At 46.1% G+C, this 71486-nt stretch overlaps 3 protein-coding genes and 1 long non-coding RNA gene across 16 annotated transcripts in view; 2 read left to right on the top strand and 2 right to left on the bottom strand.

Annotated features, from left to right (window-relative positions):
- The first annotated feature begins 3352 nt into the window (after positions 1-3352).
- LOC123096236 (disease resistance protein RPM1) lies at positions 3353-8322 on the top strand. The gene is made up of 3 exons (XM_044517900.1): positions 3353-3638; positions 4203-4281; positions 5217-8322. The coding sequence occupies exon 3, from the start codon at positions 5222-5224 to the stop codon at positions 7958-7960; it is 2739 nt and encodes a 912-aa protein (XP_044373835.1). The 5' UTR covers positions 3353-3638; positions 4203-4281; positions 5217-5221; the 3' UTR covers positions 7961-8322.
- An 889-nt stretch (positions 8323-9211) lies between these two features.
- Positions 9212-16508, bottom strand: LOC123096237 (coatomer subunit beta'-2). Of its 11 annotated transcripts, none has more exons than XR_006446513.1 (17): positions 15991-16508; positions 15781-15867; positions 15305-15378; positions 15129-15204; positions 14528-14672; positions 12949-13362; positions 12158-12181; positions 12006-12070; positions 11838-11892; positions 11483-11519; positions 11070-11398; positions 10847-10978; positions 10616-10764; positions 10313-10430; positions 10150-10221; positions 9811-9952; positions 9212-9623 (listed from the first exon to the last, which is right to left on the bottom strand). XR_006446513.1 is itself a non-coding variant. In XM_044517906.1 (17 exons), exons 6-16 carry the CDS (start codon positions 14666-14668, stop codon positions 9859-9861), a joined length of 1512 nt encoding a protein of 503 aa, XP_044373841.1. In that variant the 5' UTR covers positions 14669-14672; positions 15129-15204; positions 15305-15378; positions 15781-15867; positions 15991-16071; positions 16202-16498; the 3' UTR covers positions 9212-9623; positions 9811-9858. The 11 variants fall into 11 exon arrangements, 10 of the variants coding, with proteins under 10 accessions (XP_044373841.1, XP_044373840.1, XP_044373842.1 ...); XM_044517906.1 differs by lacking the exon at positions 10313-10430 and having other exon boundaries at positions 15991-16071; positions 16202-16498; XM_044517905.1 differs by lacking the exon at positions 10313-10430 and having other exon boundaries at positions 15125-15204; positions 15991-16501.
- A 10790-nt stretch (positions 16509-27298) lies between these two features.
- On the top strand, positions 27299-30265 carry LOC123096239 (uncharacterized). Of its 3 annotated transcripts, none has more exons than XR_006446516.1 (4): positions 27299-27780; positions 27911-28853; positions 29038-29310; positions 30062-30265. It is a non-coding gene; the product is annotated as an uncharacterized lncRNA (long non-coding RNA). The 3 variants fall into 3 exon arrangements; XR_006446515.1 differs by having other exon boundaries at positions 27299-27776; positions 27911-28926; XR_006446514.1 differs by having other exon boundaries at positions 27299-27776.
- Positions 30266-69645: 39380 nt separating this feature from the next.
- LOC123096240 (cysteine-rich receptor-like protein kinase 37) overlaps positions 69646-71486 on the bottom strand; it is a 2925-nt gene continuing 1084 nt past the window's right edge. The window contains exons 4-7 of the mRNA XM_044517912.1: positions 71275-71486; positions 70947-71097; positions 70655-70846; positions 69646-69919 (exon numbers count right to left, since the gene is read on the bottom strand). The exon at positions 71275-71486 is cut by the window's right edge and continues 11 nt beyond it. Of these exons, the coding sequence (XP_044373847.1) occupies positions 70667-70846; positions 70947-71097; positions 71275-71486 (543 nt within the window). The 3' untranslated portion in view covers positions 69646-69919; positions 70655-70666. The remainder of the gene's footprint in view (positions 69920-70654; positions 70847-70946; positions 71098-71274) is intronic.

Genomic DNA, 71486 nt, shown 5'->3' on the forward strand with positions numbered 1-71486 from the left:
GACGGTCAGCAAGAACACTCAGAATGCATCCCACAAACATAGTATTGGCTTCCTGGAATTTTCTCTGAACTTCGTCAGTCATTCCCTCTGGAGCACCAACACTAACGTGGAAAACTTTTAGAGCAGTAAGCCATAGCGTGGTCTTCACCTGCCACCTCTTAAAGTGCACACCGGTAAATTTATCCGGCCTCAGTGCATCAGCGAATCCAGCCATAGTTAACTCAGGAAATTGCCTACAATTAGGTTTTTGGATTGTTGGAATATTAGGCAAGTTCATGATTAATTCCAGTAAATAATTCATGACTAGAAGAGATACTAGCATGCAATAATTTAGCAAACTAGAAGAACAGCAAGACATGCATAACAGCAGCAAACACGTAACAATAGTTGTAGAGACAGACATGAACAGAGGATGTTGGACGTACTGATCGTTAGCTATTATGGGTGCGACAGTGTTGATGACGATGTTGGCGACGATCTGCTGCTGACGGCGATGAATACGACGATGAGTAGCACCGCCCGACTTGGACGGAAGACGACCCGTGATGACGAATTTGAGCAGTCGCGCACAGCGCTTCCCAAAAACCTAATTCGTCCTCTCCCGGTGCAGGATCGCAAAGACGAACGGTTCCGGAGACCTGCTCTCCCACGCGCCGATGCACGCCGGCGTTTGGGATGGAGTAGACTACAATGGCGGCGCAAGTTGTGAGATGAGGCAAAACCCTAGGTGTTTTCGGTGTGTCTCTGGCCGCAGCCGGTAGCTGTATATATATTAGGACCAGAGGCGGTATTGTGTCGCGACCACAATCCCAAACCGACTCGGTTTCTAATTTGTATACTTACCGGACAAGAAATCAAAAACTTGTCTGCCAAGACATAAAAATAAAACGGCAAAAGGAAGCTGCGCTCCTGCAAGGAGACGGACCGGATTTCGGCGGACCATTCACGCGCATGTCGCATGTACGCGCCGCCTCGCCTCGCCTCGCCACACCATGGCACGGCACGGCACGGCCCGGCAAGGCGAGGCGAGGCGAGGCGAGCGAGCGCGCGCGTGTGGTTTTCCCTTTCTCTTCTCACACACCACTTAAAGTGGTGGAGAGAACCCACTATATAAAGAGGTCCAACTCTTCTTCAACTTCCGGGGTGGGACTAAACTTAGCACCACCACTTGCCATTTTACACATGGGCTTTGAGATTTCAGACTAGCCCATTAATTCTAACAGCCGCCATCCAACTATAGCCACATACATCCGGCCAACAATTCGATAATTCAAACTAATAGGACGAAATTCGTTTAAACCGGATGGATTTCATTGAAGTTCCGACATAATTTACGAAATTCGTTGAAACTGCCGACGTGGCTTTCGGAGCCCTGCCTCACCGCGCGCTCCGCCTCAGAGACGACGACCCTGGAGCCCGAGGCACCGCTATAACCACCGCCTCCAAGGTAGTCGAGGAGACGGTCACATGCCTTCTTGATCGCAGGAGGCAACTCCTCCTTGACGGCTAGGCGGTGGCGGCGAGGCGGCGACGATGGTGCGTACCGGAGCTACGGGGACGTCGGCTCCTCCTTGACCCGGCGTCCGATCTAGATGCCACGATGGTGCGGCGACGTGCCCGACTCCTCCTCCACAGGTCGGAGTTGGGACGTCGGCTCCTGTTTCACGCGGTGGCACGACGGGGACGACGGCTCCTCCTTGAGGCGTGCCGAAGATGGCGGTGTCGGGCCCATGAAACGGAGCGACTGCTCCGTCATTATTTCCATCTGACGGATGAAATCTTTTTCCGTCAAAGCGGCCTCGCTGAGGAGTCGGGGCGGCTGTGCGGCTGCTGCGACGGCGCCTGGTCCTCCTCGTCACCGAGGAGATGACGATCTCCTCCTTGGCGGAGGAGCCAACTGCCATGGACGCCGACGGGCTTAGAGAGCGTGAGCGGCAGAGCCAAGAACCGTTGGAGGAGGAGCTTCCGCCTACTCTACGTGTCGTCGCGGAGCACCATGACTTCGGTGTCGTCTCGGGGTCGCAGAGAAGAGAGGGGCTCGGAGAGGAGGATGCGATCAGAGAGAAGGAGATGCGGAAGTGCATCGCCGGAACACGGCTTATATAGCTGCGGCCAGGCCAGACGAATGGGCGGTCAGCTCACTTCAATGCGCCGCAGCGGCCGGAGTTGGTTCCTCGGGAACCTGCGCCCTCATTGAAGAGGCGGCTGCCGAGAGGTCGCGTCAGTCAGCACCGTCCTCCATCCCTCCGGTCACATCGCGGTATCAATGCCGGCATCTGCGTGCTCTGGGCCTGCATGAATGTGACGCGGTAAGCGGCACATGTATCAGAAGGAAAGCGCGGGAGGGGCGGGTGAGGTTTTTCCAGTGGGCCAGGACGATCAGAAGCGGGCATGGGATCGATCCAGACTACTGCAAAGTCCCACACATTTGTCTCCGGTTTGCGGGAGAAAACGTGTCCGGACCGGACAGTACGGTCAGGACGTTTGCGGGTCGGCGTTGGAGATGCCCTAAGTAGACAACTTTCCATTTTATAGCTGGGCATGCGAGTATAAAAGTGTAGTTTAGAATTATCTGCTGCACAAATCAACATCTCACTTTCCTGAAAATTAATCTTCAACCCTATAAATCCTGCCACCGTAGCCATAATTAGTTACTTTTATGCTATTCATTAATTTAATTAATTAGTTGTTCTATGTAAGTTGTAGTGCGACTAATTTTCCACCCTGCAAAGAAATAAAACCGATGCTTCTGAATCGAATGTGTTCTTCTGAATGTGGAATTATTGAAGAAGAATCTATGACCATGATAGGTGGGTCCTACTTAGAGGGAATTTATGCAGGTTATTGTCGAATTATGGCAACTCCACCAGAGTTGCTTTTATTGGAGTTTTTTTTAGATGTGCTCTTATTGGCGTTGCCCTTGCTGAAATTGGAGAAGAATCTTTTCTTGATCTAGTTGCCATTTTTTTACTCACTCTTATTTGTTTATAACCACTTAACCACCGTAGCCATAATTAGGTACCGCTGCCAGCCGGTCGGTGTGAAGAGTGCACTGAACCATAAACTTTGACAAGTCTGACGGCCAAGACGCGAAGTCGCGGTCTTTTATATTCACAGAAATAACACAACAAGACGGCTCGACCTGGCGAAAAAAAGAAAAAAACAGGCTTAACCAGTGAAGAAGCATGGCAGTTTATGTTGACCGAGTGTACTTTTTAGCCAGTATTTGTGGTACTTGTAAACTAAGTTTGTCATAAATTGTCATAAAAAAGCGTTTGATTTGCCGTCCTTTTCCAGCGAACGTGAGCTGAATAGCTTTTTATTAGCCAGAAAAAATAAAAAATGGCTAGCGTGATTGCGTGAGGGCTTCCGACCGAGAGACAGGGGGCATCGCAAGTAGCTAACGCCCACTGATTGCACTCGCTGCATTTCCTCCCGTCTTCCTCTCCCGTCGTCCCCCACTGCCACGGAGTGAGCATGAGTTGAATCGTCGCAATATCCATCCATGGCCCCGCCCCGCCGATGAGTCAGTCTCGCGAGCCGATTTAGTCCACTCCCGTCAACCACGGAGCAGATCGCTGCTGCTTCTCGACTCCACTGCAGATCTCACGCTTCGAGCTCGCGCGAGCTCCCGTCAGGTACTTTTTTTGGGTCAAATTCGTGGCTCCCAGCCCTTCTGTGTAGATCTCTGCCGTCTCACCTGATAACTGGCAAGTGCCACAGCCGCTAGACTAAGTTGGGATTCCGGGAACGTCGTAATCGAAAGGTTTTGCGCAGAACTTGGCAAGCTTAGATAGTTGTTTGCAGTTTTACTAGCGAAAAGGTTGTCTTCGGCCATGTGTTCGATGGAATGCCTGACCCCCGCCGCTCGATGCATGGCAGAGAGAGAGAGAGAGAGCATAGTTGCCTCCACTGGATGCCGGCTATGGCCGTGTGCATCGTCATGATGCAGAGGCCGGCGGTTATCCTCCTTTTCTAAGAAAGAAAAACTCGATGCTGGCTGTCCTGTTTGACGTGTGTAGACAGCGCCAAGGGCCCAAGGTGGCTAATCTTATTCATTATAGTAGTGTGTAAAGTGTTGTCATCCTGTTCTTGCTGCTAATGGATATTTTCTATCTTAAGTATTAACTCTTGATTGCATCTGCATCTGTGTACTTGGCTACATATTCTGATGTCCAACTTCTCCTTTTCTTATGCTGCAGACTTGGTCACACTGGTCGTTTGTTCAGCACGTACGCTGCTGTCCCACTCTATAGGCCACCTACTACAAGTCTTCAGAAGGTGAACATTAGCTGATCATGTGGACCACCAGTATCATATGCTGCATTTTCAGAGCATAGCTCTTTGCCCTGTTGTTTGCCAAATGTGTTAAATTAGCTAGAAAATTGCAACCTTGTTCCAAACAGCGCCATCGGTTCATTTGCTAGACTAAATATCAGTCGTGTTCTACGTGGATGCTGCTTCAAAGGGTTTTGCGCTCAATTAGAACATACATCAATTTCTTGCTGCTCCTTACATGGTATCCTAGGCCTATGAGCCTCCTGCAATGAAAACAGACATGGAGTTCTCTAGTCCAGAGTACATTCAAAAGGGGTGACAGTTGGATATTCGTTCTAGCCTAGTGGGTTTGTCCTGTTCTAATTTTTGTGCCCGCCTGTTATTCACGTTATTATTTATTCATTAATGTTTTATTCTGCTAGGTACTTCTACTTTGGTTTAGAAAAAAGGAGTGAATTGGACTGAACCTTTGTTTGTGATACAATTTATCTCTAGGATTGGGTCTCTGTTCTAGGATATGAGTCAATGTCCTATAATGCTTTCCAAATTCGACTGGGTCAAGTTCATATAGGAATTCCATCCGTTACTAGTGCTGTTAACTGTGATCCAAGATCTCAAGTGATCAAAGGAGGATTCTCCGATGTGTTGATATCAGACATCTTCCTGCATGATAAATTATATTGTATTCTTAAATATGCTGTAGATTGATACATCCTGTTGACGCAAAATGGAATACCTATAATTCCATTTACATACGAGTTCCTTCTTTTCTTAAAGGGGGGAAATGCTACTCTTTACGTACGAGTTCCTGAGCTAATTTGGTACCTGTAATTCATTCTTTCCTTAAAGGGGGTATCCCTGACCTCTGCATCGATTAATGCACACAGCCATTAGTATTTTTATTCTGCCATGTAATATGCTCTATCTTTGCTGTTTAGATCAAATGGCCGAGGCGGTACTCATTGTTGTGACGAAGATTGGTGACATTTTACTAGAAGAAGCCACCAAAGGCATCATAGCTAAGCTTTCTGAAAAAGTTACTAATCTGAAGGAACTGCCAGTAAAGGTTGAGGAAATAAAGAAGCAACTGACCATGATGGGCAATGTTATAAGGCAGATAGGCACGGTATACCTCACGGATGACGTTGTCAAGAGTTGGATTGGGGATGTCCGCAGGGTGGCCTATCATGTTGAAGATGTAATGGATAAATACTCATACAACCTTCTTCAACTTCAGGAAGAAGGGTTCCTGAAGAGATTCTTCATCAAAGGAACACATTATGTCAGAGTTTTCAGTGAAATTACGGATGAGATAGTTGAGGTAGAGAAGGAGATTCAACTAGTTATAAAGATGAAAGAGCAGTGGTTGCAGCCCTCCCAGCTTGCCGCTAACCCACTTACTGAGATGGAAAGGCAGCGGTCCCAAGACAGCTTCCCTGAATTTGTCAAAGATGGAGATCTAGTAGGAATTGAAAACAACAGGATATGGCTGACCAGCTTGCTGTACTCCGAAGAGCCAGAGTCAGAGAATACCGTCATAACAGTATCTGGCATGGGTGGGTTGGGGAAATCTACCCTTGTTTCAAATGTTTATGAACGTGAAAAGATCAACTTCCCTGCACATGCATGGATCGTTGTGTCACAAGTTTACACTGTTGATGCCCTGTTGAGGAAGCTACTATGGAAGATCGGATATACCGAACAACCATTGTCAGCAGGTATTGACAAAATGGATGTGCATGACTTGAAGAAGGAAATACAGGAGAGACTTCAAAACAGAAAGTATTTGATTGTACTGGATGATGTCTGGGAGCAAGATGTATACTTCCAGATACATGATGCTCTCCAGGATCTCCCGGGAAGTCGGATCATCATTACGACCCGGAAGGACCATGTCGCCGGAATTTCTTCTCCCAACCGTCATCTTGAGCTCGAGCCATTGAGCAAGTCTGATGCATTTGACCTCTTCTGTAGAAGGGCCTTTTACAACCGGAAGGGCCACATGTGCCCCAAGGATCTTGAGATGATTGCTACTTCTATAGTTGACAGGTGTCATGGTCTACCTCTAGCAATTGTTACCATTGGTGGCATGTTGTCTTCAAGACAACGATTAGACATTTGGACTCAAAAGTACAATCAGCTTCGAAGCGAGTTGTCAAACAATGATCATGTCCGAGCAATTTTCAATCTGAGCTACCATGACCTTCCAGACGACCTCAAAAACTGTTTTTTATACTGCAGTCTATTCCCTGAAGACTATCACATGTCACGTGAAAGCCTTGTGCGACTGTGGGTTGCTGAAGGCTTTGTGGTAAGAAAAGAAAAGAACACGCCAGAGATGGTAGCTGAGGGAAATCTCATGGAATTGATCCACCGCAATATGCTTGAGGTTGTGGAGAATGATGAGCTTGGTAGAGTTAGCACCTGTAAGATGCATGATATTGTGCGTGAACTAGCTATTTCTGTTGCTAAAGAAGAGAGATTTGCTTCAGCAGATGATTACGCCACAATGATATTGGTACAGCAGGATAAGGATGTTCGTCGCCTGTCATTATGTGGATGGAAAGACGACACTGCAGTGAAAGTTAAACTTCCACATCTTCGAACAGTACTGTCACTTGGACCAACTTCACCCTGCCGTGGCATGTTATCTTCTATTTTGTCAGAATCCAACTACCTTGCTGTTCTTGAGCTGCAAGACTCTGAAATCACTGAAGTGCCAACATCAATAGGGTCTATGTTCAATCTACGTTACATCGGGCTACGGCGCACCAAGGTCAGATCACTTCCAGACTCCATTGAAAATTTGTCTAACCTCCACACTCTGGACATCAAGCAAACCCAAATAGAGAAGCTACCACGAGGGGTTGTCAAGATCAAGAAGCTGCGGCACCTTTTGGCCGACAGATATGCTGATGAGAAGCAGGCAGAGTTCCGGTACTTTATTGGAGTGCAAGCACCGAAAGAGCTATCCAACTTGGAAGAACTGCAAACTCTCGAGACTGTGGAGTCCAACCCTGACTTGGCAGAGCAGCTGAAGAAACTGATGCAACTAAGAAGTGTGTGGATTGATAACATTAGTGCTGACGACTGTGCAAATCTGTTTGCTACCCTGTCAACTATGCCACTCCTTTCGAGCTTGCTTCTTTCTGCAAGGGATGCGAAGGAGGCGCTTTGCTTTGAGGCTCTCAAACCAAATTCTACATATCTACACAGGTTGATTACCAGAGGACAATGGGCCAAGGGAACACTAAATTGCCCGATCTTTCTTAAACATGGGATAAACCTCAAGTATCTAGCTATAAGCTGGTGTCACGTTGGGGAAGATCCACTGGGGATGATGGCACCGCACATGCCGAACCTCACATATCTTAGACTAAACAACATGCACAGTGCAAAAACTTTGGTTCTGTCTAAAGACTCCTTTCCCAACCTGAAGACGCTTGTCTTAAAGCACATGCATGATGTCAGTGAGCTAAAAATCGTTGATGGTGCTCTTCCCTGCATTGATGGTTTGTACATTGTGTCGCTGTCGAAGCTCAATAAAGTCCCCCAAGGCATTGAATTTCTTCGCTCCCTTAAGAAGCTATGGCTGCTGAGCTTGCACAAGGATTTCAGAACTCAATGGGACACTGAAGGGATGCATCCGAAGATGGTACATGTTCCAGAGCTTCGTGTCTAGATGTGGCAAGTTGGTTCTTTCTGCAGTGCCATTCTTGGATGGTGCATCCAGTCCAGCTGCATCGTGCTTTAAATCATTCCAATAAATTTGCGATTATCGACATCACCGGCAGCATTTGGTCGGTACTTCTATATCGTAACACATTTATATTCCTCAAGGATTGGTTCGTGTGCATTGCCTTCCAGAGGCCTCTGTACCGTATGTCTTTTTTTTGTTGACCGTGGACTGTACCGTTTCTGTTGTTTAAGCTACACACTCTTAGTAGTTATTTCCTGTAAAGGTATGTATTGTTTGTATCGAACATCTTGTGTGATTAATCATGTCAAACATTTCATTTTGTAACATTGGTATCTTTTGATCTATGCACTATGTCACCCCATCATCATTTTATACTGTGGTTTTTTCAGTAGGTCATCTGTGTGTTTTTCCCCGGGTGTTCAGGTTCCGAAATTTCAGATCAACAAGATCTCTTTCTTGTTTTTCATTTTCTGTTCTTTTCATCAGCACTTCTGTTGTTTTTGCATGTCTTTAGACCCGCCGATTTTAACGGAGCTAAATCAGTAGTATCATCTTGGTTCATCTTATATGCTGTGTGACACAGTAGGAAGAAAGAACATGTTCTTTCTGTCATGAACATGTGCTTTCTGTTCATATAGAATAGAAAAACACTTTCTGTCGATCTCAATACATCCTCTTTTTTAGGCCAAGAACCACAGCTTTTGTAGGAGTTCAACAAGGGCGTTTTGCTAGAGAATACAAGGATCGATCATCTTTCCCTCTTACTTTGGACACTGAACTGTCTTCTTTGGCTGCAACAACTGTTTACAATGTCACAATTGCTTTGGCCGCGCCGTCTTTATGCTGCAGCAGAGAGCAATGGACTTCTTCCTTTACTGAAAAGAAAAATGCTTTCAAATGGCAATACTGCTTGGATATCAGCAAAGAAATTTCAGAACATCTTAAGTGTTCACACGTAAGTGCGACCACTGAAGACTCCGAATTCCAAATAAATCACATCTTTGACTGCACCACCCCGATGTGGCGGTGAAAAGCGATAAGATTCCTTTGTATCTTTTTTTGTTTATGAAAGGTATGCATTTTTATCGTGTTTATGCAAGAAATACTGTCTGGATATAAGCAAGAATTCACATTGTCCTCGAAGTGCTCATGCATGCAACTGCGACTGATGAAGACCTCGTGTTCATGATATCGTGTGGCTTCCGTCAAATGTGCAAGTGACAAAGTCACACATACAAATAAACTACATTGTGAACTCTTAAGATGTATCATGTGGATACAGAATCACATACAAATGAACCACTGTGCTTCAACCACATAATCACATACATACTGGCATAGCACATTAGTATTCCGCTACACCAAGAATGAGTATCATTACCGAGAAACTATTTGTACCATCAACTTCTTAAAACAAATCTTGGTTGCCAGCTGGTAGGCTTCCTGGAGAAACAACCGAACATAAGGTAGCCAATGCTTGTGCCGATGATTTTCTATATCCGCCTGAACTTGGTCAACAAGGACAGTAATTAATTTCTCCACATGTTGATCATAACATGTGGAATTTTCTCTGCCGTCCGTACCAACAAAGCCTTCATGGTTAACCTCCATAATTACAAATCCATCCCTATGTCCGATCATAATCCTATAGCCTCGCACAAAAGGAAGGAAAAGATTACAACCTTGCATCTTTTCACTGGAGAAAACAAGGAAACATTAAAAATGTAACAACCATGTAGATAAAACTCCCTTTATCGAAGAAATTGTTGCGAAACATGTATAAACATATTAAAACATGGAAGTACAAACATATGTAACAATATGGCACAAACCATAGTGATCAATGTTCCGAAACCAAAAGATGCCATTGGTCAGCTAGCTCATATGGAACTTTCGTTGTCGCCCTTGCCACCAATTGTTTCTTCATCGTCAATATCCACTATAGATATGGCGTGGCTTTGTCCAATCACGACCCTATCATATAGATATAGTATTGTTCTTTACAATGTTGGACTTATAAAATATATAAATCAAAGTGTGGCACAAATATAAAAACAACCAGAAACAATTATATACATCTTTGAACAAATGAAATCATATTTGTGCGGCATAGAAATGCTCTTCGGTAGTAAAACAAAAGGAAAAAAGAACAGCAAAAGATCATTAATTACCTCCTTGACTCCATCAAGCATGCAAGACCCATAACATCTGCCCCACGTAAGATGTTGAGAATTCCCCTAAGCCTGGGAAATTTAAGGTCCTTGGTAAGTACTCCCTCCGTCCCATAATGTTAGACGTTTTTTAGCACTACACTAGTGTCAAAAAACGTCTTACATTATGGGACAGAGGGAGTATGTATGATGACCAACTTCAGATACCCCATCCCTCTAGCAACATGGTGGTAAGGGTTCGGGGCTAGGTCTCGGTTCAGCTTGTGTTTCGGGTTATAGCACTATATGTATAGACAAGATCAGACACCTAGTTTAGTCAGTTTTAGCGAAATCGACAACAACAGAGATAATCAGAGTGGGTTTAGGCAAAATATATTGGCTTTCCCTTAAAAAATGAATATGAACAAGAATGGTGGCACCGCAATCCTGTGCCCATTTTTCACAAGAGCAACACTCTCGAGATTACCTGAAATCGGTGGAGCTCCACAAATAAATGATGCCATTTCTTGTACCTGTAATTAGAACTGGAAGATTGGGATGGGAGAAGACATAAATGACTGGAGACCTAAAAACTTCCAGTGTAAGAATGCACGTCTTTTTCTGCAAGTCCCATATCTGATTCGAAAACAAAGGATGGCTTATTAGCATTTTTACCAGAGCGCGGTCCATTAGTATATTTTGAATTAACGTAGCATACCTTGGCAGTATTATCAACAGAACCAGTAATCAAGTATTGCCCATCATCACGTGTGAAGAAATCCAGGCATTTCACATTATCTGAATGGCCAGACAGAGTGTAATGGGATTTGGGTGAATCAAGACCCCAAACCTGAAAACCTTAACATCAGTAAAGGTATTGCAGGGAAAAGGTATTCGAGCAGCAAGATGTTAATTAGCAACAAAAAGGAAGAAACTCAGACCTTTATTGTGCGATCGTTCGACACACTAGCGAAACTGTTCGTGTCATTTGGATTAAATGCGAGTTGACATACAACATCAGAGTGTTCCCCTTCAAATGTTGTTATGCATTCCCATCCCTTGTCCCAGTCCCAAAGCTTTATCAGTCCGCCATAGGATGATGAAACCACATACGGCTTGGTTGGATGAACGGCCAGTGATGTGACAGAGCTAACACGAGCTCTGAATCTCTGGATTTTCTTCTTTTTTATTGCTTCCTCTTGTACATGGATACCATCAGAGGACCCAGCCACAAACCATTGCTTTCGAGCAATAAATTTAATGCAGTTAACTGCAGTTATAGAGATGAGATCTTATTGCATTAGCATTTGACGTAAAAACTTGGCTTAACATGGAAATCAGAAAGTGTACATGCCTGGTCCCCTACAGATTTCTATTGAACCCCTCCATCTCTGCCAGTAAATAGAGAAGACGCTATTAGTCCATTGGAAAGAAGGTTTTCCCACGGCCCACATCAAACCCACACAAAACATAGCCATTTCATGACAACAGATGATTTTGCAATCACCTCACTTGCCGGGACCAATAAGTCCCAAGTGTTAAAGTCAGTAATGATGTTTTTTACAGTAACCGAAACATGCTCATCTGTGTCCGTACAAACTTTGGCATTCCTAGCAGCCCATATTTTCCAAAGGATCAGGATGGAAGCTTCTATCCAAGTGGCAATCATTTTCATATGTTAAATAACAAGGAGTGTTCACGGCAAGTACCTGTGTGACATAGTCCCATATACGAACATATCCACCGGAATGACCTATTATAATCCTGTTTGGCCAGAACAGATGTACTGTACAGAATAATCACGTCCAAAGTACTCCCTTGAAAAGAAGTAACAATATAATAGAATGTCCTGTAATTCTACGAGCCTATGAACTCACCATGATTTTTCCGGATTTGCATCTATGGAATACAGCTCCTGACGAGCCCTTTCTACAGATATGACCTGATGCAACAGAACTTGATTGTGTAAACCTTAGAGAAACGACGTTCAAGTTAGCAGATCTATGCAACAGAAAATTGAACTCTGTACCTTCATTACAGGTGGGATGGTGTGCTACATCATATGCATCATATAAGATCACCACAAAAGAAAATGCATGACAGAATTAGTACAAGGAAACATCATTGTACAATATAGATACCCACCATTCAAGCAAAGATCGTTTCAACAGTTTTGTCACTTTTGAGTGCACATCACTCGACCTCAACTTGTTGGGATAAGAAATAAGCAATTTCATGAATGTTTCATTGCAATTTCCTTATCTTTCACTGACCTAAAAGCTAACATCACTCAACCTTCACTTCAAGTGATAACCAATAAGCAATTTCATAAAAGCTTCATTTCAATTTTGCCTTCTACTTGAAATTTATCTTGTCAAAGGTTCATCACCTACATTTCATTTACTTCACCGCCATTCTGCAATCTTACACAAATGACCTCTAAAATGATACCATCTCGGATCAAATTTTTTCTCCTTTAAAATCGCTTTTGCTAATAATATAACAGTATGAGAAAACCTGTATAGCTTAGTGTGAAATTACAGCATTATTTTTTCCTTCAAGCTATTTCCATTCCATAAGAACCTAATAAATTTTGATGACATTATTCATGAAATACTAAATGTTAAAGATTATGCCGACACTAACATCATACATTTTCTAAATGTAGGTAGCACGACACAGAACAATTTAATTTGTACTAGCTCACTTGCCAGACCAATCATGTTTCTAGTGGATTACTACCTTTTCTTTTCTCGGCCGCTGAATGGCAAGAACTTAACCCATGGAGCATAAATGCCTTGTTTACTTGAATCAACTCACCTTATATATTGTCTCTCCTTGTGGAGCAGAAACAGCTTTTAATGTCACCTCATGCATCCCTGTGCCCACCTCTTTGGCTGCCTCAAAAAATCGGTCATTACATTGGCCTTGGATGATACCCTCCCCAAATTTAATACTCTGCAGGATCAGATCAAAATCTGTATCTTCTGACCGCTTAGCCGGCGGTGTCATTATCACAATGAGAGTGTAACTAGACCGCTGCGGCACAACACCATACAGTGGAATATTACGGAAGCATGAATATATCCCTCTCTTTGGCATAAGTTTAAATGCCACTTGTTCATCTGTGTTATTTGTTAGGTGAAGTGGGCACAGGATTAACGTGTTGTAATCCAAAGGAAAGCGGAGTTCGAGTGGATGGACATCAAGTGCCTCGCAGGACCCTGTAATTACCTGCACAAGAAATGAACTTGTGTGATTTTGATTTACATGTCAGAACACTTCTTATGATTCCGAACATGTAAAGCCTTCGACGCTGTCCCGGCAAAAAAAAAAGCCTTTGACGCTGAGCAAAACACAGATGCACAACTAAACTCCAGCAATTTTTCCAGAAATCTTCTCAAAATTCAAAGGTAAAACCTTAAAATTGCTAGAGCAAATACGGAGTGGTCGACTAGCTAGGACATAAAACACCTTTAATAACAACACATGTATTTACTATATTCCCCAAAGTATCTACTTAGGCAATTTTTTATTCTATTCAGTCGACCCACAGTATCTATTTGATTAAATTTGGATTCCTTTCATCACACTTTCACTTTAGCTTATTTAACCAGGGTTCACTTAGGCACTTGCTTCCACAGTTCGGCCCAAGCTGAGGATGCTCACTTATTTAGGTTTGTACTTCGATTTGATTATGACTGTTGCTGACACCTTTGGAATGGCATCTAGGTTATTCTGACTACAGTTTTAAGTTACTTGAAGAGTAGAGAGCTATGGTATTTATGCCACAAACATATAAAAGTAATTATGTAAACATGTTAGTTCTAAACTACTCTCTCCGTCCAGAAATAACTGTCGCTCAAATGGATGTATCTAGCACTGAAATACGTCTAGATATATCCGTTTGAGCGACAGTTATTTCTGGACGGAGGTAGTACTTGCCAAATTGTACTCTCCTTAAGTTGTTAGCTATGCAATGATGTTGACAGTGTGTACGAGCTACTTTCAAGGGAACTATGCATGGTATATATAAGCGAAGGGTCAGGCCGGCAGGGCCAACCCATATCTGATCGGAACTTCATTAGGTACTATCATTCAATTTAGTTCCGAAAGTGCAAAGCTTGGTACTCATAGATTAAACCTGTAGATTATTTTTGGCACCATGTGATTATCAAGTATTGTGTTGTCAGGTTTCAGATCCATATGCATATCCTTTTACACTGTAAGATAACGCAATTGCTCACAGATTCCCTTGATCTACTTGATAGTGGGTATCAATTCCATGTCCCTTGCAGTATTTGCCAACACACAATCCTTTTGTTTCATACACTGCTCATCTTATGATCTTTGGGTGTTCTGTAACTAACTTTTTTTCTTTCTGAAAAGACATATCTACCTTGTAAACATGCCGAGATACACCCTGGCTGTTTATTCGCTCATAAGAGGAATCTTCCATGATGTTCTCCAAACTTGCGCATGGTAAATTTGATGCTTTCTCTCTTCCAGCATGCATACTCTCCAGTCCACTATGCTCCATATATCTGTTCACCCAATCAATTACATGATACATTCTGAAGAATTGTAGCATGGAGAAGTCATTCTGTTTACGAGAAAACTCAAAACAAAATGGTTTGTAGTAATAACATTTCAAATCATAAACAGTAGATTAATGTCCAAGTATTTTCTCCAGTACGAACCTTGTTGCTTTAGGCAAATTCCAGACCACAAACTAGTACGTACTCCCTCCGTCCCAAAATAAGGGTCTCAACTTTGTACTAGCTCTAGTACAAATTTGTACTAAGCTCAAGACACTTATTTTGGGACGGAGGGAGTACAAAATTTGGAACCAGGCTATCTTGGAGTTCAGATTCAATTCAATCAAGTGCATTGACCAGAAAATGATATATGGTGAAACAGAGGTTGTTTGTTGGAGGCTTGCAGAAACTGAACTCATAAGCCATGAAGATGAGCATTCAAGCAAAGAAGGGCGCACCTACCAATTTAGCCTGTCCTGCACGTGGACTCAGAACACGAACCGGAACTGCTTTTTCAGTCCAACAATATGATCACACCCTGCATTTAAGAGATGGAAGAACTTTATTTCAGATGTATAAACATATGTAGGAAACACAAAAGTATGCTTGTCAAATCGAGACACAAATCCCTTTCTTACTCTGTTTAAAGGTTAAACTTCTGTGTATAGTTGAAGTGTTGAAGATAGTTGGATTCACCAAGAAGTTAACAGAACTGCTGAGAGATGAAAAGAGAATGAATTCTCGACAAAATATATAGTTGCAGATCCACACAGTTCGAAAGAGATAGGAATATATCCTGGAGTAGTTTGTTAGCAGTGGAGGCTTCAGGGCAGGGAAGACTTTACATGGATAGACGCTGATATATGCAATGAAACCAGCTAAGAGCTTGGGGTTAGTTCTAAAGTGCCAATTGCAGGATTAATTATGATAGCTTAAGAGTCTTTGCCTCTGATCTAATCTATCATAAGCTTCACGCGGCATGATATATTATAGTAACCAATCAAAGTCCATGCGATGGGGGATGAAATTGTCAACTGAGAAGGAAGATATCATAATAAACCGTTCATTCTTCGTATTAGTAGTTTTGAGTTGTCCATGTAAATAATACACCCACCTGCCCTCTCTTGCTTGTCTGTCTGGAAATTACTAGTATAAATCAGCCTGTCCTCTCTTCTTTTTTGCATTTTAGTCAAACTGGAGGCTACAGTACATAGAACAAAGTGGGATTAAAATTTCGCAGTTGGCAATGCTGTATACAGAGGGAAATAATCTGCTGAAAAGACACACCAAAAGACAAATCACGTAGTGGTACATAAGCATTTACTTTTTTTTTTCTGGTTCATTGTGGAAACATCCATCAAACAAACAATTGAAGAATCACCCAGTTCTCCTCTCTGGGGTCTCTCTGGTACCCCGCCAATGCGAACGCCGCCAGGACACCACCACCAATCTTAGAAATCTCAACAGCAGCTCCTCCTAAACATGCTGGACTGAGTGGAGCCCAATCTCCAAAGGAGACACGAGATCTGACTCACCTCGGGCTCAAAGTCCAGGTTCTTCTCTTGTAGGAGTAAATCGGCAGAGTGGGATTGTGTGCAGGACACAACAGAGCACGTCGTGACCCGGCGAATTTGCGGCACCGGAGACTGGACACTGGAGCGGAGCGGGTCTCCATCTACAGGACGTCCTGTAGCTCGCGTTGGGGCGGCTCCTGCGAGCGCGAGAGGAGGTGGTGGTGGCAGACAAGCGCGGTGCGTGTCGTGGATCTAAGACCCACAGTAGAATGAGGGGTAGGTACGAGGAGGCAAGATCCTAGCTATGGCGAAGTTGTACACATGAGTTTTACGAGTTCAGTCCCTTCGCGGAGGAAGTAATAGCCCTACATCTCGGAGCCCGGAGGCGGTCGACTGGATTATGCGTGTGTGAGTTACAGGGGTGTGAACCCTTGTCCCAAAGGAGGGGGTGGCTTATATAGAGTGCGCCAGGACCCCAGCTCCCATCCATTACACAGGGTTCAATGTTCATAAAGAAGAAGCGTTACAGGTAACGTCCGCAATAAAGTCTTATAAATGATAATTAAGTCTATGAGTAAACGCCCGACCGTTGCTGTGTAGAGTGACTTTAGATCTTCTGCATGTCGAGTGGTTTCTGTGACGGTCGAGTGACATTGATTCTTTCGAGTTGAATGTCTCTGGCCGAGTGGATGATGATACCCTTCGAATGCTTCTGACTTCAGGGTGATGTCCTTGGGGAGGGTATCTACGTCAGGCCTATAACCCTACCCTAGGTACATAACTTCATCATTAGCCCCCGAATGGTTCAGGGTTAGAGTGGAGAAGGAGTTGAAAATACTTCCGATTCGATTTTTGCGCTTCGGAAGTGTCTTGTTGGGATCGACGAACCAAACACGGTGACACCAACTTCTTTTTCAGTCGCCTTGATCCATTCTTGGTTTTGTCGAGTGAACTTTTACTGAAAAGCTTCGAGCGTTGATATGGAGAAAATCTTCCGTCGGACAGGTTGCTCTGTTGCCCGCGGATTTCACGGGATTCGAATTTTGGGAAGCGCGCGGGGCGGAGGAGGCCACAGCAATCGGGTTGGATAAGGCAGGGTCGCCTCGATTTCTGCGCCGCCTTTTTCGCCACGTATCGCGCGCGCGACTGTTGCAGGATTTGATAAGATCGCCCTGGTCCACAGGTCAGTCACTCAGAAGCAACCTCATATAAGGTGTCGGGCTGGGGTTTTTGAACAATGCGTTCCCATTCTTCCTCCTCCTTCTCCGTTTTCTCCACCGCATCCGCTCCTGCCCCGGCGCCGCTGCTCTGTTCGAGCTCCGTCCGCTGCGATGGGGAAGGAGAAGACGATGGCTTTGGAGCGCGCGAAGAAGGCGACGACGAAGGCGAAGGGGAAGAAGTCCAGCCGGGGCGGATCTTCGTCGAGGTCCGGTCTGTCGCGCGGCTGGATCCAGGGAGATTGGATTCGGTCGACGATTCGCTAGGACGACATCGACGATCTGGCCGAGGAGGGATTGATCCCCCACGGATCCGCGCGGCTCCCGGCGGATGAGACTGAGCCCCGACCGCAGGAGGGTGAGTGCGTGCTCCTCGCCACTCACGTCGACCGCGGGTTTTCTTTGCCTCCTCATCCTTTTTTCCGAGCTTTCTTGAACTTCTTTGGAGCACAACTTCATCACTTTTCCCCCAACACCATCGTGTATCTTGCCGCTTTCGTGTCTATGTGCGAGAATTTCTTGGGTTCTCGACCACACTGGGGCCTCTTCAAACACATTTTCACGTGTCGCTCCCAGTCGGTCAAAAAAGCTAATCCGAGTGATGAGAGGACAAAAGTGATCCAGATGTGTGGGGGTCTTGGGATCCAAATGCGGGGTAAGAGCTCTTTCCCAGCTATAATCCTTCCCGAGTCAGTCCGAGGGTGGCAGTCGACTTGGTTTTACTGCAAAGACCAGTCGACTCCAGGCCAGTCGACTGGACTTCCCCTCTTTTCCATGGCTCGAGTATAGAAGCCCTCCGCCTTGAAAGTGACTCCGGGGGAGAAAGCAGAGGTGAAGCTGTTGGTCGAGCGAGTGGTCCAGCTCATCCGTGATGGCGTGACCGGCATGGATCTGTTGGAAGTCTTCCTCAGACGACGCATTCAGCCGCTTCAAGCCCGTGACCACCCGATGTGGATGTATTCGGGCATTCAAGATTCCACTCGGATCCATCCAGAAGAAGTCGACGAGGATACGGTGGAGAAGTGGTTGAGGGGTATCACTGGCAACAAAGATAACCCCAGGGGGGCCAGGAGAGTCCCTCCACTCGACAACTCGCACGAAACAGACAAGGTCCAACTCTGAATTGTCGAGTGTTATCTTGATTTATCATGTAACTGCTTGTAACCAACCGACTGACTTTTGTCTTGCTTGTTGTCTTCTAGGCTCTTACTGAGATGTATTTGATGCCCAACGGAGAGCAGGAGCAGGACCCGGAGGGGGAGGCGAGCGGAGGCGAGAGCGGCGAGTGGCATTCCGATGGTGAAGGGGACGAGGAGAGCTCCGACCCGAGTGATGAAGAAGAGGTCGACTCACCTCCCCGTAGGGAAAGGCGATCCAAGCTCACTCACGATCCGGCAAGCGTCCGCGACAAAGCAACTGTTCAGACCGGGCAGTCGTCAAAGCGTCCTCGGATGTCTTCTCCGGCGCCGACTGAAAAGGCCCCGAAGCAATCCAAGGTTGTACCGCAGAAGACTCGAAAGGCTCTGCCCAAAATCAAAATCGATATCCATGTTGCCTCTGCGTGAGTGTTCTGCCTTTATTTTTACCCGAGGTTCTGTGTTGTCTACTTTTTTCTTGGTTTGACTGGATGAATCTTGAAACTAGCAGTGCCGCTACCTCCGGGACTTCTGCTTACAAAAACGAGGATGAGGACATGGAAGATGCGGTCACCTCCAAACCAGGTATAACCTTCGTGATCTTGTCTTTGTTTAGTCGATTGAACTGCGATATAACCGGTGAGGATGAATTTTTGGCGACTGATCTTTTTACAGCTCCTTCCAACATCATTGATCTCCCAGACGACGACGAGGACGAGCCACTGAGGCCCTTGGGAAGAAGAAGCAGGAAAACGTCCACTGACAAGACGCCTCAGTCGACACCGGTGGCGAAACCAGTAATCTAGGAGGTCGGCGATGCCAATCGGACTTCTGTCACCTTCGCCATACCACTGTCGAGTGCTCAGCCTTCAGCGTCGGCCGCGCAAACTCCAGTCGATCCACCTTCACTTTTTGCTGCACATCACGTCCCAGAGGACCAGGTGGGTGCTGCCAAAGAGGCTATACGCCAGGCAGGCATTATGATGGAGCAGATGAAGATGGTCCGGGAAGCCAGCCAAGCTGCTTATGATGCCAGCTCCGCTCTCCAGAGCAACGTCCAGGTTAGTAGATTGCCGACTGATTCTTTTAGCTTGTTCTGTTAGGATATGCTACCTGGAAACTTTCTTCGAAGAATCTTTTCATCTGTCTGCGTTTCGCATCCGTACACCCATTGGGTGTTTTGATTTTCCACTGAGCAAACTTGTATCTTGAGTCGACTAGGTTGTGTCGATTGGATCTTTGAACTAGTTGGGGCACGCTGAGTGCACCCACTGGGTGTAGTCCCCGAGACCATAGTTGACTGCGGGTAGTCGACTGTGGTCTGAGAAGCTAAATTTTTCACTCGGTCTGGACGGGCCATGTCGAGTGGAATCCGAACCAGTGGGGGCACGCTAAGTGCACCCACTGGGTGTAGTCCCCGAGACCGTGGTCGACTGCGGGCAGTCGACTACGGTCTGAAAACAACTTGAATTTATCAGACCATTGTTCTGAAGTAACTAATCTTTCCATCTGTCGATTGACTGTCTCTTGAACAGAAATCTTGTGAACTCGGAGCTCGTTTTGCTGAATTGGAGAAGAAACAGATTCAGCTCAACCTCGATCTGGAACTGGCCAAGACAAATCTGCAGAAGGCCAAGGATGAAGCCGCTCGTAAGATAAAACTTGCCGACTGATTTGTCTCTAAACCGGATTTTATTTTGCTTTTTCAGAACCGAGCGTTGTTTCTTTCAGAGAAAATGAACCAAGCTCTGGTGAAAAAGGACCAAGATCTTGCGGCCGCACAGAAAGCAGCTGACGAGAAAACTGCACTCGCCGAACAGAAGCTAGCTTCAGTCGGCAAACTGGAGGAAGAATATGCCAAGCTGAAAACTGCCCTTGATGAAGCCAATAAGGAAGCGACTCGCCTGAAGAAGGACAAGAACAATCTGAATGAGAAGATGGAAGGCATTGCTCGCAAGAGGGACGATCTGGAGAATTATTTGGGAGGTCTTGCCAAGAAGCTGTTCGTCATGCTTGAAGGTATTTTCTTCAGCCCGACTGACTTGTTACTGTCGACTCGACATACAACCACTGACTCATCTTTGAATTGTGCGTGCAGAATTTTGCCGGAACTCGAGGAAGAGACTGGGCGAGTTGAGACAAGCTTGGACCCCATCCATTCTCCAGTGAAAGACGAGGCTGCCATGAATGTACTCCGATTGGAATCTCGTGTTGTTGGTGTTGTCGACTATCTTGCTCGACTGAAGGTCGCAATGTCGCGGATCGACACAGCACTTTGGCCAAGGGCAACGCTCCAGAATGACCTCGAGTTTCTGATGATCGACATAATGAGATTCCCGGTCGAGTGCAAGAATGGAAGAAGTCTTCTGCTAGGTGCGGCGCTGATGTGGCTCTGTCCTTGGTTTGTGTCCACTGCAAGGAAGCGCGGGAAGAGAAGCTGGCGGCGATCAGGGTTGCCAATACCAAGAAGCACGACTTCCAGTCTTTCATCGAGACCTTCATTGCCGCTGCCACTCGGATTGCTGATGGAATCGACCTGGACGAGTTCGTCGAGCCTGCTAGTCCTCCTCCTGCGGAGTGAACAAACTTTCATGCCTCACCTTAAATTTGCCTCGGAATGCCGAGTGATTTTGTAACCGTTAAAACTCCTTCGGGCTGGATGCCCGAGTACTTTAATCCGTGGTTCAGAACCTTATGATTTATATGAACTTGGTTTATTTCTAAATATGCTTGTGTTTGCCTTCGAGTGGAACTTGTTCTTCACTCGGAATATTTTTTTGTACTTGAGATGCAGCTCTGAGGAGGAGGTTCCAGTCGACCCGCACCTCGTCGTCCTTGCAGATGAGGATGGAGCGCACGTTATACTTGTGGCACAGCTCCGAAGAGGAGGTTGCAGTCGACCTGCACCTCGTCGTCCTTGCGGATGAGGATGGAGCGCATGTTATACTTGTGGCGCAACTCCGAAGAGGAGGTTGTAGTCGACCTGCACCTCGTCGTCCTTGCGGATGAGGATGGAGTGCACATTGTATTTGTGGCGCAGCTCCGAAGAGGAGGTTGCAGTCGACCTGCACCTCGTCGTCCTTGCGGATAGGGATGGAGCGTATGTTACACTTATGGCGTACCTCCGAGGAGAAGGTTGCAGTCAACCTACGCCTCGTCGTCCTTGCGGATAGGGATGTGTTTCAAACTTAGGCGCGTACTGGACTGCAGCTAAGCCTCCGAGTGGGAGTGTTGCTCACCACTCGGTAGGATTTTTCAAACTTAGGCGAGTACTGGACTGCAGCTAAACCCCCGAGTGGGAGGGTTGCTCACCATTCGGTAGGAGTTTTCAAACTTAGGCGAGTACTGGACTACAGTTAAGCCCCCGAGTGGGAGGGTTGCTCAGCACTCGGTAGGATTTTTCAAACTTAGGCGAGTACTAGACTGCAGCTAAGCCCCCGAGTGGGAGGGTTGCTCACCACTCGGTAGGATTTTTCAAACTTAGGCGAGTACTGGACTGCAGCTAAGCCCCCGAGTGGGAGGGTTGCTCACCACTCGGTAGGATTTTTCAAACTTAGGCGAGCACTGGACTGCAGCTAAGCCCCCGAGTGAGAGGCTTGCTCACCACTCGGTAGGATTTTTTAAACTTAGGTGAGTACTGGACTGCAGCTAAGCCCCCGAGTGAGAGGCTTGCTCAGCACTCGGTAGGATTTTTTAAACTTAGGCGAGTACTGGACTGCAGCTAAGCCCCCGAGTGAGAGGCTTGCTCACCACTCGATAGGATTTTTTAAACTTAGGCGAGTACTGGACTGCAGCTAAGCCTCCGAGTGAGAGGCTTGCTCTTCACTCGACAGGATTTTTCAAACTTAGGCGAAACGGATTCGCATCTAAGGCACCCGAGTGAGAGGCTTGCTCTTCACTCGACAGTATTTTTCAAACTTAGGCAAAACGGATTCGCATCTAAGGCACCCACTGGGGGATTTGAAACATATAAAGAATCAGTGGCAGGCTTCTTGGAGCGCAACAAATCACTCGGATCTGCATTCTTCCGGTATTCTTGCATTTCAACTGCTGCCATTTGTGCGTCGGCGATTTTTGAGCCCTTCTGGAAGCACTCTTCTGCCTTCTGCCGATTGCCAGTGATAGTGATCACTCCTCTGGGACCAGGCATTTTCAACTTGAGGTACATGTAACATGGTCGAGCCATGAAACGTGCATAGGCAGGCCTACCTAGAATAGCATGATAAGCACTCTAGAAATCCACTACTTCAAATGTCAACTTTTCTTTGCGGTAATTCTTGGAATCACCGAAAACCACATCAAGGGCGATCTAGCCGAGTGATTCAGCCTTCTTTCCAGGTATGACGCCATGGAAACTCATATTGCTTTCACTAAGCTTGGACATCGGAATGTCCACTCCCTTCAAGGTCTCAGCATACAGGATATTCAGGCCACTACCACCATCCATCAGCACTTTAGTCAGTCGAGTGCCTTCAACAACTGGGTCGACCACCAGCGCTTGCCTCCCAGGGGTGGCTATACGTGCTGGATGGTCGGACTGGTCGTGATGGCAGTCTGGGACCACTTCAAATAACTTGGTGTTGCCAGAGCAACCATGTTCACCTCTTTGTTGATAACTTTCAGTCGACTTTTACTTTCGACGTCAGCAAAAATCATTAGAGTGGAATTGACGTTGGGAAAACCATCATCATCTTCTTCCTTATCCTCACCCTTGTCCGACTCCTTTTCCTTCTCCTTGGGTTGTTTCTCTCGGAACTGCTGGATCAGGAGCCGACACTGTCGAGTGGTGTGTTTAGGGTAAATCAGATTACCCTCTTCATCCTTCTTGATGTGAATGTGACAGGGTAAATCCAACACATCATTTCCGTCTTGATCTTTCACTTTCTTGGGGTTCCAGGGCTCTTTGGGCTTCCTCTGAACTTTCCTTGAGCCACAACTAAAGCCTCACCAGGAGCAGCTGGTTCGGCCTTGCGCTTCTGCTTCCGATTGGAATTCCCTCCTCCAGTTTCTTGGTCGACTGTTTTGTGTTTGCCACTCCGGAGTCGGTCTTCCTCTTCACCATTAGCGTACTTGGTGTCAATCTCCATCATCTGAGTCAGGGACATATCTCCTGTCCGACCGAATTTCAGATTCAACTCTTGATACTTAACACCCTCCTTGAAGGCACAAACTGCTTGGTGATCTGACACATTCTCCACTGTATGGTGCAATGTGATCCATCTCTGGATGTAATCTCTCAAGGTCTCATTCGGTTTCTGCACGTAGGACTGCAATTCTGTTAACCCTGCCGGCCGTTTGCAAGTACCCTCAAAAGTTCTGACAAACACTCGGGCGAGTTCTTCCCAACTGTATATGTTGCCAGGTGCTAACTGATTCAACCACACTCTGGCTGAGCCTTCCAACATCAGAGGAAGGTGTTTCATGGCCACTTCATCATTGCCGCCACCGATCTGTACAGCCACTCGGTAGTCCTCAAGCCAAGTGTCAGGCTTGGACTCACCAGTGAACTTGCTGACTCTAGTCGCCAACCTGAAGTTGGGAGGAATCACCGCAGCCCTGATGGCTCTGCTGAAGCACTCTGGGCCTGAAACATGTACTCTGCTGCCAGTCGGGTGATCTCTGTCATGACCCTCACTGTGTGCTCTGTTCCTGTCGACCAGACCTTGAACAAGAATAGATCTCGCATCAAAGCCCGGCTCCCTGGGGTTGACTGGAATTCTTCGCCCGTCACTGTGAGGGCGTCTGTCATCGTGCTGCCGAGGCAAACATGACCCACTCCTCGGGGGAGGTGTGGGCACTCGATGACGGTCATCGTGGTCGAGTCGGTGATCATACTGCTCACGGTTTCTGTACTGATCTCGCCAGTCCCCACGTCCCTCACGCCGCGGGGGCGATCTTGGGCTGTGCGCCGACTAAACTGTGTCTGCCATCACAGACCTGCTATGAATTCTATTCCGTGACTGTGATACCGCGGTGTTCTGCTCTCCTGCAGCCCGGAGTAAACCCGGATCTGCATCAAACCTCTGCCAGCTTCCGACTCGGAAGGCTGAATTGACTCTGCTATTCGGGCTGCAGCTGTGAGATTTTGAATCGGAGTTCGGTATACCTGAGTTGGAGGCGGAAAACACTGTCGTCGACTGGACTCAGGAATCCGCTGCCGAGCACGCTCGTCGAGTGCGTGCTGGAGGGTCTCCAGTCGAGTGCGCTTAGCCAAGTTGGTCAGGCGCGCCTCCTCCAAGGCTCGGGCCTCGAGGGTTTCTCCAATGATAGGAGTGTGAAGTGCATCCATATTGCGGCGGCGAAGCTCTTCCCTCTGCTGCGAAGAGAGGGGCCCGGGGCGGTACTCCTCGTGAATGCGCGACGGATCGCCGCTGCCATCGCCACCGTCGTCGCAGGGGAAGCCAGGAGGACTGCGTGGTCCGTTAACCATCAGGACTTCCACCGTGGGGTCACTGCTGTCGCACTCGGATGCGATCTCGACGGAGCCAGTCGACGGGTCGAACAGGCCGTAGAGAGTTTCATCGGGCTCGATTGCCGCGACTTGTGGGATGGCCGATTGGCGGGCCACCGCAAGCCTCACCCACCGCTGGAGCCGCGACCGACCCAAACGCTTGCACCGGCGAACAGCGGGGAGCGAGGACGCCACAGGAGCCGACCGATACTGAGTCGACGGCTGCCGAAGAAGGACGCCGCGGACGCATGCGCGAAAGTGCGTCGCCCCGCAGACGGGGAGCGCCTCGACGTCGAGTGGAGCCTCTTGGAGCCAAGCGGAGTCGTCAGCGACGAAGACGAGCGCGCCGAGACGGATCTCGCGGCCCTCAGCCAATCCTCCGCCGGAAACCATGATGATGGGAATCGGAAAAATCGCAACTTCACCAAAAAGTCGCTAAGACACCTGCCCCACGGTGGGCGCCAACTGTCGTGGATCTAAAACTGACAGTAGAATGGGGGGTAGGTGTGAGGAGGCAAGATCCTAGCTATGACGAAGTTGTACACGCGAGTTTTTACGAGTTCAGGCCCTTCGCGGAGGAAGTAATAGCCCTACGTCTCGGAGCCCGGAGGCGGTCGACTGGATTATGCGTGTGTGAGTTACAGGGGGGTGCGAACCCTTGTCCCAGAGGAGGGGGTGGCTTATATAGAGTACGCCAGGACCCCAGCTCCCCTCTGTTACACGGGGTTCAATGTTCATAAAGAAGAAGCGTTACAGGTAACGTCCGCAATAAAGTGTTATAAATGATAATTAAGTCTATGAGTAAACGCCCGACCGTTGCTGTGTAGAGTGACTTTAGATCTTCTGCATGTCGAGTGGTTTCTGTGATGGTCGAGTGACATTGATTCTTCCGAGTGGAATGTCTCTGGTCGAGTGGATGATGATACCCTTCGAATGCTTCTGACTTCAGGGTGATGTCCTTGGGGAGGGTATCTAGGTCAAGCCTATAATCCTACCCTAAGTACATAACTTCATCAGTGCGGACGCCTTGCTGCACGGGTGGCGGCGGCTAGTGATGGGGACGGAACGCGAGGGCGAGGAAGGGGCCGACGCCGGTGGGGCGGTGGGGTCGGAGGTGGCCACGGCATAGCAACCTCCGGAGCGTGCGTGCAGCAACACGCCTTGTATCAGCGACTGCGCGTGCTCCGGCCGGCTCTGCACTCGTTCACGCATACTGCTTGCAACGTGTTTTTTTAAACGGAGACAAAAGATTTTGTCTCATCGATCAATTGAACATATAAACCCTCAAGAAGTCATAGGCAGGATGAAGGTAGCCATGTCGCCTCTTATTCGCTGCTGCCACCGCCTGTAAATTTCGTTCCCCGCCGAGGGCATTTTGGTCTTTTCACGTGCAAGGTATAAATTGAGCGGCGGGCGCCACAGCGAGCGAGCAGGGCGAGAGGAAAGAACGAGCGAGCGGGGCGTGAGGCATCGAAAACTCGCCTCCCCCTCCCTTAGCAACCCTAGCCGCCATCTCCTCCTCCTCCTCCTCCTCCCACCTCAGCCGCCTCCCCCTCCCTCAGGAATGCTAGCCGTCGTCTCCTCCTCCTCCTCCCACCTCAGCCGCCTCCCCCTTACCCTCTCCCCCACCCCTCCTGCATCGCTGCCTCTCCTCCTTCTCCTCCACCAGCGCCGCCTCTCCTCCTCTTCTTCGTACGGATCTGACTGGATCCTTCCGCGCGTGCGTCCGCTTCTCCTCGAACTGAAGCGTCACAGGCAGGAGGTCAACATCCGGGTTCAGCCCTGATGAATTTGGGCTTGGGCGCGCTGCTGCTGGAGGGAAGGCCGTCCGCCACTGCTCGTGCCTCCACAACAACCATCTCTCCCCATGACCTGTGCCCAAATTGGATCCACAACCTAGGACATGCCCTAGCAAGGTAAGTACGTGATTTATTCCCAATCCTTGCTCCCCTCGATTGTTGCTGCTACGTACTTGTTGTGTGTGTCCTTTGTTCCTTGTCGATGCGCCTTCTATCAGTCGATGCCTCCTCATCTCTTGTCCTCACCACAGGGACTTGGAGATGGCGCTGAGGAGGAAAATGAGATCCGGGCGTAATCGAGTGTATTGGCAGCAGCTAGAGCGATGTGGCTTTCTATACGTAACCTTGCTTGTTTAGATACCCTCAAGAAGTCATAGGCACGATGAAGGTAGCCACGTCGCCTCTAATTCGCTGCTGCCACCGCCTGTAAATTTCGTTCCCCGCCGAGGGCATTTTGGTCTTTTCACGTGCAAGGTATAAATTGAGCGGCGGGCGCCACAGCGAGCGAGCAGGGCGAGAGGAAAGAACGAGCGAGCGGGGCGTGAGGCATCGAAAACTCGCCTCCCCCTCCCGCAGCAACCCTAGCCGCCATCTCCTCCTCCTCCCACCTCAGCCGCCTTCCCCTCCCTTAGGAACGCTAGCCGCCGTCTCCTCCTCCTCCTCCCACCTCAGCCGCCTCCCCCCTCCCCCTTACCCTCTCCCCCACCCCTCCTGCATCGCTGCCTCTCCTCCTTCTCCTCCACCAGCGCCGCCTCTCCTCCTCTTCTTCGTACGGATCTGACTGGATCCTTCCGTGCGTGCGTCCGCTTCTCCTCGAACTGAAGCGTCAGAGGCAGGAGGTCAACATCCGGGTTCAGCCCCGATGAATTTGGGCTTGGGCGCGCTGCTGCTGGAGGGAAGGCGGTCCGCCACTGCTCGTGCCTCCACAACAACCATCTCTCCCCATGACCTGTGCCCAAATTGGATCCACAACCTAGGACATGCCCTAGCAAGGTAAGTACGTGATTTATTCCCAATCCTTGCTCCCCTCGATTCTTGCTGCTACGTACTTGTTGTGTGTGTCCTTTGTTCCTTGTCGATGCGCCTTTTGTCAGTCGATGCCTCCTCATCTCTTGTCCTCACCACAGGGGCTTGGAGATGGCGCTGAGGAGGAAAATGAGATCCGGGCGTAATCGAGTGTATTGGCAGCAGCTAAGCGATGTGGCTTTCTATACGTAACCTTGCTTGTTTAGATGACCTGGTTTGTCCTTGTGGTAAGAGAACTAGCATCAATTAGTGCAGACTTTGCTTTTTATGCAAGAATTTGTTAAGGTAAATATTCCATATTATATCCATGATTCTGAAGAAACATTGTGCAACAATTTCCTGTAATATATATCTTCGGATGAATTGGTAGTCACACACCCACGACACTTTACCTTTGAAGCCTGTATATATTTGTGAGTGTACAAGCATAATTAGTTATAGGGGAGAAAGATGCTGCTCTTCTCTCGAAGACCACAAAGGTTCATGCCCTTTGCCGATTGATTTTTCTTTATTGTATTGATCAGCTTTGCCAAGTCATTTGTGGTATTTAGCATTCTCAAATTTTTATATTTAGCTAAATTTAATCTTGACCTGATTTGCTCTGCCCAATACACGCATGATGCCTTTTCTTTTCCATCAACTGGATGCAAGATTAGTTTACCCTTTAGACTTTGTGTTAGATTAGCCTTTCCTGTATATCTTTGATGGATCAACTGTGTTCGATTGTAGGTACTGTATATACGTTCTTTGATGGATCAGCTGCGTTAGATTGTAGATACTGCTGAGAACAAAGTTGTATTTGGATATGATATTAGTTTTACAATCATTTTTTTTGCTAATTTTAATCTGATGCAAAAGAGTTCAGTATAATTAAAATTTGGTTTCATACAGAAGCTCCATCATTGGAATCAGTATACGTCTGCTGATAAATCCCTTTGTATGATCATGCTTTTTAGGAATTGATATTCCAATCAATCTGTTGATGTGGTGTTTGTCGGAGGCGAAGGGTAGCGACGGTTTCATTCTGAGATCGTCTTCCTCGAGGTACATTCATGAGTCAGTGCGTCACTTCAGTTCACCTTACCACAAATGCTTTGCGGGCTGCTCTCTCATCTGAGTATGTACGCCTTGTATATTGCAGTTCTTCCTAAGCGAGTATTATTGCAGATCCCAGAAGAAGACTAACTTCTGCTTGTTTCCACCACCACAATATTTTCTTCATTGGCAGGATTACTGCTACAACCAAACTTAGAATCATGCTAGGTATGCATATTCGGAGTATAAGATTATGATGACAAGTTCTGAGAATCCGAGCATCTGAGGTGAGCTTCCCGGCGATGGCGGCGACGCTCGTGGGCATCGCGGCGCTTGGGGATGCAGCAGATCCCCACCAGGCCGTGCTGGCACTTGGGGTACTCCCCGACGACGACGGCCCAGCGGCGGATGGTGCGAGGGAGGCCGGCCACCGCGACGAGTTCCTCTTCCTCTCTCCCCGATCTAGGTCAGATCCCGTTTAACCCCCCTCCTGCCCTGATTGCTTGTGCCATGATTTGCTCCGTGTTTGGATGAGGAAGTAGACCAGCAGGAGGAAGAGAGGATCTCAGGACGCGCTCCTTATTGGATTATTGAAATATGCAGTAATAAGAGAGATTAAACGTGTTTAGAAGAGAGAGCACTAAGATAAGAAGCAGCGAAGAATAGAATAGAATAGCAAGTCATAGTTTTAAGAGTAAAAAGAATGAGAGAGTAACTAAGAAATTAGAACAGAGAGAAGATTTGCAGAGTTAAAAGAGTATGAATCCTACACTTTCTAGCTGAGAATAGATAGAGAGAAAGCAAGACACAATCAGTTCTAGACACCATAAAACCATAAGTTGTAGCCTTGTACAGACAAGCAGAAGTACAAGAACATGAGATGATGCAAAGAAGAGAGTGATATAGTGAGAATACATAAGTAAATCTCGTCCGTACCTAATTTGGGGGAAAAGAGAGATGAATTTGGGAGAGTCTTCTTCAGTCCATGATTCTTGGGGGCTGTAGATTTTTTTGGTAGTGTACGTGTTGTGTCGTACCCACAAATATCTGTTCTGCACCATGATAGCATGAGCTTGCTGCAGCCATATGGTTCTTAAGAGTATGGTGCTTGTTAAAAAAAGAGTTTGATAGTCTGATTTGGTTCTCATGGTGGTATGTTTCCTATCATCTCCTTTTTTAGTTTCTAACTTTATGCTTTCATTTTTTCTCTTGGCCAGCAAGAGCAGTAGGAGGCGGCGGGGAGGATGAGCAAGGAGGCGGCGGGAGGAAGAGAGATTCTTGGCGGCGCGCTTGCCTTATTGGACATGTTGTGCAGCTCACTGTTTTTTTCTCTTGCCATCATCTCCAATAGTGTCGAGTCCCCTTCCCGGCGCCAATTGCAACACATATCTCCTTTGACTGATTAGCCATTGTTTCCCGCAGCCGGTTTAGTTTTGTCTCGAACATCTGTTTTCTTTGAGATTTGTTTTTGTCGTGTGCTGATTATTTAGACATCCTCTCTGCCACCACAACCTATCCAAGCAAGCAACAGATCGAGGAGGATGGAGGCACGGCGCGACGACGACCGTGGCATAGATCAAGAGCATGGTCATGGGCTCATGGCCAGGGAGCGAATCAGGCATCCTGGATCACGACGGAAGGTGGAAGCTGCGAGAGCTGCCCGAAGAAGAGGGCGATGACATGGGGTGGAGGCCGAGGAAGAGGGCGACGAAGAGGGGGTGGAAGAGGGTGTGTCTGTGGTTATCGCCTTTCGAGACGACGCGACTTGATGATTTAGATTCGCCTTCCGAGATGATGCGACGCGGCAATTCAGATTTCTCTCCTTCCTCGCCTCAATGTCATGCTCTGCTTCTCTAGCTTGTAGGTTGTGGCCTTTCTCTTCTCCTCTTGTTTCCTTGCATTCTGATCAAGCCATGGTGCATATGTTGGAAATATGCCCTAGAGGCAATAATAAATGGTTATTATTATATTTCTTTGTTCATGATAATTGTCTATTGTTCATGCTATAATTGTATTATCCGGAAATCGTAATACATGTGTGAATACATAGACCATAACGTGTCCCTAGTAAGCCTCTAGCTGACTAGCTCGTTGATCAACAGATAGTCATGGTTTCCTGACTATGGACATTGGATGTCATTGATAACGGGATCACATCATTAGGAGAATGATGTGATGAACAAGACCCAATCCTAAGCATAGCATAAAAGATCGTGTAGTTCGTTTGCTAGAGCTTTTTACAATGTCAAGTATCTTTTCCTTAGACCATGAGATCGTGCAACTTCCGGATGCCGTAGGAGTGCTTTGGGTGTGCCAAACGTCACAACGTAACTGGGTGACTATAAAGGTGCACTACGGGTATCTCCGAAAGTGTCTGTTGGGCTGGCACGGATCGAGACTGGGATTTGTCACTCCGTATGACGGAGAGGTATCTCTGGGCCCACTCGGTAATGCATCATCATAATGAGCTCAATGTGACTAAGGAGTTAGCCACGGGATCATGCATTACGGTACGAGTAAAGAGACTTGCCGGTAACGAGATTGAACAAGGTATTGGGATACCGACGATCGAATCTCGGGCAAGTAACATACCAATTGACAAAGGGAATTGTATACGGGATTGATTGAATCCTCGACATCGTGGTTCATCTGATGAGATCATCGTGGAACATGTGGGAGCCAACATGGGTATCCAGATCCCGCTGTTGGTTATTGACCGGAGAGGCGTCTCGGTCATGTCTGCATGTCTCCCGAACCCGTAGGTCTACACACTTAAGGTTCGGTGACGCTAGGGTTGTAGAGATATGAGTATGCAGAAACCCGAAAGTTGTTCGGAGTCCCGGATGAGATCCCGGACGTCACGAGGAGTTCCGGAATGGTCCGGAGGTGAAGATTTATATATAGGAAGTCCAGTTTTGGCCACCGGGAAAGTTTCGGGGGTTATCGGTATTGTATCGGGACCACCGGAAGGGTCCCGGGGGTCCACCGGGTGGGGTCACCTATCCCGGAGGGCCCCATGGGCTGAAGTGGGAAGGGAACCAGCCCTTAGTGGGCTAGGGGTGGGGGGCGCCCCACTTGCCTTGGGGGGCAAGCTTCCCCCCTGGCCGCCCCCCCCCCCTTGTAGATGGGATCCAGGGCCGCCCCCCCCTCCCAGGGCCCTATATATAGTGGGGGGGAGGGAGGGCAGCAGTACCACAGCCCCTGGCGCCTCCCTCTCCCCCTGCAACACCTCTCCCTCTCGCAGAAGCTTGGCGAAGCCCTGCCGAGATCCCCGCTACTTCCACCACCACACCGTCGTGCTACTGGATCTCCATCAACCTCTCCTTCCCCCTTGCTGGATCAAGAAGGAGGAGACGTCGCTGCTCCGTACGTGTGTTGAACGCGGAGGTGTCGTCCGTTCGGCACTCGGTCATCGGTGATTTGGATCACGGCGAGTACGACTCCATCAACTCCGTTCACTTGAACGCTTCCGCTCGCGATCTACAAGGGTATGTAGATGCACTCCTTTCCCCTCGTTGCTAGTATACTCCATAGATGGATCTTGGTGATGCGTAGGAAATTTTAAAATTCTGCTACGATCCCCAACAGTGGCATCATGAGCCAGGCCTATGCGTAGTTACTATGCACGAGTAGAACACAAAGCAGTTGTGGGCGTAGATGTTGTCAATTTTTCTTGCCACTACTAGTCTTATCTTGTTTCGGCGGTATTGTGGGATGAAGCGGCCCGGACCGACCTTACACGTACGCTTACGTGAGACAGGTTCCACCGACTGACATGCACTAGTTGCATAAGGTGGCTAGCGGGTGTCTGTCTCTCCCACTTTAGTCGGAACGGATTCGATGAAAAGGGTCCTTATGAAGGGTAAATAGAAATTGGCATATCACGTTGTGGTTTTACGTAGGTAAGAAACGTTCTTGCTAGAAACCTATAGAAGCCACGTAAAAACTTGCAACAACAATTAGAGGACGTCTAACTTGTTTTTGCAGCATGTGCCTTGTGATGTGATATGGCCAGAAGATGTGATGAATGATATATGTGATGTATGAGATTGATCATATTCTTGTAATAGGAATCACGACTTGCATGTCGATGAGTATGACAACCTGCAGGAGCCATAGGAGTTGTCTTTATTATTTTGTATGACCTGCGTGTCATTGAATAACGCCATGTAAATTACTTTACTTTATTGCTAAACACGTTAGCCATAGAAGTAGAAGTAATCGTTGGCGTGACAACTTCATGAAGACACGATGATGGAGATCATGGTGTCATGCCGGTGACGAAGATGATCATGGCGCCCCGAAGATGGAGATCAAAGGAGCAAAATGATATTGGCCATATCATGTCACTATTTGATTGCATGTGATGTTTATCATGTTTTGCATCTTATTTGCTTAGAACGACGGTAGTAAGTAAGATGATCCCTTATAATAATTTCAAGAAAGTGTTCCCCTAACTGTGCACCGTTGCGAAGGTTCGTTGTTTCGAAGCACCACGTGATGATCGGGTGTGATAGATTCTAACGTTCGCATACAACGGGTGTTGACGAGCCTAGCATGTACAGACATGGCCTCGGAACACACGCAATACACGTAGGTTTACTTGACGAGCCTAGAATGTACAGACATGGCCTCGGAACACGGAAGACCGAAAGGTCGAGCATGAGTCGTATAGAAGATACGATCAACATGGAGATGTTCACCGATCTTGACTAGTCCGTCTCACGTGATGATCGGACACGGCCTAGTTAACTCGGATAATGTTTCACTTAGATGACTAGAGGGATGTCTATCTGAGTGGGAGTTTATTGAATAATTTGATTAGATGAACTTAATTATCATGAACTTAGTCTAAAATCTTTACAATATGTCTTGTAGATCAAATGGCCCACGTTGTCCTCAACTTCAACGCGTTCCTAGAGAAAACCAAGCTGAAAGATGATGGCAGCAACTATACGGACTGGGTCCGGAACCTGAGGATCATCCTCATAGCTGCCAAGAAAGATTATGTCCTAGAAGCACCGCTAGGTGAAGCACCCATCCCAGAGAACCAAGACGTTATGAACGCTTGGCAATCACGTGCTGATGATTACTCCCTCGTTCAATGCGGCATGCTTTACAGCTTAGAACCGGGGCTCCAAAAGCGTTTTGAGAAACATGGAGCATATGAGATGTTCGAAGAGCTGAAAATGGTTTTCCAAGCTCATGCCCGGGTCGAGAGATATGAAGTCTCCGACAAGTTCTTCAGCTGTAAAATGGAGGAAAATAGTTCTGTTAGTGAGCACATACTCAGAATGTCTGGGTTACACAACCGCTTGTCTCAGCTGGGAGTTAATCTCCCGGATGACGCGGTCATTGACAGAATCCTTCAGTCGCTTCCACCGAGCTACAAGAGCTTTGTGATGAACTTCAATATGCAAGGGATGGAAAAGACCATTCCTGAGGTATATTCAATGCTGAAATCAGCGGAGGTGGAGATCAGAAAGGAACATCAAGTGTTGATGGTGAATAAAACCACTAAGTTCAAGAAGGGCAAGGGTAAGAAGAACTTCAAGAAGGACGGCAAGGGAGTTGCCGCGCCCGGTAAGCCAGTTGCCGGGAAGAAGTCAAAGAATGGACCCAAGCCTGAGACTGAGTGCTTTTATTGCAAGGGAAGTGGTCACTGGAAGCGGAACTGCCCCAAATACTTAGCGGACAAGAAGGCCGGCAATACCAAAGATATATGTGACATACATGTAATTGATGTGTACCTTACCAGTACTCGTAGTAGCTCCTGGGTATTTGATACTGGTGCGGTTGCTCATATTTGTAACTCAAAACAGGAGCTGCGGAATAAGCGGAGACTGGCGAAGGACGAGGTGACGATGCGCGTCGGGAATGGTTCCAAGGTCGATGTGATCGCCGTCGGCACGCTGCCTCTGCATTTACCTATGGGATTAGTTTTAAACCTCAATAATTGTTATTTAGTGCCAACTTTGAGCATGAACATTGTATCTGGATCTCGTTTAATTCGAGATGGCTACTCATTTAAATCCGAGAATAATGGTTGTTCTATTTATATGAGAGATATGTTTTATGGTCATGCCCCGCTGGTCAATGGTTTATTTTTGATGAATCTCGAACGTGATGTTACACATATTCATAGCGTGAATACCAAAAGATGTAAAGTTGATAACGATAGTCCCACATACTTGTGGCACTGCCGCCTTGGTCACATTGGTGTCAAGCGCATGATGAAGCTCCATGCAGATGGACTTTTGGAGTCTCTTGATTACGAATCATTTGACATGTGCGAACCATGCCTCATGGGTAAGATGACCAAGACTCCGTTCTCCGGAACAATGGAGCGAGCAAACAATTTATTGGAAATCATACATACCGATGTGTGCGGTCTAATGAGTGTTGAGGCTCGCGGAGGATTCGTTATGTTCTCACTCTCACTGATGACTTAAGTAGATATGGATATGTCTACCTAATGAAACACAAGTCTGAAACCTTTGAAAAGTTCAAGGAATTTCAGAGTGAGGTTGAGAATCAACGTGACAGGAAAATAAAGTTCTTACGATCAGATCATGGTCGAGAATATTTAAGTCACGAATTTGGTACGCACTTAAAGAAATGTGGAATCGTTTCACAACTCACGCCGCCTGGAACACCTCGGCGAAATGGTGTGTCCGAACGTCGTAATCGCACTCTATTGGATATGGTGCGATCTATGATGTCTCTTACCGATCTACCGCTCTCATTTTGGGGCTATGCTTTAGAGACTGCCGCATTCACTTTAAATAGGGCTCCGTCGAAATCCGTTGAGACGACACCGTATGAATTATGGTTTGGGAAGAAACCTAAGCTGTCGTTTCTAAAAGTTTGGGGATGCGATGCTTATGTCAAGAAACTTCAACCTGAAAAGCTCGAACCCAAGTCGGAGAAATGCGTCTTCATAGGATACCCTAACGAAACTATTGGGTATACCTTCTACCTCAGATCCAAAGGCAAGATCTTCGTTGCCAAGAATGGGTCCTTTCTGGAGAAAGAGTTTCTCTCGAAGGAAGTAAGTGGGAGGAAAGTGGAACTTGATGAGGTGATAGTCACCCCTTCCGAACCAGAAAGTAGCACAGCGCGGGAAGATATTCCTGTGGTGCCTACACCGACTGGGGAGGAAGTTAATGATGATGATCATGAAGCTTCGGATCAAGTTACTGTTGAACTTTGAAGGTCCACAAGAACACGTTCCGCACCAGAGTGGTACGGCAACCCTGTCCTGGAAATCATGTTGTTAGACAACGGTGAACATTCGAACTATGAAGAAGCGATGGCGGCCCCGGATTCCGACAAATGGCTAGAAGCCATGAAATCCGAGATAGGATCCATGTATGAAAACGAAGTATGGACTTTGACTGACTTGCCCGATGATCGGCGAGCCATAGAAAATAAATGGATCTTTAAGAAGAAGACAGACGCGGATGGTAATGTGACCATCTATAAGGCTCGACTTGTCGCTAAGGGTTATCGACAAGTTCAAGGGGTTGACTACGATGAGACTTTCTCACCCGTAGCGAAGCTGAAGTCCGTCCGAATCATGTTAGCAATTGCCGCATTCTATGATTATGAGATATGGCAAATGGACGTCAAAACGGCATTCCTTAACGGCTTCCTTAAGGAAGAATTGTATATGATGCAGCCGGAAGGTTTTGTCGATCCTAAGAATGCTAACAAAGTATGCAAGCTCCAGCGCTCAATCTATGGGCTGGTGCAAGCATCTCGGAGTTGGAACATTCGCTTTGATGAGATGATCAAAGCGTTTGGGTTTACACAGACTTATGGAGAAGCCTGTGTTTACAAGAAAGTGAGTGGGAGCTCTGTAGCATTTCTCATATTATATGTGGATGACATACTATTGATGGGAAATGATATAGAATTCTTGGAAAGTATAAAGGCCTATTTGAATAAGTGTTTTTCAATGAAGGACCTTGGAGAAGCTGCTTATATATTAGGCATCAAGATCTATAGAGATAGATCAAGACGCCTCATTGGTCTTTCACAGAGTACGTACCTTGACAAGATATTGAAGAAGTTCAATATGGATCAGTCCAAGAAGGGGTTCTTGCCTGTATTGCAAGGTGTGCAATTGAGCACGGCTCAATGCCCGACCACGGCAGAAGATAGAGAAAAGATGAGTGTCATCCCCTATGCCTCGGCCATAGGGTCTATTATGTATGCCATGCTGTGTACCAGACCTGATGTAAACCTTGCCGTAAGTTTGGTAGGAAGGTACCAAAGTAATCCCGGCATGGAACACTGGACAGCGGTCAAGAATATCCTGAAGTACCTGAAGAGGACTAAGGATATGTTTCTCGTTTATGGAGGTGACGAAGAGCTCGTCGTAAAGGGTTACGTCGACGCTAGCTTCGACACAGATCTGGATGACTCGAAGTCACAAACCGGATACGTGTATATTTTGAATGGAGGGGCAGTAAGCTGGTGCAGTTGCAAGCAAAGCGTCGTGGCGGGATCTACATGTGAAGCGGAGTACATGGCGGCCTCAGAGGCAGCACAGGAAGCAGTCTGGATAAAGGAGTTCATTACCGACCTAGGGGTGATTCCCAATGCGTCGGGCCCGATGACTCTCTTCTGTGACAACACTGGAGCTATTGCCCTTGCCAAGGAGCCCAGGTTTCACAGGAAGACCAAGCATATCAAGCGTCGCTTCAACTCCATTCGTGAAAGTGTTCAGAATGGAGACATAGATATTTGTAAAGTACATACGGACCTGAATGTAGCAGATCCGTTGACTAAACCTCTCCCTAGAGCAAAACATGATCAACACCAGAACGCTATGGGTGTTCGATTCATCACAATGTAACTAGATTATTGACTCTAGTGCAAGTGGGAGACTGTTGGAAATATGCCCTAGAGGCAATAATAAATGGTTATTATTATATTTCTTTGTTCATGATAATTGTCTATTGTTCATGCTATAATTGTATTATCTGGAAATCGTAATACATGTGTGAATACATAGACCATAACGTGTCCCTAGTAAGCCTCTAGTTGACTAGCTCGTTGATCAACAGATAGTCATGGTTTCCTGACTATGGACATTGGATGTCATTGATAACGGGATCACATCATTAGGAGAATGATGTGATGGACAAGACCCAATCCTAAGCATAGCACCAAAGATCGTGTAGTTCGTTTGCTAGAGCTTTTTACAATGTCAAGTATCTTTTCCTTAGACCATGAGATCGTGCAACTCCCGGATGTCGTAGGAGTGCTTTGGGTGTGCCAAACGTCACAACGTAACTGGGTGACTATAAAGGTGCACTACGGGTATCTCCGAAAGTGTCCGTTGGGTAGGCACGGATCGAGACTGGGATTTGTCACTCCGTATGACGGAGAGGTATCTCTGGGCCCACTCGGTAATGCATCATCATAATGAGCTCAATGTGACTAAGGAGTTAGCCACGGGATCATGCATTACGGTACGAGTAAAGAGACTTGCCGGTAACGAGATTGAACAAGGTATTGGGATACCGACGATCGAATCTCGGGCAAGTAACATACCGATTGACAAAGGGAATTGTATACGTGATTGATTGAATCCTCGACATCGTGGTTCATCCGATGAGATCATCGTGGAACATGTGGGAGCCAACATGGGTATCCAGATCCCGCTGTTGGTTATTGACCAGAGAGGTGTCTCGGTCATGTCTGCATGTCTCCCGAACCCGTAGGGTCTACACACTTAAGGTTCGGTGACGCTAGGGTTGTAGAGATATGAGTATGCGGAAACCCGAAAGTTGTTCGGACTCTCGGATGATATCCCGGACGTCACGAGGAGTTCCGGAATGGTCCGGAGGTGAAGAATTATATATAGGAAGTCCAGTTTTGGCCACCGGGAAAGTTTCGGGGGTTATCGGTATTGTATCGGGACCACCGGAAGGGTCCCGGGGGTCCACCGGGTGGGGCCACCTATCCCGGAGGGCCCCATGGGCTGAAGTGGGAAGGGAACCAGCCCTTAGTGGGCTGGGGCGCCCCCCTTGGGCCTCCCCCTGCGCCTAGGGTTGGAAACCCTAGGGGTGGGGGGCGCCCCACTTGCCTTGGGGGGCAAGCTTCCCCCTGGCCGCCGCCCCCCCCTTGTAGATGGGATCCAGGGCCGGCGCCCCCCTCCCAGGGGCCTATATATAGTGGGGGGAGGGAGGGCAGCAGTACCATAGCCCCTGGCGCCTCCCTCTCCCCCTGCAACACCTCTCCCTCTCGCAGAAGCTTGGCGAAGCCCTGCCGAGATCCCCGCTACTTCCACCACCACGCCGTCGTGCTGCTGGATCTCCATCAACCTCTCCTTCCCCCTTGCTGGATCAAGAAGGAGGAGACGTCGCTGCTCCGTACGTGTGTTGAACGCGGAGGTGCCGTCCGTTCGGCACTCGGTCATCGGTGATTTGGATCACGGCGAGTACGACTCCATCAACCCCGTTCACTTGAACGCTTCCGCTCGCGATCTACAAGGGTATGTAGATGCACTCCTTTCCCCTCGTTGCTAGTATACTCCATAGATGGATCTTGGTGATGCGTAGGAAATTTTAAAATTCTGCTACGATCCCCAACAGCATATTGCCTCCGGTTTGCTTATGTGAGTGTGCTTCTATACAGAAAATTTGATTTGCTTGTTTTTCATTTCTTTAGGGGTATGAGGAGAGAGCTCTATTGTTTGCAGTGGCTGCATCATTTCGACAAGTGATATGATTGATCTTTGCTATGTGGACCAATGGCATGATGTGTACCTAAGGTTGGAGGTGCTGAATTGGGTAAGAAAAACATGACAACCATTTGCTTGTTTTCCACTTCTTTAGGGATATGAGGACAAAGCTCTATTGTTAGTGGCTACTTCCATTTTGGATGATTAATTATTTGCATGAAGGTTCAGAGAATGGCCTTTATTGCCTTACAGTCCAACTGGTAAACAGAACAGTGCCTTACATAAGCACTAATGGCGATCTTATATACTTATATGTATATGTTTTCTTTATGCAGAACACGTGAGAAATCACTGATGCGCATGGTTGACAGCTTTTGCACGATGAAGTAAAATTGGCAGGTGCTTTTCTCTACTTTCTAATATTATCCATATATCACAGGGCAAAGATAGGTAGTTTTAGCAGGGATTAGTGGTTCATCGCAATTTTTCTAGCTTCTTTTGTCCTCCAAATGATACAGAAGGCAGTCAAGTTCCATCCTCTAATTTCTTGTGATCTTTGTAGGACCAATTAGGATGCATACCCGAAGGAGTGAATCTACTGGATCAGCTGAAAATTGATCTCTATTTGGTTTCTGTTTTTGCGTTTGGTTTTGCCGGCCGCTCGTCCTTGGTATGCTCATCCATCTTGGCTGCTCTGCTTGCCTGCTTCTCCTGTCTAACTCAGGTAAATGGACCGTTTTTTAATTTGTCCGGGGAACGAATCTTCTTTTACCTGTCTATTCCATAGCATGCCGGTGCACTGACCACTTCATGTCCATTTATTTATTAGGTTCTGCGATCTCTTGTGTTGCTGCGTCCCGATCTTCTTCTTTGTTGCATCGCTGTTCTGTCATCGAGGTTTGCTTGCTTTCTGTCTAGCTAAAATGCATATTTCCTTTCCTGTACATGTTGTCATGGTGTTTAAATTGCTGATCATTTTAAGTTTCTGGATCTGGCACGCCATCGTGTATTGTTCGGCCTCGTCCCGCTTATATGTCATGCTTGTGTGAGCGCAGAATGTGTCCGCTTATTTCAGTCGTTATACATGTTTTGGAGGTTGTGGTAGCAGAGTAGTGTGGTGTGCTTTATGACGCTTTCCTATCTGTGTGAGGTTGCAGAGGACGTGTCTGTATTTGCTGGGGTGGAATTCAAATTGTGAGGGATGGTTGTGCTTAGATTTGGTCGCTGTTGGTCGGTTCTTGACTTTAGCGCATGAAAACCTGCAACTGCTATCAAGCGAACCACAGGTAACTAAACTTCTGATTTGGTGATGTAGACATAGATCTACCTGATCCCAATTACTGGAGTATTTTAGTTCTATTGATTTGTAGCATCTATATTATTAGATATACACTTACGGATGTGCTTCTTTAGCGTGCCTTCTCTCATCTCACAGTAAATTGTTTTGTTGTTCTAAATAATTGCTGCAGGAGGGAGCAGCAGGCATAGAAGAAATCCCAAGCCATTTTTGCTCAGCTGTAGCATCTTCCACTGACAATAAGTCTGCACAGCAGCTTGATGAGGTTTGTTCTTGCATTTAAAAACATAAGTCTTTCAGTTGCTCTCTACTCGCTGGTAAAAACACATAGTGTGAATTTCCTTTATAAATACCCAGCTGAAGCATACCTTAGTTAAATCAATCAATAGTGACTTGTATTACTAGAGAGTAGAGACGTAAGAAAACACCCTTAGGTGTGACACTCTACGTGGTTACCTTCTTAGTCCCAGCTATTGACATCATACTGAGATCACACTCTGCCAAGCGGAATATTTGTTTCTATGTACTTCTGGATGCTAATTTACCGTTCTTGATTTTCATGGGGATATTCCTTCATTATTTGGTTACCGGTCAATGCTTGGTCCTATTTCCCACCTTGTGCTTTGACTTCTTGCATTTTTTCCGTCTAAGTTATTAGGCTACTGCTGCCTGGTTTGCCCATGATGAACCACTAATTATGATGCACTGCTGGCTGGTCTGCCTTTTTTATGCTTTTTTAGTGACAACATTCAGACTTAATGTTTATTACTTCATTTCAGAGTTTTAAATTAAGACATCGCGGTCAATTTATATGGTCTTCTGAAGTTTCACCTTCCCTTTGTCATATTGGTTTGATCAAATCAATGGGAAGCCGGCATGACTTTCATGTACTGGCTTACAGTCTCATTAAGTACTCCCTCTTCAAACTAATACAAGACCTTTTAGATCACTACTTACCTTTTAGATCACTAAAATAGTGATCTAAAAGGTCTTACATCTTAGCGCACATTTAACTACTTTATTTGCTGTACTATTGTGGATGCACCGCAGAATAAAGCAGTCCTTCATTTTTCTTCTCTGCAGGCTGATGTTCTTGCTTAGTATAAGCCAACAATGGAGAAACTGACCAAGCTATCTTTCATGATCAATTACACACCAAGCCTATATTTTTGCTGCTTCTACATGTTGCTATGATGGTCATTCAGCCCATTTTCTTGAACCTGCACTACAATGAGAGATCTGGGCTACTTCTTTGTGGCTTTCAAACTTGAAATGTTTGTTTTGAAGTTAGTTTAGTTTTTTGTTGTGAATTCACAGCTTCTCGCATGTACCGTCCTCTTAGGCCTTTAGATTTCCAAAGAAACTAAATGAAGATATGGTGGTATGGTCTCAATAGTACAACTTAAAGCCTTTCATGCTTTATATTTTCTCTGAAATTTACTCTTGAAGAATAATGTATCTATGTTAGATCCGGTGAGAAAAGGCGGCTTCCAAGCAGAGGATGCGGGAGTGTTGCCATATTTGGTTTTCGACTTGGGTGTCCAAATATTCTCACAATACTTGGCTCCCTCTCCGCCTTTGCGCCATTAGTGCAACGAGTCATCTAGTTAAGAACAAAAGACAATCCATACGCGGACTACTCGCAAAGTAGAAAAGGAAAGGTAGTTGCTCCTTTCGCCTCAGTTTACATATAAACGAAATGCTATTTGCCAAACGTATGCTATCTGGCGTTTCCCAACGACATCGGCTACGGTACGATTTTCTGGCATGAATCGTGACGCAAAGATGGTGCCACGTCAGGGTTCCCTATTTTTATTCTACCCCATAAAATATACTCCCTCCGTTCCTAGATATAAGGTGTATATATTTTTGAGAAAAAAATCTGAAATATAAGGTGTATTGCGATTGCACTACTTGTCTGGATTATGTTTTTAGGGATTTGATTACATTTCCTTATATTAGGCAAGCTCCTCTATTTATCATGTCAATTAGTCAGGTGTAAGCTAGCTCAAAACTTGTGAAATTTTTCCTCCACATGCGTTCTTTAATTTTCATGCCAAAAACTATACACCCTATATTAAGGGAGTACCACCGAGGGGGCGCGGAGGGGATAGAACCCATTGTCCTCCTTCAGCAATGAGAAGAGCGTTTACCACTTGGACCGAAGCTATCTTGAGAATAAAAGTTGCTATATATACTTTCAAGGATCTTTTAAATTAGTTTTTTCATTTAAAATAATGAAACTCCTGATTTTATTTTCATTTTTGAAAGAACAAAAGTCCGTATCTTTTAGAGGGGGTTTCTTCTAAACTTGCCATGTAATTTTTATTATAGATAGCATGGAAATTCCGTTTTCCATTCAAACCATGACATTTTTCTGTCATCCAAAAACATGGCATTTTAATTTCTCACATTGCATTATTATTATTAAGGCATGTCATTGTAATAATTAATAACATGTCATTTTTATTAATAAGAGGATTGTAGTTTTATTATTAATAGTATGGCATTTTAATAATTAATAACATGGAATTTTTATTAATAAGAGGATGACAGATTTATTATTAAGAGCATGACATTTTTAGTAATTATTGGCATGGCATTTTTAATAAAAGGATGGCAGTTTTATTATTAAGTATGTCATTTTAATAGTCAATAACATGTCATTTTTATTTTTAAGACGATGGCAATTTAATAATCAATAATTAACATGGCATTTTGATTAATAAGAGGATGACAATTTTATTATTAAGAGCATGACATTTTACTATCGATAACATGACAGTTTTAGTATTAAGAACGTGGCAAAAGAAATTAATAATGGCAACTTGTGATTTCGATGTGTTTTGGAGAATGAAAATATTGTGCATGGCAAATTCCTTGTACATCTTTTTAATTAATATTGCAAGTTTGCCATGTATGTTCTTTTTATGGTTGTCTACCATGACAATATTTTGTAAACTAGAACAATGCTCGTGCGTTGCAACAGAATATAAATTTTCTAGTACGTCGGCTTGTGATTTACCTATATATAATAATGCGATTGTATAAGTAAATGATCATCAAATTCTCCCATAAATTATCTTATATTTTGATCCGGAATTTGGTAAGTAAGTTAAAGTGGAACTGGTTCATAAGGTAAGTAAATTAAGTTGATTTATTATCATAGAAGGAAGGTTGGACGAAGAGGTGGCGCAAAGAAAGGTGAAATGGAAACGTTGCATTCTTTTTAAGTAGTAGAGATTATGTTTTTATGCCTTTTCTGTATCATATATTTTTTCTTTTCTGGTTGATGTTTTTTCCCCAAAATATCAAACTATTTTGGGCCTAGCCCATTTTTTTCCTGCACACGTTTTGGGACAGCCAAGGGTCGCACAGAAATACCGTTGGCAGTGAACAACTCATCGTTCGTTTTTGGGTGACTTCGAGTTAGATATTAGCGTCCTATCTTTCCCTAATCTCTCCCTAATAATAAAGCACGGATTGACTCTGTCGGGTTCACCGTCACAATACGCTTCTTCCCATGAATTTACGTTTTCATTTTTTTTCGCCTATATTATTTTCTACATCCGAGGTGATACTATTGCTTCTTACCATCGAAATTCCGTCCGCTCAGATCGAACACAAGCGACCTACAGCATATTGGGCTTCAACGTGTTTGGCCCAACAAACAAATCGAACAAAGAGACCGATTAGAAGACGAATCAGAGGCCCAAAACAAGACAGATCCGAACACGTCCTCCGCTCCTAAGTCGGTCAACACGCACGTTCTTCTCTCATCTCCCACTCCGCAGAAAAATCCAACCTCCACGGATCCATCGCCGCCACCATACCAAGATCCGGCGAGAGAGCGATCGTCCCGGACGTGGGCGACCATCTGGAACATGGAGCGGCCATGAAAACGCTCGGTGTCATGGAGGGCGAGGTCAAGGTTCGCTACCTCGGCCACGAGCCCACGATCTCAACTTGAGCTTGTCGAGGCGGATGTTTTGCGAGCTGCTGGCGCGCCGTGTGCAGCCCCAGCGCCAACAATAGCCCGATCATCCCAGCAGCCGAGGTAGCCAACCGGCTTGGCCTTTGCCCTCGCTGCGCCGCCGTCGAAGTGCGCGGCCGCGGTGGAGTAGCTCTACAGGGCGGCTGCACGGAGGCCGGCAGAAGCTTGTGAAGAGCCATGACTGTGATCGATAGCAGCAATCGCGATTTTGAATTCTTCTTTTGTTTCCCTTTGAGTTGATGGGGGCTAGATGTACTTTAGACAAGGCTTCAACAAGGAAGAGCGGAAGACCACTAATACTTTTTAGTATTGGATGATGTAGTGTACTATCTATCTATCCATTCAAGAAAATTGATGGCGATGGAATCCGCGTGTGTGCGTGTGTGGCTGTGCCTCTGGTCGCTCGATGGTTTTTCGGGTTCCGTAAAGTAAGAAACTGTTGGTCCTATTCTGAATTCTAATAATGTTGATCACCAGGGAGAGGGAGATCAGAGGACGGATGGAAGGGATGGCGACAACGTTATATTCGAAAGGGAATAACGCTGGAATACCTTGCTATTGCTACCTGTCAGAGTGCATAATTATGAAGTAAATTACTCGGCACTGCTTAGTTGCCAAACTTGACAGTTGCTAAGACCTTCTGTCGACAAGATACACAAACATACAATTCCATGGTAAGTTAACGTCTTCTGATGGATTTTGTTTGCCTTTCTTGACAAGAAAACTATAACTATTTGCTTATAGTTTATCAAAGGTAATCTGCCAGCGACATGAGAAGTATGTTCATTGATTTCATGTGGACTAACTTACTGGATGATTTTATTCATTTCTTATAGCTTCACTCAAATAATTCTCCCTATATTTTTGGGTAATTCATTTCATCCAATAGTTGATAGTTGCTTCATTATTACAAAAATTGATCAGACCAGGAAAAGAGATCTTATGATAGTTTTTTCGTTATTACAAAAAATTCATCAGAGAGAAAAATAAATCTTATCTGATAGTTTGATCTTTTCCCCATTATCTGAGAAAAGTTCTCCCTAGATTGCGAATGCAATCGTGGCATGAGATTGTTAAGAGTGAAGACATGCATATGGGTACTTTCCACTGGCACATCACTCTGTAATGAAAAGAATAGCATCATATTTTATTTACCCAACTATTGTTCTCCAAAACTAATCATATTATTTGCTTTCTACAGGTACTATGTAGAGTATTCAAAGAGGTCATCTTCATGAAGCTAGCAGAGGATAGACATTAGGAAAAATGAGAGATGAGGTGAGTTTTTGTTGTTCACCATCCAATTCAAGCATCACACAAATTAAGCATTACTATTCAAAGGATGCAGAGTTAACCCGTTCATCCTTTCTAGAGGAATTAATAAGTTAAAATTTGTGTCCCGTTGCAATGCACGGGCTCTTTTGCTATCTTTCCCTAATTTCTTTCCCTAATAATAATAATAATATAATATAATTATAATAATTAATAATATATATATATATATATTTTAATTATATATATATATATATATATATAATAAAGCACGGATTGACTTTGTCGGGTTCACCATCACAATACGCTTCTTCTCGTGAATTTACGTTTTCAGTTTTTTTCCAACACGTCCATATTTTTTCCAAAATTCAAGGTGGTACTAATTAAATCTACGGTCCCTTTTTAGATGTTACTTTAAGCCGACACCTTGTCCTACGTTACGTGTAGGTTTCAGACTCCAGAGATAACTCCCGTTGAAGAACGAACTGGGAAACTCCCAAACTTATAAATGACTATACGTTACTAATCCCTAATACAAAGAGAACAGGCGCATAGAGAATCCCCTTGATTTCCTCCTCATATATCGCACGAACTCGACGATGCCGCCGCCAAACCACCGCAAGTCCAAGAGCTTGATTCTCTCCATCGCCCTCGCCGACAGCCGGGCCACCATCACGGCAGGAACTCGCCGATGCCATCCACATGCCTGATGCTCTCCCTCCGCCTCACCGACAGCCGAACCGTCGTTGGTCTTGCCGGCATGGACCTGGTCCATCGTGATCGCCGTCGGCCGCTGTTATGGCCGTGTTAAAAAAGGATGTTGTAGAGGCGCTGGGCGCCATGCGCAGCCACGACTGGATGGCCTGATCTTCCCAGCCAGGTGGCATCGTAGGATGGCAATGAGCTCACATGCAGGGACTACGTCCGGCACTCCGGCCGTCGCGCGTTTGGTGGCAACAGCGAAGGCAGCAAGGCAGAGGGGATCAAAAGGAGGAAGATGAGATCCTTGGCTGCAGAGACATCACAACGTCCTAGAAATTGTCCTCCCCTAACGCTACGGATTAACATGCCGAGATCTTGCACTCAGAGGTGGCGGTGTGAGGGCAGATTGAAGGTGCTTGGATGCATCCCTACTGGCCACCGCATCTGCACATCGTACTCATAATAGTTCCCAGGTGTTGGTCAACCTTTTCCCTCTCACGGTTGCACCAATCCATGGCTGCATATGGTGGCCATAGACAAAGCTTTTCAAGAAGAGATAAGAATCTGGTATATGGCTCGTGTAAAAAGTCTTCCAACTGCCTAGATCTAGGCTTGTGGATGCATGGTGTCTTCTTGCCCAAAGTCGTTGGCGTGCACACAAGACGATGAGAGCTCGTTTTTTTGCGAAAGAGAGCCCATATTTTCAACCACTCTATTTTTTCCTTCAGGTCTTGTGGCATCAAGGCGGTGTGGCACTTGATCTTTGTGCGTGTGCATGCGTGGAAATTGGATGTGCTGCTGCTTACACACTAAAATTGTAGCTATTTGTTTTTCGACAAAGGGTGAATTTTATTGGCTCAAAATAGAGCATCAAGAAGATACAAACATAATGAGCACACCCGGCCTCTGCATAGTTAGGATGCACACAGCCAACACCAACACACGCACACAAGAACATACCAACAAATAGCAAAGTCATACAAGACCAAAGCTATGCATAGGTGAGAAAAAAAACCTGAATCGATCAAATCCATAATCGGCAAAACTACATCAATGACCATATCCGCACCAACCATCTTATTACACCAAATGAACGACGAGATTCTTCAACAGCAACGCCTTCAGAAAGGGAGCGACGCTCAATAGCCGCCATCACCGGATCCAACCACCTAAGGTCAGAATCTAGGTTACTTGTGGTGAGGTAATTTTTGGTTGTGTGCGCTACTGCTTCTTATAGACGTGAATTTCTACTTCTTGCAATTACTAATGCACAAATATTTCAGATTTTTTATATTCCAGACATAATATTTAGTTTAGAAAGGCGGACATGGCTGACACAATGACGCATATAATTTAAACCCCCCATTCTCTGGCTATATGATGCACAAATGGGATTAGTTTGGCAGTTCTAAACTGGTCTGCCGAAGGTAGCGCTATTGTGGCCTAGAACTCACTTCTTAACTGCAAGGTCCATGTGTTGTCTAGATGCGCAACTCTTGCTCCAAACTGTAGAGGATAATGGTGCATAGACCAGGTGTGAGGAGTAGCTCACGGAGGGTGGCCATCACGTCGAACTTGGCAACTATAGTTTTTAAACTTTAAACATTCTCTTGCGTTGGTGAGGTTTAATGACAGGTGTGTCGTGCGTTGGTGAAGTTTAATGACAGGTGTGTTGTGTGTTTTATCATAGAATTGACCACTTTCGGACATGTTTGTCATCAGGTGGACACCATGGCCTCCATCGATGAGGGCAAAAAAAAATAAGCAGTGAAGATATGGAAGTCTTAAGACATGCTAATTTAGCTAGGGGCCTACCATATATATTACCCCGTTGCAACGCACGGGCATGTGTGCTATATATATATATATATATATATATATATATATATATATATATATATATATATATATATATATATATATTAATATTAATTAATAATAAAGCACGGATTGACTTTTTCGGGTTCACCGTCACAATGCGCTTTCTTCTCATGTCATAATACGCTTTTATGATTTATATGGACAAAATCGTAAAATAAACGAGGTGGTACTAATCTCCCAAGCACGCAATTAATCCAGATTTTCGTCGGTCGTCCGAGACGGGTCGTCCAACTTTTTCGTGGCTAAAATCTGAGAAAACGCTTCGATCACGGGATCCTTCGCTGCCTTCCCCCGTCGATCCGTACGGGTACGCGTACGGCGGCGGCGGCCAGTCTTATCCTTCACCTCCCCACGCCACCCCTACCATCATCGATCTGCAACCTCCTGCCCCGTTATGTCCTTCTCTGATTTAGATCGAAGTCATCAGAGTTCGTGTCCGGGCTATGTAGATCGAGATCAAGAAAGAGGGGGTTGAGGGCAATCCGGCGGCATCGGTGGCAGTGGTGACTCCGAGCACTGTCAGGCGACGACGGCGTCTCGAGCAGGAGCATGCCTGTGGCTCCGGGGAAGTGAAGAAGAGGAACAGGAGGCTCGCCGGGGCAGAGCTTGGCTGGCGGCGACGGTGTTCGAGCAAGGGACGGAGGGGGAGGAGGCAAGCTCGTGTTGTGTACTCGTCCATGGCAGCACCCACACGAGGTCGCCCGGGGCTGGGAGGACCGGCAAGGAAAGCGACAATGACGACAACAGCGCGGCAAGGTGGAGGAGTGGTGGCCGCGACAGCTATGCTCGCTCGAGGGAGGCAGAGAAGCGGACGGAGTTGTGATGAAGGGTTTGGGCCGGCCGGTTCTGGCGAGGAAGGGCGCGGGACGCCGCATGCGGACAAAACGGAGTGGCGCTCTATGAGGTCAGCCATGGGAGTTTGCCGGCGACGCTGTGCACAGGGGTGCAGCCGCCGCGCTGGTGGCCACGGGCGCCACTCCAACGACCATAGGAGCAGCGCAGTTGCTGTGGTCTGTTCGACCTCCGACCTCGCCACCTCGGTTCTACATCGCCCAGCGGCCAGATTCAGTTGCGTACGAGTTGTGCGGGCACCTCCCCTTTGCTTCCTTCATCTCTATTTGGTCTGGGCATTGACGAAAGCACTGGCTGCTGAAGAGATAAGGTTGGTAGTGGATCCAAGTGAATTATTTTAGCTGGTCAGCTATAGTATACTACCAGTATCCATGTGCAGATATAAGTCAGATGGGTCCACGTGCTTGAGCTAAAGCCAGGATAGATCACCCATGAAATTCAGTGTTCTTTATTTTTTTATAGTTTATAATACAAACATCTAATATACATTTACTTTTAGGAACACAGATGAGATGAATAAGATGCATAGTAGTACTAAAGATGGAGTGATTGTCAACTCATGCCCCATATACTGCCTCTGTAATAATGTATAAGAGATTATTTTGTCTAAATCTAGACAAAACATTTTATATTTTGATGATGCAGTACTACATAAGGTCCAAAGTGCAAATGCAATATTTGTATAAGTGTATCTGTCACTCATCCTATTATATTCGCACATTTAGAATAAGTGCGTATATGATCTACCAACTACTATTTGCTTACGAATTTAGGACACTTAAGTTTTGTTTTTTATCGGCTTATATTTATACGGGTTCATGAAAGAAGAGTAAATACCCCCATGATGCTACTCTAAATTTTTGCCGCATTTGTACAAAATCGTGGACCATAAAGATGGCAATAATTTTTCCGAGATCTTTCCTGTGCTTGATGGTCATGCTAGCAGGAGGAGGATGTGTGAGTTGGCTACCGCGGTAGCGGCAGAAGGGCGGGTGTTACGCCATCATCATGTGGAGTACATTTACAAAGGAAGGTCTTGAGGCATTATTATCAGGGATAGGGTGTGTGATATTCTCCGTTTTCAATACACGGGTCTTTTTTGTCAGCCTACTAATAAAGTAAGGTGCATTTCTCCGATTTTTTGATCTACTAACCCATATTAGTTTTTTTAACTATCTAAGGTGGTACTGATTTATTTACACACGCTCCTCCATATATCTATACAAAAATAATTATCCTTGGTAATGCACATATTCTTTTTGCTATGTATCATCATCTGGCCTCAGCCCACCAAACTCAGCCCAGGCAAAACCGGATCAACAAGGGTACCGAAGAGAAGGAAGCAAAGAAGAATTAACCCATCGCAAAGGAAGCGAATGAAGCGAAGAAGCCCAAGCAACTGACCATGATTTACAAGGCATCGGGCTGACCTGCTTGCTCGACCGCGGCGGGCCATGCGGGGGGTGGGAGAGTAAAGGAAGGCACCAAGGGCGGCGGCGCTGGTGCTCCTCCGGCGACGCGCCGGACTCCCTCGAGACGAGCTAGCGGCTAGGAGCTCGGGCGCGACCGCGTCATTCCTGCCGGATAACACGAGGCGGCGGGCCATGCGGGGGGTGGGAGAGAAAAGGAAAGCACAGAGGGCGGCGGCGCTGGTGCTCCCTCTGGCGAGATGAGCTGGTGTCTGGGCATCCAGGCGCGAACGCGTCCTTCCCTGACGAAGGAACAGGAGGCGGCAAGCCATGCAGGAGAGAGGGAAGGCACCGGGGCGCCGCCGCTGGTGTTGCTTCTCCGGTGAGATGAGCTGGCGGCGGGGTTGGGGGTGCTCGGACGCACGAGCTCGGGCTCCCAGGTACATACCTTGCAGCGCCGAGGCTCACAGGTACGCAATGCATCTCGCAGCACCGGCTCACATCGCCACGAGGGGATAAGCTTTGAAGTGGCAGCCGCTTGATAGGGCGATAGATAAATAGAACGTGGTTGCTCGCTTGAACTACACGTGACTGTACGTGGCATCAACTGGACCCCACCGAGTGAGCTCTTTATATTGAGTCTCTATTTGTACATGCATGCAACCATGTTTCTTACTTTGTTTTTGAATTGTAGATGGAGAGAGGGTAAACAAAGAGAAAAGATAATCCGGTGTGAACTATATCCTACGTGAATGGCTTCTCAGACATACACGGACATCCTCATATTCTTCTTATATTTGATGTGGACATGCCCATTTACGACTGTCCGGTCATATGAGGACAAAGTGAGGATCCGGTTTGTTTTTTTCCTCTCTCTTTTCTCTGGACAGTGATCGGACTATACTTCCGGACAAATGGGGAAGATTTGGGTGGTATGACACCATTACTAGATAATGCCGAATATGTCATGGCTTATTGAATTAGATATGTATGGTATTTATTTTCTCCCGTTGCAACGCACGGGCATTTGTGCTAGTAATATAATAATAATAATAATAATAATAATAATAATAATAATAATAATAATAATAATAATAATAATAATAAAGCACGGATTGACTCCGTGGGTTCACTGTCACAATACGCTTTTTCTCATAAGTTTACGCTTTTACTTTGAATTTAAAACATATACACGAGGTGGTAGTAAAGTAAAGTTCCCAGATATTGGCTCTTTTTCCTCAAGCACCCACGATCGGTTTCCCAGGCACGATCGATCCTTCCTGACCGATGCGATGGCAATCAAATACTGTCGATACCAGCTAAGGTACCACGAACAATGCGTTGTAAAGGAAGCCTGACCTGTATATTAGTCCCACCTCGGTCCCTTACACGCAATCCTCTCAACTTAAATACGTATTTGAATTTTCTGGATATCAAGGAGCCTTCTCAGGAATCAAAAAGGAAGGAAATAATTTGTCATGTTCAGATAAATAAGGAATGAAAGAGAATATAAGGAAGGAAAGGAGAATAAGCTGGTCCGTTCCTCCACATGATTGGAAAGAGAATAAGAAGATGAATCCTGCTCGTGAAATTAAGGAAGGAAGCAAAATATCAGTACTATGTGACGACGCACGTATACAAAGCAAGTACGGTCGACTGGTAAAAACACACGTACACAGGAGCAGCAGCAAAATACAAGTTGCCGGCTAGCTTGATTGATCTGTGTTAGCATTACGCTACTTACGTATAATGTTTACACAGCTGCATCGATCCGGTGGAGAGTAGATGGCTCGATTTATTGCTACTGAGAACTCGCATGTAAGCCAACGGGACGACTACATGCACCCTGTGAAATCAGTTTTTCCATAGCTAAATTGATTGCACAAGAAGTTACTATTCTACAAGGAGGAGGAAAGAGGGTTTTTTTATGTATGAAAGAGGAATTTCGTATTCCTACTATTCTGAATTTTTCAGCTGTTGATTTATTTCTATCTGACTTCATATGTGTTTTTGCATAACTCGAAGAGTGCTAGAGAGATAATTTGCAAGAATTGGGATCCTCAACGCAATGCATACCCTAATAGCATTCATGTTACCTTTTCTGTTCATCTCCAAGGTCAAAATCTTTTATTTTCATACTACTTTCGGTGCAGAAGAAAACTGACATTCACTTAGACTAATTTGCATATCAAGCTAGGTATGCGAAGGAGGAACTCAACAACTATACATGCAAGATCACATTGATCAATCAATGTGAGCTCTTCTATAATATTAATTGTTGAATAGTTATGCAGAGGTGTAGCATTTTTGCAAAGATGGTTATGCTGAAAGTACATAATTCTTATTCATGGCGGGAATAATTGAAGTGTATCATAAATGAAAGAGTAAATTCCGTTTTTTACCCCTAAAGTTGATGCTTGTGACAGAAAACATCACAAAAGCGCACATTTAGGTTTTTACTTATGTTTTATGCCAAGTTTAGGCTTAAATCATTACATGCTTACTGGGATAGGAGAGTGAAGTGTTTTTTTGTTTCTTCCATAGCAATTGATGGACATATTTCGGTGGTACCTTTCGAATGTTGTTACGAGACGTTGGCGGTCAATAAACACAAAAAAGTCTACCCTATTGGGAAATATGCCCGTGCGTTGCAACGGGAGAAAGAAAATACCACATCTCTAAGAATGATTCAAGACCATTCACTCAGGTCCACGTTCTCTATTTTAACATAGCATCAAAAATGTCGTCACTTATCCTCCCTCCCATCCTCCCCTCCCTTATGTGTGGTCTGTAACTGCAATGCTTTAAGACTAAAGTAATATTGAAAATCCTATTATCCACAATATTCTCACGATATGCAAAAGTAATATTTGATTGTAATATTCATAATTTATTATCTATAATATTCTCACAATATCCAAGAGTTTAAAACATAAGAGCCAGTAGGTACCAAATATGAATATTTCTTAAAAACACGGGGAAAATTCCACTCAAACAACTTTACAAGTAAGAAAAAAAAACAAAGCAGGGCAGCATTATTCAAACTATTTTGGTTGAAAATATAGTAAACATGCCCGTGCGTTGTAACGGGAAAAGAAAAATATCACATGTCTTTAGTCCAATAACGAAACCACATCTGTATTAATCTATACGGTGCTGGCATGGTTGAGCGCAAAGCCTGGACGGATTTGAAATAGCCTCCGGCTGGCATCACGTGAGCAGCCGCACCGTGTGCAGGTCGACGACCATGTCGACGTATTTCCCTTGCGAGATCTACATCAATTTCTTTGGCTCGCTTTTCGTGCGGCTCCTCCCTCCTTACGGCCATTGATCGGTAAAGGCGAACTCCGGGAGTTGTTTGTCTGGTGATGTTGGTGATGATCACGACTACAGCCGGAAGTGGAGGAATTTTGCCATACTTTTAAGCTTGGAGGAACCAGACCAATTTATATTAGAAGCCTAATAAATCACTTTACAAACCAATAAATCTGCCCAATAATTAACACAGCCGATATGGCATAATTTTAGTTACCCAATGGCTGCACCTGCCAATAGAAATTGAGCCCCCCATTAAAATAAAGGAAGGACATGCACTGCTCGCACATTGACTCTAATTAATCCATCAAAAGCGGAAGGACATGCACTGTGCTGACTCACTCTAATTAAACGGCTGCTTGGTTGGCTTGTGCGTAACCCCGTGAAAGAGAATCAAGCCGTTGTGTGACTCCGCTAGCGCATTTTACTGAGTATCTTTTCGGTGCTGCCTTTTCATACTGTCAATGTTTTTATTTCTCAGCGATTTTGCTACGTCAAATGGGAATTTGCTGCATATTTACCAAAAAAAATATATGGTTGATCTACATGCAGTTTCGATCGAGCGTCGCTCCAGCAAACGAGACACACGACATTGCAAGCCCAGTTAATGCTGCTACAAGAAGTACAATGCTCCAAAGCTGGACCACCGTTGTTGCTATAAGGCGCACCGCATGCTGCAAAGCTCGACCACCATTGTTGTGAATTCGGATGCCACTATTGCAACAAACTTCTTCGAAGTCAATCACAGCTTACGCCCAGCGACACCTATGTCGTGGGTACAACTGCATATAATTTAGTTTCAACAGTAGAAGTTTTGGTGGATATGTTAATTTTTCTCCCGTTGCAACGTACGGGCATATGTGCTAGTATATATAAAGCAAACGACCACATCCATACAACAAGTTCTAATAATGCATAAAAAAAGGTAACAACACAACATCCACGGAAGAAGAAAAAAAATGATACAAGGCTCCATTCGAGTTAGTGGATCAGTGGCTAGGAGGCGAAGCAAGTCGGCTCCCTACCAAAGTGAGCACATCAATCATGTCACCCAGCCGATCTCCGCCCCGCTTCTTGGGAAGCGAGTGCCAATGCTACATGGTCAGAAAAGTAAACACAGAGTGAGGGGCACGGCGCAAAAGATCCGCTTGATCATCATCTTGTTACGCGTCGTCTAAAAGGTCTTGTCATCACCGTGAATACTAACTAGAAGAAATGTCTCCTCCTACTAGTACGATTGGCCTGAGCTTCCAATAACTCGCCCAAGTCTGGGGCCTGTCAGTTGGGTTTCTCCCCCATGACTTACCTGGGGATACCCATTACTGACTCTCCGCTATCTGTTGCCGAGGTGCGGCCGACAGTGGCCAAGCTCCAGCTCCGCATCGAGCCTTGGCAGGGTAGATGGTTGTCTAAGGCGGCACGGACGGTCCTCATCAACTCCTCTCTGTCCAACCTGCCGAAAGAAATATGCCCTAGAGGCAATAATAAAGTTGTTATTTTATATTTCCTTATATCATGATAAATGTTTATTATTCATGCTAGAATTGTATTAACCGGAAACTTGATACATGTGTGGATACATAGACAAAACACCGTGTCCCTAGTAAGCCTCTACTAGACTAGCTCGTTAATAAAAGATGGTTAAGTTTCCTAACCATAGACATGTGTTGTCATTTGATGAACGGGATCACATCATTAGGAGAATGATGTGATGGACAAGACCCATCCGTTAGCTTAGCATAATGATCATTCAGCTTAATTGCTATAGCTTTCTTCATGTCATATACATATTCCTTTGACTATGAGATTATGCAACTCTCGGATACCGGAGGAATACCTTGTGTGCTATCAAACGTCACAACGTAACTGCGTGATTATAAAGATGCTCTACAGGTATCTCCGAAGGTTTTTGTTGGGTTGGCATAGATCGAGATTAGGATTTGTCACTCCGAGTATTGGAGAGGTATCTCTGGGCCCTCCCGGTAATGCACATCATGATAAGCCTTGCAAGCAATGTGACTAATGAGTTAGTTGCGGGATTGAAAGATCGTGGATGTCGCCTAGAGGGGGGGGGGTGAATAGGCGCTTTAAAATAATTACGGTTTAGGCTTGAACAAATGCGGAATAAACCTAGCGGTTAATTTGACAAGCACAAAACCTACAACAACTAGGCTCACCTATGTGCACCAACAACTTATGCTAAGCAAGATAAACAACTAAGTGATAGCAAGATATATGACAAGAAACAATATGGCTATCACAAAGTAAAGTGCATAAGTAAAGGGTTCGGGTAAGAGATAACCGAGGCATGCGGAGACGACGATGTATCCCGAAGTTCACACCCTTGCGGATGCTAATCTCCGTTTGGAGCGGTGTGGAGGCACAATGCTCCCCAAGAAGCCACTAGGGCCACCGTAATCTCCTCACACCCTCGCACAATGCAAGATGCCGTAATTCCACTAAGGGACCCTTGAGGGCGGTCACCGAACCCGTACAAATGGCAACCCTTGGGGGCGGTCACCGAACCCGTACACTTTGGCAACCCTTGGGGGCGGTCACCGGTACCCGTCAAATTGCTCGGGGCGATCTTCACAACCTAATTGGAGACCCCTATGCTTGCCCGGAGCTTTACACCACAATGATTGAGCTCCGAACGCCACCAACCGTCTAGGGCGCCCAAGCACCCAAGAGGAACAAGCTCAAGGGCACCAAGCACCCAAGAGTAATAAGCTTCTCAACTTGTAACTTCCACGTATCACCGTGGAGAACTCAAACCGATGCACCAAATGCAATGGCAAGGGCACACGGAGTGCCCAAGTCCTTCTCTCTCAAATCCCACCGAAGCAACTAATGCTAGGGAGGAAAATGAGAGGAAGAACAAGAAGGAGAACACCAAGAACTCCAAGATCTAGATCCAAGGGGTTCCCCTCACATAGAGGAGAAAGTGATTGGTGGAAATGTGGATCTAGATCTCCTCTCTCTTTTCCCTCAAAAACTAGCAAGAATCCATGGAGGGATTGAGAGTTAGCAAGCTCGAAGAAGGTCAACAATGGGGGAAGAACACGAGCTCAAAGGATAAGGTTCATTGGGGAAGAAGACCCCCTTTTATAGAAGGGGAAAAATCCAACCGTTATGTGCTCAGCCCGCACACGAGCGGTACTACCGCTCCACGAGCGGTACTACCGCTCTGGCGGAAGAAGCAGGGAAAAGGAGCAACCAAACATGAACCTTGGGGCGGTAGTACCGCTTATAAGCGGTACTACGGCGCACCCCAGCGGTACTACCGCTGGAGGAGCAGAACACGGGACCAAAAATGCAGTAGCGGTACTACCGCCCGACCGGAGCGGTACTACCGCTTACAGGCGGTACTACCGCCCATCGGGGCGGTACTACCGCTTATAGGCGGAACTGCCGTGCCTTACTGCCGTGCAACTACTGCAAAACTCGACACGAAAAATGCAAGACCCAAAATCGAGGCGGTACCAGCGCGGAACTGTAGCCGTACTACCGCTTATGGCCATAGGCGGTACTACCGCTTTGGACAGCGGTACTACCGCTTGGGGCGATAAGCGGTACTGCCGCTCTGGCCGCGGTACTACCGCAGGGAGAAAACCAGAACTGCCATAACTTCTTCATATGAGCTCCGAATTGAGCAAACTCAAGCTTGTTGGATACAAGACGATGAGTAGCATCAAAACAGCGAGAAGAACCGGCATAACCTCCAACATCGAAAACATCATAGAAGATGCGAGTGAACTCCGTTTTCGATGAACTCGAGCTTGTCATCAAGATGACCATAAGCTCCAAAACTCACAAAGAGAAGAACCAAACAAGAACCAACAAAGATGATGCAAGGATGCACTGGTTTGAGCTCTCTATGAACGATACGATCAAGCTACTCATCGAGAGCCCCCCTTGATAGTACGGCAATCGATCCTATAACCCGGTCTCTCAACTACCATCATGAGACCGGTAAAATAGAAAACCTATCAAGAGCAAACCTTTGCCTTGCACATGGTCCACTTAAGCTAGATGATGACGATCTTGATGTTGGAAATATGCCCTAGAGGCAATAATAAATGGTTATTATTATATTTCTTTGTTCATGATAATTGTCTATTATTCATGCTATAATTGTATTGTCCGGAAATCGTAATACATGTGTGAATACATAGGCCACAACCTGTCCCTAGTAAGCCTCTAGTTGACTAGCTCGTTGATCAACAGATAGTCATGGTTTCCTGACTATGGACATTGGATGTCATTGATAACGGGATCACATCATTAGGAGAATGATGTGATGGACCGGAATCACGACTTGCATGTCGATGAGTATGACAACCGGCAGGAGCCATAGGAGTTGTCTTTATTATTTTGCATGACCTGCGTGTCATTGAATAACGCCATGTAAATTACTTTACTTTGTTGCTAAACGCGTTAGCCATAGAAGTAGAAGTAATCGTTGGCGTGACGACTTCATGAAGACACAATGATGGAGATCATGATGATGGAGATCATGGTGTCATGCCGGTGACGAAGATGATCATGGTGCCCCGAAGATGCAGATCAAAGGAGCATAATGATATTGCCCATATCATGTCACTATTTGATTGCATGTGATGTTTATCATGTTTTTGCATCTTATTTGCTTAGAACGACGGTAGTAAGTAAGATGATCCCTTATAATAATTTCAAGAAAGTGTTCACCCTAACTGTGCACCGTTGCGAAGGTTCGTTGTTTCGAAGCACCACGTGATGATCGGGTGCGATAGATTCTAACGTTCGAATACAACGGGTGTTGACGAGCCTAGCATGTACAGACATGGCCTTGGAACACACGCAATACACTTAGGTTGACTTGACGAGCCTAGCATGTACAGACATGGCCTCGGAACACGGAGGACCGAAAGGTCGAGCATGAGTCGTATAGAAGATACGATCAACATGGAGATGTTCACCGATCTTGACTAGTCCGTCTCACGTGATGATCGGACACGGCCTAGTTAAACTCGGATCATGTTTCACTTAGATGACGAGAGGGATGTCTATCTGAGTGGGAGTTCATTAAATAATTTGATTAGATGAACTTAATTATCATGAACTTAGTCTAAAATCTTTACACTATGTCTTGTAGATCAAATGGCCAACGTTGTCCTCAATTTCAACGCGTTCCTAGAGAAAACCAAGCTGAAAGATGATGGCAGCAACTATACGGACTGGGTCCGGAACCTGAGGCTCATCCTTATAGTAGCCAAGAAAGATTATGTCTTAGAAGCACCGCTAGGTGATGCACCAATCCCACAGAACCAAGACGTTATGAACGCTTGGCAATCACGTGCTGATGATTACTCCCTTGTTCAGTGCGGCATGCTTTACAGCTTAGAGCCGGGTCTCCAAAAGCGTTTTGAGAAACATGGAGCATATGAGATGTTCGAGGAGCTGAAACTGGTTTTTCAAGCTCATGCCCGGGTCGAGAGATATGATGTCTCCGACAAGTTCTTCAGCTGTAAAATGGAGGAGAACAGTTCTGTTAGTGAGCACATACTCAGAATGTCTGGGTTGCACAACCGCTTGTCTCAGCTGGGAGTTAATCTCCCGGATGACGCGGTCATTGACAGAATCCTCCAGTCGCTTCCACCAAGCTACAAGAGCTTTGTGATGAACTACAATATGCAGGGGATGGAAAAGTCCATTCCCGAGGTATATTCAATGCTGAAATCAGCGGAAGGGGAGATCAGAAAAGAACATCAAGTGTTGATGGTGAATAAAACCACCAAGTTCAAGAAGGGCAAGGGTAAGAAGAACTTCAAGAAGGACGGCAAGGGAGTTGCCGCGCCCGGTAAACCAGTTACTGGGAAGAAGTCAAAGAATGGACCCAAACCCGGGACTGAGTGCTTTTACTGCAAGGGAAGTGGTCACTGGAAGCGGAACTGCCCCAAATATTTAGCGGACAAGAAGAAGGCCGGCAACACCCAAGGTATATGTGATATACAAGTAATTGATGTGTACCTTACCAGTACTCGTAGTAGCTCCTGGGTATTTGATACCGGTGCGGTTGCTCATATTTGTAACTCAAAACAGGAACTACGGAATAAACGGAGACTGGCAAAGGATGAGGTGACGATGCGCATCGGGAATGGTTCCAAGGTCGATGTGATCGCCGTCGGCACGCTACCTCTACATCTACCCACGGGATTAGTTTTAAACCTCAATAATTGTTATTTAGTGCCAGCTTTGAGCATGAACATTGTATCTGGATCTCGTTTAATTCGAGATGGCTACTCATTTAAATCCGAGAATAATGGTTGTTCTATTTATTTGAGAGATATGTTTTATGGTCATGCCCCGCTGGTCAATGGTTTATTTTTGATGAATCTCGAACGTGATGTTACACATGTTCATAATGTGAGTACCAAAAGATGTAAAGTTGATAACGATAGTCCCACATACTTGTGGCACTGCCGCCTTGGTCACATTGGTGTCAAGAGCATGAAGAAGCTCCATGCAGATAGACTTTTGGAGTCTCTTGATTATGAATCATTTGACACGTGCGAACCATGCCTCATGGGTAAGATGACCAAGACTCCGTTCTCCGGAACAATGGAGAGAGCAACCAACTTATTGGAAATCATACATACCGATGTGTGTGGTCCAATGAGTGTTGAGGCTCGCGGAGGATATCGTTATGTTCTCACTCTCACTGATGATTTAAGTAGATATGGATATGTCTACCTGATGAAACACAAGTCTGAAACCTTTGAAAAGTTCAAAGAATTTCAGAGTGAGGTTGAGAATCAACGTGACAGGAGATAAAATTCCTACGATCAGATCGTGGTGGAGAATATTTAAGTCACGAGTTTGGTGCACACTTAAGGAAATGTGGAATAGTTTCACAACTCACGCCGCCTGGAACACCTCAGAGAAATGGTGTGTCCGAACGTCGTAATCGCACTCTATTGGATATGGTGCGATCTATGATGTCTCTTACCGATTTACCGCTCTCATTTTGGGGCTATGCTTTAGAGACTGCCACATTCACTTTAAATAGGGCTCCGTCTAAATCCGTTGAGACGACACCGTATGAATTATGGTTTGGGAAGAAACCTAAGCTGTCGTTTCTAAAAGTTTGGGGATGCGATGCTTATGTCAAGAAACTTCAACCTGAAAAGCTCGAACCCAAATCGGAAAAATGCGTCTTCATAGGATACCCTAAGGAAACTATTGGGTATACCTTCTACCTCAGATCCGAAGGCAAGATCTTCGTTGCCAAGAACGGGTCCTTTCTGGAGAAGGAGTTTCTCTCGAAGGAATTGAGTGGGAGGAAAGTGGAACTTGATGAGGTGATAGTCACCCCTTCCGAACCGGAAAGTAGCGCAGCGCGGGAAAATGTTCCTGTGGTGCCTACACCGACTGGGGAGGAAGTTAATGATGATGATCATGAAGCTTCAGATCAAGTTACTGAACTTCGTAGGTCCACAAGGACACGTTCCGCACCAGAGTGGTACGGCAACCCTGTCCTGGAAATCATGTTGTTAGACAACGGTGAACCTTCGAACTATGAAGAAGCGATGGCGGGCCCGGATTCCGACAAATGGCTAGAAGCCATGAAATCCGAGATAGAATCCATGTATGAAAATAAAGTATGGACTTTGACTGACTTGCCCGATGAGCGGCGAGCCATAGAAAACAAATGGATCTTTAAGAAGAAGACGGACGCGGATGGTAATGTGACCATCTACAAAGCTCGACTTGTCGCTAAGGGTTATCGACAAGTTCAAGGGGTTGACTACGATGAGACTTTCTCACCCGTAGCGAAGCTGAAGTCCATCCGAATCATGTTAGCAATTGCCGCATACTATGATTATGAGATATGGCAGATGGACGTCAAAACGGCATTCCTTAATGGCTTCCTTAAGGAAGAGTTGTATATGATGCAGCCGGAAGGTTTTGTCGATCCTAAGAATGCTAACAAAGTGTGCAAGCTCCAGCGCTCAATCTATGGGCTGGTGCAAGCATCTCGGAGTTGGAACATTCGCTTTGATGAGATGATCAAAGCGTTTGGGTTTACACAGACTTATGGAGAAGCATGTGTTTACAAGAAAGTGAGTGGGAGCTCTGTAGCATTTCTCATATTATATGTGGATGACATACTATTGATGGGAAATGATATAGAATTCTTGGAAAGTATAAAGGCCTATTTGAATAAGTGTTTTTCAATGAAGGACCTTGGAGAAGCTGCTTATATATTAGGCATCAAGATCTATAGAGATAGATCAAGACGCCTCATTGGTCTTTCACAGAGTACATACCTTGACAAGATATTGAAGAAGTTCAGTATGGATCAGTCCAAGAAGGGGTTCTTGCCTGTATTGCAAGGTGTGCAATTGAGCACGGCTCAATGCCCGACCACGGCAGAAGATATAGAAGAGATGAGTGTTATCCCCTATGCCTCGGCCATAGGGTCTATTATGTATGCCATGCTGTGTACCAGACCTGATGTAAACCTTGCCGTAAGTTTGGTAGGAAGGTACCAAAGTAATCCCGGCAAGGAACACTGGACAGCGGTCAAGAATATCCTGAAGTACCTGAAGAGGACTAAGGATATGTTTCTCGTTTATGGAGGTGACGAAGAGCTCGTCGTAAAGGGTTATGTCGACGCTAGCTTCGACACAGATCTGGATGACTCGAAGTCACAGACCGGATACGTGTATATTTTGAATGGAGGAGCAGTAAGCTGGTGCAGTTGCAAGCAAAGCGTCGTGGCGGGATCTACATGTGAAGCGGAGTACATGGCAGCCTCGGAGGCAGCACAGGAAGCAGTCTGGATGAAGGAGTTCATTACCGACCTAGGGGTGATTTCCAATGCGTCGGGCCCAATGACTCTCTTCTGTGACAACACTGGAGCTATTGCCCTTGCGAAGGAGCCCAGGTTTCACAGGAAGACCAGGCATATCAAGCGTCGCTTCAACTCCATTCGTGAAAGTGTTCAAAATGGAGACATAGATATTTGTAAAGTACACACGGACCTGAATGTAGCAGATCCGTTGACTAAACCTCTCCCTAGGGCAAAACATGATCAACACCAGGACGCAATGGGTGTTCGATTCATCACAATGTAACTAGATTATTGACTCTAGTGCAAGTGGGAGACTGTTGGAAATATGCCCTAGAGGCAATAATAAATGGTTATTATTATATTTCTTTGTTCATGATAATTGTCTATTATTCATGCTATAATTGTATTGTCCGAAAATCGTAATACATGTGTGAATACATAGACCACAACCTGTCCCTAGTAAGCCTCTAGTTGACTAGCTTGTTGATCAACAGATAGTCATGGTTTCCTGACTATGGACATTGGATGTCATTGATAACGGGATCACATCATTAGGAGAATGATGTGATGGACAAGACCCAATCTTAAGCATAGCATAAAAGATCGTGTAGTTTCGTTTGCTAGAGCTTTTCCAATGTCAAGTATCTTTTCCTTAGACCATGAGATCGTGCAACTCCCGGATACCGTAGGAGTGCTTTGGGTGTGCCAAACGTCACAACGTAACTGGGTGACTATAAAGGTGCATTACGGGTATCTCCGAAAGTGTCTGTTGGGTTGGCACAGATCGAGACTGGGATTTGTCACTCCGTGTGACGGAGAGGTATCTCTGGGCCCACTCGGTAATGCATCATCATAATGAGCTCAATGTGACTAAGGCGTTAGTCACGGGATCATGCATTGCGGTACGAGTAAAGAGACTTGTCGGTAACGAGATTGAACAAGGTATTGGGATACCGATCATCGAATCTCGGGCAAGTAACATACCGATTGACAAAGGGAATTGCATACGGATTGATTGAATCCTCGACACCATGGTTCATCCGATGAGATCATCGTGGAACATGTGGGAGCCAACATGGGTATCCAGATCCCGCTGTTGGTTATTGACCGGAGAGGCGTCTCGGTCATGTCTGCATGTCTCCCGAACCCGTAGGGTCTACACACTTAAGGTCCGGTGACGCTAGGGTTGTAGAGATATATGTATGCGGAAACCCGAAAGTTGTTCGGAATCCCGGATGAGATCCCGGACGTCACGAGAGGTTCCGGAATGGCCCGGAGGTGAAGAATTATATATAGGAAGTCAAGTTTCGGCCACCGGAAAAGTTTCGGGGGTTACCGGTATTGTACCGGGACCACCGGAAGGGTCCCGGGGGTCCACCGGGTGGGGCCACCTATCCCGGAGGGCCCCGTGGGCTGAAAGTGCAAGGGAACCAGCCCTTAGTGGGCTGGGGCGCCCCCCTTGGGCCTCCCCCCATGCTCCTAGGGTTGGGAACCCTAGGGGGGGAGCTTCCCCCTTGCCTTGGGGGGCAAGGCAACCCCTTCCCCCCTTGGCCGCCGCCCCCTCCTTGGAGATCCCATCTCCCAGGGCTGGCGCACCCCCCCAGGGGTCTATATAAAGGGGGGGAGGGAGGGCAGCAACACACAGCCTTGGGCGCCTCCCTCCTCCCCTGCAACACCTCTCTCTCTCTCGCAGAAGCTCGGCGAAGCCCTGCCGGAGACCCGCTACATCCACCACCACGCCGTCGTGCTGCTGGATCTCCATCAACCTCTCCTTTCCCCTTGCTGGATCAAGAAGGAGGAGACGTCGCTGCACCGTACGTGTGTTGAACGCGGAGGTGCCGTCCGTTCGGCACTCAGTCATCGGTGATTTGGATCACGGCGAGTACGACTCCGTCATCCACGTTCATTGGAACGCTTCCGCTCGCGATCTACAAGGGTATGTAGATGTACTCCTTTCCCCTCGTTGCTAGTAGACTCCATAGATGCATCTTGGTGAGCGTAGGAAAATTTTAAATTATGCTACGATTCCCAACACTTGACTCCCTCAAGTTGGACCACCTTTCTTGGTTGTGTTGGCTCGATGAAGACTAGTTGATTGCTCCCCCATACTCCACTATGGGTGAGCCACTCTTCTGCACATCTTCACCAGTCCATTGTCACCACAATGGACGGCAAGCTTCAAGCATTTGATCTCGTCATGATGCTTCACTTGAACTAGCACACCGCAACATCTTCACAAGTCCATTGTCGCCACAATGGACGGCAAGCTTCAAGCATTTGATCTCTTCATGATGCTTCACTTGAACTTGCACACCGCAACATCTTCACAAGTCCATTGTCGCCACAATGGATGGCAAGCTTCAAGCATTTGATCTCTTCATGATGCTTCACTTGAACTTGCACACCGCAACCTAACCCCACAAAGAACTCTCACGAAGATCATGGGTTAGTACACAAAGCGTAATTGACAATGCTTACCACACCATGGGATCGCTTGATCCCTCTCGGTACATCTTGTGCGCTTTGTGTGTTGATCAACTTGATTCACTCTTGACTTAGTCTTGATCAACCTTGACTCTTTCCAACTCTCTTCATTTGGATGATGTCTTGAAGGTAAACATGAATGATCACACAATCTTCTTCTTCAAGACATGCTTGCAATAAGCTCTACTCTCACATGACCAATCTTTGGATAATTCCTTAATAACACCTTGGTCACCACATAAACTCCTTGAAACCAACACATGGACTTCAAGAAAAGCCTATGGACAAATCCTTCAAATATAACTCAAGGCAACCATTAGTCCATAGAGATTGTCATCAATTACCAAAACCAAACATGGGGGCACCGCATGTTCTTTCAGGGATGATGCATTACGGAACGAGTAAAGAGACTTGCCGGTAACAAGATTGAACTAGGTATGAAGATACCGACGATCGAATCTCGGGCAAGTAACATACCGATGACAAAGGGAATGACGTAGGTTGTCATTGCGGTTTGACCGATAAAGATCTTCGTAGGATATGTAGGAAGCAATATGAGCATCCAGGTTTCGCTGTTGGTTATTGATCAGAGATGTGTCTTGATCATGTCTACATAGTTCTCGAACTCGTAGGGTCCGCACGCTTAACGTTTCGATGACGATTTTGTATTATATGAGTTATGTGATTTGGTGGCGGAATGTTGTTCGGAGTCCCGGATGAGATCACGGACATGACAAGGAGTCTCGAAATGGTCGAGAGGTAAAGATTCATATATAGGATGATAGTATTCGGACACCAAAAGTGTTCTGGGAGTACCGGGTACGTATCCGGTCATCAGAAGGGGTTCCGGGCACCCCCCGACAAAGATGTGGGCCTTGTTGGGCCAAGGGCGGGACAGACCAGCCCCTAAGGGGCTGGTGCGCCCCCATATGGGCCGGCCTAAGTGGAGAAAGGAAAGGGGGAGGAGGAAAGGAAATAGAGGGAATATGATTCCCCCTTCCTTTCCCCTCTCCCCTCTTTCCTTCCCCCTTCCGGAGATAAGGAAAGGGGGAAGCCGAATTGGAGGAGGCCCCCAAGTAGGATTCGTCCTACTTGGGGCGCCCCATGGCTGCCCCCCTCCCCCTCCCACCTATATATATGTGGGGAGGGGGCGCCTAGAACACATAACAAACATTGTTGCCGTGTGCGGCGCCCCCTCCACAGTTTACGCCCCCGGTCATATTCACGTAGTGCTTAGGCGAAGCCCTGCGCGGATCACTTCACCATCACCGTCACCATGCCGTCGTGCTGACAAAACTCTCCCTCGACACTTTGCTGGATCAAGAGTTCGAGGGACGTCATCGAGCTGAACGTGTGCTGAACTCGAAGGTGCCATACGTTCGGTACTTGATCGGTTGGATCGCGAAGGCGTTCGACTACATCAACCGCGTTAACCTAGCGCTTCCGCTTTCAGTATACGAGGGTACGTGGACACACTCTCCCCCTCTCGTTGCTGTGCATCTCCTAGATAGATCTTGCGTGATCGTAGGATTTTTTTAAAATTGCATGCTACATTCCCCAACACCTGCTTCTGTTCATCATGAGTTTCTACCGCCTCCATGAGACTTTGCATCATGAGATCGCCAAGGTCCAGGCTAGATTCTTCTAGGCGGGTGAGAACAATAAGGAGAAGTACCATATGGCCAGTTGGCCCGACATCTGAAAGCCGCGGGACCAAGGCGGGCCTGGGATCATGTGCTCCATACGCATGAATATCGCCCTGCTGTCCCGCCAGCTTTGGCACATTGCACAAGGAGAGGGCGGCCTCTGGCTTGCCATCATCATGAATAAGTACTTGCGAGGTCAAACGCTCGCCTTTTGTCAGCGGTCTGACGGATCGCAATTCTGGCAGTCTGTCATTCAGCTGCTCCTGGTGCTCCGCATCAGGACATCCATCTCGGTGGGTTCCAGTGCCGCTACCCTGTTCTGGTTCGATCGATGGGGTGGAGATCTCTCCTTTGCGGCCCTCTTCCCTGACCTGTTCTCCATCGCGGTTGAACCAAGGATCTCCGTCGAGATCGCCCTTACTGATTTAGGGCGCCTCGCGTTCCGGTGGCCATTTGGGCCCCCAGATCTTGCGGCTTGGAACAAGCTCCTCGGCTACATTGCTCTTCATGAGCCTAATGTGGATCTTGCGACCGATCGCATATCTTGGCGTCTGGAGCCCTCGGGTGTCTTCTCCACCAAATCTCTATACCAGGTCATCGCGCCCTCACCTGCCCCCTGCCTCTTACCGCGGTGTGGTCCATTAGACTGTCACTAAAGATTAGGATCTTCCTGTGGCAATGGATCCGAGGCTGAACCCCCTCTGGCGTGGAGATCCGCAAGAGGAACGACCCGGATGATGGTTTGTGCGCCTTATGCGGGATAGACAAGGACTCGAATCACATCTTCTTCACTTGCATGTCTGCCCAATTCTTTTGGGGCTGCTTTCGGGAGGCGGTTGGTGGTCGTTGGTGTAACAACAACTTCCCCGACCTCTTCGCTGAAATCCGAGCCTCCCCTCAGCCTGATCGCCACATTAGGTGGTTGGAAATTGGGGTCCTCGCCTGGACCTTGTGGACGGTCCGCAATAAACTTGTGATCTAGCGTATACCTCTCCGACGTGCTATTGACGCAGTTTTCAAATTGTGTGGTTACTTGCAGCTTTGGCGGCCACTTAGGCGCCCTCAGGATCGAGACGCCATCAACACCTTCATCGTCGATCTTCGCACGATGGCTCTCGGCTTGGCGCCGCTGCTACCTCCGCCACCACCCGAGCCTGATTAGCTTCCCTGCCGAAGTCGCCACATCTTTATTTTCTTTTCAGGGCTTGTTGAGTTGTATCCTCGGTAGAACCTTCGTACTGTCGTTTGTGCTACTTTCATGTGTGCGGTGTGAACCTTTGTGTACTCTATTGCTCGGGCAATTTACTTTATATATAAAGTGGGGCGAATGCCTTTTTCGGTAAACCTCCAAAGGAGGCAGACAGCGGGACATGAGAAGAAAATGGGGGTCTCGGTCTAGGAGACACCGCAAAGGGGGCATAGACCATCGTCGGGTCCATGCCTCTTATCCACCTCCGTCTCCGAAGAGAGATGATTGTGCAGAAGTTGCCATACAAAAACCATGATCTTCAGCAGAAGTGGCGCTTCCCACAAGAGAGTGCTCCACACAAGTATTGGCACACCACATAAGGCCTGACGTGCCGAACCAATAGAGAAAAGCCCCAACTACGCCAAGTGCCAAGACACGACATCCAGAGATCCCGACGACACCGGCGGCAGGGTTGCCCACATGTTGGCCCAAGTTAAAGTTTCCGCGAGGCAAAATGTTCGTCGGAACGGGATGTTCAAAACCCCTTTGAAGGCGGCTAAGGCAACCAAAAGCACCGGGTCCGATCTGATCGCAAATAGGCTAGGGAATTCAGCTCGTAAAGGAGCCCTACCAAGCCATGGGGCTAGCCAGAATAGGGCCCTTTCCTTTGCCTATAGAGACGTTGATAGCGAGGCGGATCTCATGTTTGACCGGCCATAGGGATTCCCAAAACTAGGAACCCTCCCATTGATTGCAAGCGAGGAGAGGGCACACCTACATGTATTTTACTTTTATAATCTGCAACCATACCCCCCCCCCCCCCACCACCACCACCACCACCATCAACCCTGAGAATCCGCCACACCCATGTCAACATAAGGGCCACATTCATGCGGTGAGACGACAGAATACCGACCGCCTAGGTCCTTAGAGAAGCAAACATCAGCACACTTAACCACATGGTATTTCTGGCGCCCATTGGCCGCCTGCCAGATGTCACACCCTATGTTTTGTATCACATCAGTTAAGCTAATACAGGCTAAAGTTGGACCCAACAAAAACTTTTGTGGTGAATTGCCTCTTATTAGATATACTTTGTTAAGTTGATCAATGAAAGTAGATATTGGAAATGAATGATCATTAAGGCTCCGACCCATATACCCATCTTAGCATCTACTGAAGAAAAATAAAACTGTTTCTTCAAACTGACATTGAACAGACAATGTCATTTCATCAAGAAATTTAAAATTCTTATTTCAAACCATGCCCAACAGAAACAACAACATTGCATTTGGAGTATAAAACCATGGACTACAACAGATAATGGAGTAACAGTTACCATAATAAATTTAACAAGTTCCACAATGACGTAACAACACAACTTATTATTTCAGAAATCAATTCATTATAGTAATAACAGAGGAAGTTCTTTTCTTTCCATGGTGCCGTTGTTTCATCAAGAGAAGATCCTAGTTTCATGCTTGCATGGGAGCGTTAGAGGCCTGAAATTTTGTAGAGTACATGTCACCACCAGCTTAAATGCAACATAAGCTAAATGTAAATATGTAAACAAGGTAAAAACATGATAACAGTGACAAATCTACAGTATAAGTAAACTATGGATAGTCAACAAGGACCAAAGGAAACCAAGTATGCAAATATGATTATATTCCCTTCTTTTAGAAAAGTAGGTTGCTAATGTCTCAATCCAAGCATTTTGGGCTGCAAATGGAGAAAAATCTATTATTTTGAAAGCCTTAACTGGTCATGCCAGGCAGATAGTTTGAGTGCAATCCGGTAACTTCACGAGAAAAAGTTTACAACATATGAATACACAGACTGCGGTTGTTTTGCATTGTGGTGAATATACTCTACAAAAACTAGCCGATGTGAAAAACTAGCCGCAAAAATTGAATAAAATCCACTGGCTAGTTAGACAAATGTATTATCACGATCCACCTCAATCCCATTCATAGTCTAATTTGAACAATCAATATAGAATTTTGGAGGGTACATCATGCGTATCTACAGTATAGATTTCAAAATATATACACATCTTTTGTGGAACTCCACCACTTGAAACACTAGTGTATAGGAAACAAGCAAACAATTTCGGAGGTAGGTTTCCCAGAGCGGCCAGACTACTGAAAGAAATTAGAAGTTCCCCTTATGCACTTGCATGGAACTAAGTGATTACAATACTGAGCCCCTGATCCAGCCCACAGTTAATCTTATACCTGGTTTGCCATTCAGTTTGCACAGCGTCCTTCGAGCCTCTTAACAATATTTTCAATGGAAGGTCTCTTCTTCCGATCAATCTGCACACACTCTAGACCAATTTTAATGCATACTTTTATTTCCTGGAGGTCATTTGCCTTTAACATTGAGTATCTGGATGCTATGCGCCCGTCTGTCCAATTTTGACGTACCTGTGTAAAAGAATTTCAAACTGTTATTATCCTTGATGATAACATAAAAGTAAATTTCCAACATAAGCTTCCAGATTTCAACATGTAATATTTTCCTTACATTTTCAATAAAATCCCTTGCTGACGGTTCGTTCTGGTTGGGTTGATTCTTCTCGCCAGTGGTAGTCTCGATGATTAGTAGGCCTAAACTATATATGTCCGACTGGGTGGAGATTTCACCTCTGTACAAATATTCTGGAGCTATGTATCCGCTGCGTATAATTAGCAGTAATAATTCAATATAAGCATTACTAGAAGATGAAAATGCAATTTACTACTACCTCTGTCCCAAAATTCTTGTCTTGATATATCCGTATCTAGACAAATCTAAGATAAGAATTTTGGGACGGAGGGAGTAGAAAATATTATCACAGTTGTAACCGGCTTACTATGATCCCACAACATTCTGCGTGTTCGCCCGTGTTTGTTCTTGGCCAAAGAGCCTGGAAAGTCCAAAATCCGCGATTTTTGGGTTCATGTTGTCATCCAACAATATATTTTCGGGCTTGAGGTCCATATGGATAATGGGAATCCTATGAAGGAAAAGTAAACCATTGCAGATCCCCTTGATTATTTTGAAGCGTGTGTCCCAAGCCATGCT

The sequence above is a fragment of the Triticum aestivum genome, chromosome 4D, assembly GCF_018294505.1.
Source record: "Triticum aestivum cultivar Chinese Spring chromosome 4D, IWGSC CS RefSeq v2.1, whole genome shotgun sequence".
NCBI lineage: Eukaryota > Viridiplantae > Streptophyta > Magnoliopsida > Poales > Poaceae > Triticum > Triticum aestivum.

What these genes read in the sequence shown, in the direction of transcription:
- LOC123096237 (XM_044517905.1), bottom strand. Translation starts at nt 14,668, where the DNA reads ATGGAGCATAGTGGACTGGAGAGTATGCATGCTGGAAGAGAGAAAGCA. An exon ending in AGAAATCTGTAGGGGACCAG is followed by an intron (nt 11,399 to 11,482) that starts GCATGTACACTT and finishes CTATAACTGCAG; the next exon opens with TTAACTGCATTAAATTTATT. An exon ending in CGAACGATCGCACAATAAAG is followed by an intron (nt 10,979 to 11,069) that starts GTCTGAGTTTCT and finishes TAAGGTTTTCAG; the next exon opens with GTTTGGGGTCTTGATTCACC.
- LOC123096236 (XM_044517900.1), top strand. Translation starts at nt 5,222, where the DNA reads ATGGCCGAGGCGGTACTCATTGTTGTGACGAAGATTGGTGACATTTTA.